This window comes from Aplidium turbinatum, chromosome 2 (genome assembly GCF_918807975.1).
Source record: "Aplidium turbinatum chromosome 2, kaAplTurb1.1, whole genome shotgun sequence".
NCBI classification, from domain to species: domain Eukaryota; kingdom Metazoa; phylum Chordata; class Ascidiacea; order Aplousobranchia; family Polyclinidae; genus Aplidium; species Aplidium turbinatum.
In genome coordinates this window covers 23,553,147-23,619,052 of record NC_137473.1, presented here as the reverse complement: position 1 = coordinate 23,619,052, position 65,906 = coordinate 23,553,147, and the positions used below count along the sequence as shown (strand labels likewise).

The 65,906-nt window shown below is 38.5% G+C and overlaps 1 protein-coding gene across 2 annotated transcripts; it reads left to right on the top strand.

Moving 5' to 3' along the window:
• The first annotated feature begins 7,630 nt into the window (after positions 1–7,630).
• On the top strand, positions 7,631–49,269 carry LOC145765055 (uncharacterized). Of its 2 annotated transcripts, XM_082576795.1 has the most exons (15): positions 7,631–7,788; positions 9,912–10,070; positions 18,419–18,652; positions 19,335–19,504; positions 19,720–19,915; positions 36,432–36,525; positions 36,877–36,957; positions 37,340–37,472; positions 37,681–37,862; positions 38,251–38,864; positions 39,242–39,373; positions 39,760–39,851; positions 44,037–44,154; positions 47,517–47,680; positions 47,847–49,269. In XM_082576795.1, the coding sequence occupies exons 1-14, from the start codon at positions 7,657–7,659 to the stop codon at positions 47,637–47,639; spliced, it is 2,460 nt and encodes an 819-aa protein (XP_082432921.1). In that variant the 5' UTR covers positions 7,631–7,656; the 3' UTR covers positions 47,640–47,680; positions 47,847–49,269. The 2 variants fall into 2 exon arrangements, with proteins under 2 accessions (XP_082432921.1, XP_082432922.1); XM_082576796.1 differs by lacking the exon at positions 36,877–36,957.
• Positions 49,270–65,906: the final 16,637 nt, after the last annotated feature.

The window sequence follows — 65,906 nt, the reverse complement described above, 5'->3', positions numbered from 1 at the left end:
CTACATTTCTTGGACCAACAAAATGAGCGATTTCATGTAGATTTAACAGGACATTGAATTGCTTTTCATAGTTTAGTGCATTTTTCACTCGGTGCAGACTTACATATTACTAAGGCCATTTTAATTTAACCTAAAAAAATTCTTTTTTACTTTATTTTTACTGAACGGAATTGATAACTTGGAAACAAATAAGGCGATAGCAAGTCAAGTCAATTTATTTTGTTTCAACAGCGCCGTATATTAACAAACAAGCAGAGTAAATGTAATCATGCATGTCCAATTGTCCATCTAGCATGTCTTTTATCCGTGCTGTATCTATCTCACAGTAGTACAAAGCTTGATGTTGCTCAATCATTGCCACACAGTGACAACATGAACACCTGTTGATATAAAATTGGTAATAATTAGGGTGATTACTTTTTTACTTGTCAAAAAAAGTCAAAAATTTATCAAAATTGTAGCGTTAGATCAAAAATTGTTCACAAAGTTAAAATTGTTTACAAACTGCATTGTTGTGGTGTCATAGAGGTTGCACTGTCAGTGAATTTTTTTCATTTTACACCTTGTAGCCTACTTTGGCGCAGAGGGATGGTGTAACGGATAAGAATTGGACTCATCGAATTGTAGCAGACCCTCTACAATCTACATGTATGCGAAACTACCAGGAATAACCTATCAAGGCTTTGTTAGTCCGAGGATAAAGATTCAAAACCAACCAAACCTGGTTCGACTCCCAGCTTCAGCTGGTTGTTGAGAACATCGCTCACCTCTAGCTAGGGTGTAATAAATTGGGTGGGCATAATTGCTGCAGGAAAGGCGGCTGAGAGAAAGGAACTGGCCACCCTACTTTCTTAGTGCAAAAGGCTTAGTACAATGAGTACCTATCTGCTCATACCCAACACTTGAAGTTGAATCAAGTATGGGATCACACTTGCCTTTTTAGCTTACTTTATACTGGTGTAAATGGCCCATTGTCTACTTATTGTGAATCATAAGCCATTAGGTGAAATAATTAGGTTAATATGGTGTGGTGCTCAACACACCTCAAAATGTGTAAAATTTTTGATAGGTTGTTTTGCGGCAGCTGTGTTGTACAGCATTTTGTACAATGATGCGTAATTTAACTACTTGAGTTCTTCATACCTGAAAATTTGTCAAAACAAATTTTAATGTCAATAGTTTCAATTTTTAGGCCAAAAAATAATTGCCCTAGTAATATTTCATTGCATAGGCTACTGTCAAATGGGGTAACTACGATAATATTTTTAATGTTTTATGATGTAAAAATTTAAATACCGATTGGAAATTCATAAACTTCTGAATATATGACATTTAGGGTCTTGCCTATCAGCTAAAATAAAATTTTTTATGTTTTTTAATTTCTTTGTATTTTTTTAAAACTTCAAAAAAATATCATAGTTACCTCAATGTTGGGGTAACTATGAGATGTGAATATTTTGCAACAGCTTATCATTAAATCCTCTCACTGGGGCTTCAATGATAACAAAACGAATTTAAAAAAAAAGAAATTGTATTTAAAGGCAAGAAATTAGAAAATCAAACAAGCACGTCTTGCTATATCATATTGAATATGCAAATATGGTATTTTGCACCCATTTGAAAGAACGCAGTGCTGTACAAATTCAACATAGAATATTTACAGAATGTTCAATATTAATATTAATCACAGCAGCAGTAGTAGGACTAGACCTATTTTATTGCAGTCATTGTTATGCAGTCATTGTTACCCCCATTGTCGTAGTTACCCCAGTTGACGGTACCGGGACGGGAAAATTCAACGGGAAAATTCAATCAGTAGAAATTGCCGTTTTTACATCGTTTTAACGTCGCTAAACGTTGAAATCGTGTAGAAAAGAAAACTTTGCTGACTAGGATACGTTGAAACTGGGAAACATTCACAGAAGCCCTTCGATTTGTTCCAAGAACCCATTTAGCCTAACAGTTCATTTGTACATTGATTCAACGTCTGAAATGCATAATCTTAAAAATGCAACGTATCGAAGGGCTTCTGTGAATGTTTTTCAGTTTCAACGCAGGCCTTAAAACTCGTGTTTTTTTCCGGCAGCCATCGTGGCCAACCGAGAGCTCCTTCTCGGCGGCTAAATCTGCGTGCTTGGAGGCCAAAATACAATAACGATAGCACAAGTAAATAGCATTAAACTTGCAACAATGTTAAAATGATCACTTAGCGTTGTTGAAGTCTGGGCGACGTCCTGCAATAGAATTGTTGTACCACGCATTAAATGCTTTATCGGGATTGTAATCCGGTATTGCGGACCATCTAACGACCCTAAATTGTTTTAAATGCTCGCAGCTCAGTAAATTGTTTCAACTGCATACCGCCTTTCATGAAACCTGACCATTTATTTCGTTATGATGTCACCATTGAGGGTGTGAAGTCACTAACTAACCCACAGCGTTCTCAACTATGAAGACACGTGTGTTACCCACGGATGTCAACTAACCTAATTCTCCTTTTTAACAACGATTCAATATCCGACAACATTAAATCGATATAAAAACCGGTACACGACAACTGGGCGAGACAAAGTGGGCGATACCCACTTGGGCGAGGCCAGGTGGGCGACGAGACAAGTGGGCGACGGACCAGGTGGGCGACAAGTCAAGTGGGCGACGAGCCAAGTGGGCGACGGCCAAAGTGGGCGACGGAATCGAAAGTTTAGCCGTTCGGAAAAAATATGACTTTTAATTTTTACTTTAAAATACAATGGTTGATTTGTAGAAGGGAAGCCATGAGAGTTCTCACGCTGAGTTTCACGAAGCATTAGGAGCAACATTTTTATTATTTTTTGTGTAATAGTGCTTTGCATTGTGACATCATCTTGTCACATTATTTTGCAATTTGCAGCGTCAGGGTTTATCGTGAAGCTTAAGAGAAACCTCTCAGGAAAGAGACAAACGAATGGCCAAAGAGTGGTTGAAGTCAGTTATGAACGTTCCCTAACCATTATCAAAGCTTGTCAGTATAAAATATGACTTTTAATTTTTACTTTAAAATGCAATGGTTGATTTGTGGAAGGGAGGCAATGAGAGCTCTCACGCTGAGTTTCACGAAGCATTGGAAGCAACATTTTCATTATTTTTTGTAGTCTAGCATAGTCTAGTAATTGCGCTTGCTGTTTGATGTTAATTTGCATTGTGACATCATCTTGACACATTATTTTGCAACACACAATCCAGTCTCTGAATATTATAAACACTTGCGGTAGGTCACTAGGTCAGCCAGTGGTGAGATCTTAACTACTGAGTAGCTGGTTTGGTAGGTACATGCATTAGACATTTGAATGTTTGTAGTGATTTTCAAGCGAAACAGAAGTTTTTGTTAGTTGTTCGAGTGTGTTATTGTTTAAAATACATGTAAAAACTTACATACGAATCACTAACTACGGAGATTAGCATAAATTTGATGCTCTAAAAATAATCCATTAAAATAAAATTTTTGACAGAATATCTAAAACTAAAGTCATATTTTTCAATTTTTAGGTCATAAACAAAATGGCCCTAGTAATGACTGTCAGTCACAATGTGTTCTGTAAACTGCTGATGCGGCTACGCAACGTCTAGACTAGAGCATTCGGATTAAAGTTTTATTGGTACTTTCACATACAACATTGTAAATGTAAGTTAATGGCAAGTCTCTATGAGACATTGGATTTTCCGCGCACATACGATTTATAGCGTCAAGAACACTAATTGTGCGCTTTTTTTTTTTCGGTCATTGACCGATTTTTTAGAAAAATGTCCGAAAAAAATATAGCCTAGCCAATTCGGTCAAAATGTGCAAACAAATATATAGTCAATTCGGCCAAGTGTTGCAAGGTTGAGTTTCGCTGATGAACGTTGAAGAAACGTTTGTCTGTTCCAACTTTTCTCAGGTAAAACACGACAACGTTTCTCAGCGAAACTTAATGTTGTAGCGAGTCAGGAAGGGCAAATTTTGGTTTGTATCAGCTACTTGAAAGGAAATATTTTCATCAGAAAAAATGACCGAAATAAATAAAAAATGACCGAATTTTTACAAGTCATTTCGGACAAACGACCGAAAAGTCTCAGCGAAAAAAAAACAAACAGATTGCGCGTACTATGTTGGTGGCTGCAGCGTTTTTATTAGCATCGATGGTGACCGGAAGTTTTTGCAACATACTCCATCGATAATGATGTTTGAAATTCTTGATGATACGTTGGTCTGAAAGATGGACAGAAGAAGTTGTGTTTGCTGGAAATAAAACACAACTTCTACTTGCTTAAGGTGAGTTTTGTCGATGTTGTTGTTACGATGGTTGTTCAAGAGCTTTTCCCTTGCCTTCCATATCCGTGAAATTTGCGCCTGTGCCACATCAAATTTTGCTGCAACAACTCTCTGCGGCGTTTTCCTTTCTAACTCTTTGATTACAATTAGGCTACTCCTACTACCACTCTTTGACCTTTCGTTTGTTTCTTTTCTGAGGGGTTTCTCTTAAGCTTCACGCCGCAAATTGCAAAATAATGTGTCAAGATGATGTCACAATGCAAATTAACATCAAACAGCAAGCGCTATTACTAGACTACAAAAAATAATGAAAATGTTGCTTCCAATGCTTCGTGAAACTCAGCGTGAGAACTTTCATTGCCTCCCTTCCACAAATCAACCATTGTATTTTAAAGTAAAAATTAAAAATCATATTTTATACTGACAAGCTTTGATTAACGGTTAGGGAACGTTCATAACTGACTTCAACCACTCTTTAGCCATTCGTTTGTCTCTTTTCTGAGAGGTTTCTCTTAAGCTTCACGATAAACCCTGACGCTGCAAGTTGCAAAATAATGTGTCAAGATGATGTCACAATGCAAATTAACATCAAATAGCAAGCGCTATTAGTATTACTAGACTACAAAAAATAATGAAAATGTTGCTTCCAATGCTTCGTGAAACTCAGCGTGAGAACTCTCATTGCCTCCCTTCCACAAATCAATCATTGTATTTTAAAGTAAAAGTTAAAAGTCATATTTTTTCCGAACGGCTAAACTTTCGATTCCGTCGCCTACTTTGGCCGTCGCCCACTTGGCTCGTCGCCCACTTGGTCCGTCGCCCACTTGGTCCGTCGCCCACTTGACTCGTCGCCCACCTAGTCCGTCGCCCACTTGTCTAGTCGCCCACCTGGTCTCGCCCAAGTGGGTATTGCCCACTTTGTCTCGCCCAGTTGTCGTGTACCGTATAAAAACGACAATATTGCCAGCCGATGTAAATTAGCACTTCGGATTAACACTTCGTTAAAATAAACATTGGGAATTGCAAACAAGACTTACAGCGATGGTGATCGCAGCTGGATATATTCAATACAACAGTAGTGACTATGATGCGCTGACCTAATTCTGCGTCACTCTTTGATACTACATATTTTCGACATTTAATCCACAATCATTCTATTGCAAAATTAAATAATTGGCTAGAAGAAACCGTCGGCCAAGTTTGACCGCCGACGGAGGAGGTAGCACAGCCGACTTGGCCGACGGAGGAGGTAGCACAGGCGGTCATTTAAGCACTACTTAGCGGCGATGGCCGCCGGCTGCTTTAAGGCTTGCAACGTAGCCTATCCTAGTCATCAAAGTTTTTTTTTCTTGATTTCAACGTTTAGCGACGTTAAAACGATAGGCCACACATTTGGTTAGCCTTTTCATTCTGTTATTACAATGTAAAAATGAACTGTTAGGCTAACTGGGTTCTTGGAACAAAGTTTTGCTGGTAGAGATAACTAGGCTTTGGTACCCGATAAGTTCCTTTCAATCCAAGCTGTAGGCCACACATTTGTTGATCCAAACTAATCATTTTAACTATTCAAAAGTAGCTACTAACTTATAGATATAAACATGATTTTTTTTGTAACATTTTCTTTTTTTTTATTTTCCCTTCACATCTTAAATTTTTTGAAGGTGTTGCGACTGTGCCAAATTTCTTTCAACTCAATAACTTACTTCGGTCACAAGCACGTTTTAACAATCGCATTTTGGCGCTTCTACCTTAAAAACAACTGAACGGACATGACGAATTCAAGCACGTTTTACCGTTCGTGTTTTGTCGCTTCCACTTTTGCTACGTTGACGTGTATTGTTTTTGATATGATGGTCAGAAATAAAAACAACTGAACTGACATGACGAATTTTAATTTAATAGTTCAAACATTGTATTTTTATTCTTTTCTGCACGTTCAGCGACGTTAAAACGATGTGAAAACAGTTACGCTACGGTACCCGATAATTCCCTTTCAAAAATAAAATTTCAAAAACTCGCCAAATAGGACACTCGCCGAATAGGGAACTCGTCGAATCGGACTAGCCGAATCGAACTAGCCGAATCGGATTAGCCGAATCGGACTCGCCGAAACGGGCCATTCCGTTCACACGATATAAACCACTCGAAACAAACAAATTTTATTTTGAATTTCCACAAAGAAACACAAGCATCTGAAAGTGTTCAATGTTCATCTGACATTTTGCTGCGTTTTGGTTTTGATATGTCTTTGCCCATTGAAAACATTCTTTCAACTGCAGCGCTGGAAATTGGTATTGGCGTGTTGTAGCGAAAAAGGACATTAAAAAGTATGCGTTGACTCTAGGCTATGCGCTAAAAAAACGCAAAAACCTTACGGCGTAGCCTCAAGCGACAACTATCCAAAAAAATGTGGCAGTAAGCGATAGCGTAAACAAATAGTCTACGGTGTAGAATATGCGGCAATTTTGTGTCTAGAGTTTTAAATTGCTAATTATGTTTATGCTGTTATTCATTACAACTCTGAAACCTGGAATATCTCAACAAAAATAAGTAAAAAAATTAATGCTTAATGAGATGTGGTGCTTTCGTAGGCTAGAATTTTTGGAAAGCAGCACAAAGACACACTCATCTGAAACAATTTAATGACAAGGTGGACAAAATCATTTATACAACATATAATATAATAGGAATACTTGGTCTGATTCAGTGGCATAGTTTTTCAGTTTGGCGTATTCAATTTTTTTTCATTAACCCTTTCACGGTGGCAATAAAGCACATACTGGATTGCGAGATCAGAACTCATCGCTGAGTCGAGAGCCATGTTTTGACTCGTTTTTTGCACTAACAAAACCTTTCAGACTTAACAGTTGTTGCGGGTAACCCCACAATGAATTGTGAATGCATGTTTGTACACTATTCGATTGACCTGCCATTGTTAATGTAAGCTACCAGCAATCAGCATAGCCTATAACCTTGCATGAAGTTTTCAGAAATTTACTCTTATTACTTGATAAGACTTCTTTCATCCAAGGAAGCTTACACATCACGTCTTTTCAGTATGTTTTTTTGTTATTGTTTCAAAAAGTAGCACTTGTTAAAACATGATTTTTAATAAATTCATCATTTGTGAATCACAAGATCAAAACAAACTTTAGAGTGTGTCGCAAGGAAAAAAAATTGAGAACCACTACCCTAATGAGTCCAAAATAGAATTTTGACAGTTTGCTATAAATCGCTTTGATGTGTATTGATGTTTATCATACAATTTATGAACAGAAGAATACCAGTACACTAATAATTGTATCTGCAAGTAATTGTTCTTCTCAAGAATGCTCTGAATGTTTGGAGTTCAGCTAAATACAGCTATGGATGAGTTTCGACGAAAGGCTTTCTCTGAAGGTTTGAAAACTACATTAAATTGTTATCAGCTGGCTAGTGTGGATAGTTTGAGTGGGCCAAGTGGAAACCCTGCGATAGCGGCACAATTGTGGTTTCAGGTGAGCACATACTTTTGCTTCACATGTGCCGTTGCTTCTGTGTGGATGTTTTTCTTTTTATTCTCGACGATGCGTTTTGCATTCCAAAACTAAAGGATGCAATATGCATTTTAATAGTTTCTCTATCGTGGGTACGGTAATCTTTGCACAAATGCTTGTTTTTTTGGATACTGCCATAGGCGTCGATTTTTTCTTAGAAAAGAGGAATTCTGGGTGGGCGAGAGTTTTCAAACAGATTGCATGGAATGTGTATGCTCGCAAATTCGCAATAGTTAGTCTTTCTCACAAAGACTGCGTTTAGCGTCGCTGCAGCAATTAAGCTTTAATAGGTTTGATGTCTGCTTTCTTGCAATCTTATGAGCGTTGCTAAACTAAACAAACTTATTTTATGTTTTCCTTTGCGACCTAAAAAGCGCGTGACTCGTGACATGTTATCTTTAAAGTGGCGCCTTCGGATTTGCCGCAAAATGTTCGGACAGGTGACTACAGTAACAAGTACCATCATGGTTAAGACGCAACCACTGGAATTCGGAAAAAAGCTTCCTTTGCAACACACGACCTTCCCGAGCCGGAAGCTGATCCAGCAGCATGCTAACGTCAAATGGAGCAGGTAGAGATCCATGGCTCATGCTGTCTTTTACAACTACCGGTGCATTGCTATATATTGACTTCACCACTGTCCATCCTTGAAGCACTGCTTTCTTCATCAATGTCATCTCTACGTTCATTCACGCTGGACGTGGCTTCTTCAGCGTTATCATCTCGACGCCTTTTGGAAGCTGGTTTTAAGAATGCGCGAATAGATGTTGACTTTGCTTCATGTTTAACTTTTCAATAATGAAATGACAACATCGCGCGGTGCCCCAACTTATACCGAGCAACAAGTTTGTGAGGAAAGATTTGTAAAAAGCGATTGTTTCAATATTATACGTCTTTAGTTTGTATCGGTTATTTTATTGTCATGTTCATTATGATGTCATATTCATATTCCCTTACGCTGACCTGGAATTGAAGTTTGATTGTGACGTAACGAAAGTGAGACCATTCGGAGAAAAGGTCAATCGTGGCTTTCTCTCACCAGGAATTGCCAGCGGGTGGCAGTTGCCGTAGCAACAACAATGCAGTGTTTACCGCCTTTTTTTCAACGCAGCGTTGTTACAAAATTGCTTTGTTCTGTCAGATACATAGCGAGAGACATAGCGTAAAACAAGAAGTTGCGCTGCAATTGGTTGAATAATTCAGCGTTTAACAAAAACGGAAATAATTGTCACAAACACTTCATAAGTGTCATGAAAACAGGGTGGGCGAAACATATTTTGCCCACCCTCGTTTCATGGCAGGGTGGGCGCCGCCCACCCTGCCCACCCTGTTTCGACGCCTATGGATACTGCCATAGTGCTGCATGATTGTATCTTACAAGAACACGAATGGCAGTTTTGAATTGTTTTGTACAATGCATGTTAATTATTAATGTTACACTGAAGACAAACTTCATTATATGATAAATTCATTTCTGGCTGATTCAAGTGAGTAGTGGTAAAATACTCCTAAAATAAGTTGTACATCTCAGTGCCATTTTAAAAATCATTTTGTGCTATGTGTTCTTTGTGTGAACATTTTTCTTTGTTGCCACTCCAAGGGTGGAGGAGTTCTTCCTTTTACTACCGGCTTTGAGTAGTGTCAGTGCCTACGGCTAGATGTTTGGGCAGGTGTCAAGCAGCCTCTGAAGTGATTCAGTTTGAGCAGACCATGCACACCATTTTGGTGAAGTTGCAGATGGTGTAGTCATCCCTGGGTGTGGTCTGCAGTATTTTCCTTCTTGTCGCATTCACAGGACGTTGATGGAGCCATCCCCCATTTTTGCATGTATGAGCACGATAGTTCGACGCCAGTATACAAGCGGTTGAGCCTCACCCAAGTCTTTTTTGGCAACAGCATTCCGGTTAGGTGCGTGTTAGAGTCAGAGGTGAAGCTTTGAATTCTTGAGGATTTCTTCTACTACTCCATTTTTTGTTCGTCCTGGTAGCGCACTAATAACTTGGTTGTCAACGGAGACAAAAAATGACATCATGTAGTATTTAAACAGACCCTGGCTCATTGATAAATATTATATTTTCATTCAGGAGAACAAAGAGTTTCCCCCGATACCTTCTCCTCCTCTTGTGCAAATCCCTTTGCTTGTTCCCAATGACACTTCAACCCAGAGATCTGAGGCGCTTATTAGAGGAGAACGGATATTTTGTTTTGTGGTTGGTGGAGAGAAAAGACTTTGCCTGGCCCAGGTTTGATAATTTATTTTTCAATTCATTTGTGCAGCAAATTTTTAACACGCCAATCAAACCAGCTTTTTCAACGCTTACAAATTGGGGTCTGCTACTATTCGGCTAGTCCGATTCGGCTAGTCCGATTCGGCTATTACCCTATTCGGCTACAGCCCGATTCGGCTAGTCCGATTTGGCTAGTCCGATTGGGCTAGTTCCCTATTTGGATACAGTCTTTATCAGTTAGGTATTCGGTAATTTTTTGAAAATCCAACGATAATCCTTCTGTAATCAAACAAAATCCTTCTGTAAATCTAACAACGTCTTCTGTATAATTAGAGAATTTTGTATTTTATTCCACAATAGGCTATCGTTTCTTTTGCATTCTTGCATTTTATCCAGTGTTTACCTTTGAGTGCCTTCCCAGACGGCAAAATCAGTCATTTTTACATTGATTTAACGTCTGCAGCCGTTAAATCATTGTAAAAATTGCGGATTTTACTGTCTGGGTGAGCCGTGTGATACATTAAAGCCTTCGGTTGCGTCATAATGAATTGCGTGTAGTTACCACCCCTTGACGGAGGAGCAAGACTACGCGCGCCGGTATGTAAAAGAGAATAGCGGAGAAAAAAGTGGGAAGCGAGGTAAAGTTGTTTACCATAGAAATGCTTGTCACAAAGCAATAACGAAATTCTGGAAAACCTTTTCGAATGCGTTGATTAATGATTTTAATTGGGAAAGAAAGCCAGAAGTAGACATTTTTTTATTCACGTTAAAGTGAAACCACTCTACGTTGGACTAAAGTTCAAAGTAATTATCATTCTATCAAGTTGCCTTGCAAAGCGGAAGATCAAAGCTCGCAAAACCGGTCGTAAAGTTGATTTTGCCCAAAAATTAGGTCGTTGAAATCAATGCTTAATTACTCGTAACTTTCACGTGATATAGGCCTAATTTTTTTTGTAGTCAGAGTGTAAAGATGGAGGTTTGATATTATCGAATTGAATCGCCGGTTACTACTTCCCGCCGGTTAAATCTCTAAATTGATAGACCGTGCATTATCGTAAAAACTGTCCGTCCGCGCATTTGCCACTTTGACTGTATATGATAATATATGACTTTGTTTTAGAGCATCAAATTTATGCTATCTCCGTAATTAATAACTTGTATGTAAGTTTTTACATGTATTTTGAACATAGGCGCCTAAGCCGTGGGGACCTGGCCCCCACGCATATTTCTGCGGGGGGGCAACTTTTTATGCTGTATTGATACATAAAACAATAGATGAACTAGCGATCGGCAGCAGGAAAACATTCTTTGAATGCAAATCGCAACAGCTTCGCAATAAATAATCACTAGAACGAGTAGCGATGCTACATTCCCACACCAGACAACAAAATCTGTCATTTTTACATTGATTTAACGTCTGCAGACGTTGAATCAATGTAAATATGATTGATTTTGCTGCCTGGGACATAGCAAAAATCTACCATTTTGTGTCGATTCAATGTCATCAGATGTTGAATGCACCCAAAAAAAAACATAATTTGCTACGTAGACGGAGCGTGCGTTTAGCTTTATGAGCTTGCAAACAGACTTGATGTCGCTTTCGAAAGTCGAAACCTCTGCACTTCAGTGAATTGCGCGGTGCCCAGTGAATCGCTCGCTGTGAAAATGAACTTGAAGTCTCGGCCCGAGGAAACCACTAACCAACGCAACAAGGGCTGGTACAAACCGCATTGCGCACACGCCGCATAATCAACGCAGTAACGGACTCACGCAAACTGAATGGCGCACACACGACCGTTGCCATAGAATCCCGATCAAAGGCGGAATATGCGCATCTTCTGTTTCATCTGCAACGCGAAAACGGGCGTTTTACAGCGGTCAGTCATAAGTTGCGATATTGTAGTGAAAAGGGAGCAATGTCAAGTCGAAAACTTAATCAAACGTCTCTCCGTAACTATTTTTCAAGGGCTGCTTACGGATGTCAGCAACTTTTAAATTTATTCAAGGTGACGTGCTGCTGAATTGATGTAAAGATTGTAAACATGAATGATTATATTTTCCACAGGACACAGGTATATTTTCAAGCGTTATGATCAAGTTAGTATTTGCATTCCATTTTCAAAACATTGTCATTCCATTTACAGTGTACCTTTTAGTAAACCTTTTCGTCTCTTGTTTCATGCTAATAAATCTAGTTCGTTGCTAAACTTTATGTTGTGCTTAGCTTAAAGAGTCGCAGTCCATCAACCGCTAGCTAACGCAGACGCATGTCATGTGTTTGCTTAACCGAAGTGGTCGAGTTTTGTTTATAATAATTAACGGTAGGTCGAACGTAGCGATAACTCCGAGTGTGGCAATAAAAGCAATCCTAGTGTGACGGCATAATTACGTCATCCATCTGCGTGACATTTGCTGAATTTACGTTGCTGCTGATGAAACACGCTTTCGCCCCCACGGCCAAAAAGATAGTTAGGCGCCTATGATTTTGAACAATAACACACTCGAACAACTAATAAAACACTTCTGTTTGTCTCATTAACCTGTATTGTTAATCATGAAAAATGTTGTTTTGATGTAAAACACATATTTTGAACGAACCCAGACAACAAAAATGACGGATTTTGCCGTCTGGGAAGGCACTCAAAGGTAAACACTGGATAAAATGCAAGAATGCAAAAGAAACGATAGCCTATTGTGGAATAAAATACAAAATTCTCTAAATAAACAGAAGGCATCATTGGATTTACAGAAGGATTTTGTTGGATTACAGAAGGATTATCGTTGGATTTTCAAAAAATTGCCGAATAGGGAACTAACTGATAAAGACTGTAGCCAAATAGGGAACTAGCCAAATCGGACTAGCCGAATCGGGCTGTTAGCCGAATAGGGTAATAGCCGAATCGGACTAGCCGAAACGGGCCATTCCGTACAAATAGTAGCTTCACATAAAAGTAAAGTATTTCATATTTGCATCTGAGCGCTAAAAGTATGTTCCTGGCAATGTCTAGTGTAAAAGATTGTGGAGAAAAAGTAGCCCCTCGAATCAAATCAATGCAAGATAAGATAGGACTTAAATGCTCTTTTGAATTGAACATGTCACTCAAACTAGGTTGTTATGATCTACATATGTGAAACAAAAAAGGTAGTGGCAGCTACAATAAGCGATATACTAGTTACGCCAATAAACGGAAAAAGATAGCAACACCTTGAATCATGTCTGTAACCAGCACCGCTGCAAAAACAGAAAACAAGCAAAAAATAAAATTAAAAAGACATTTCTTTAATTTAGTGCAGCGGGTTAGCATAACAATTGTGCAAATTATGATTAAAGCATAAAATTTTCACCAGTGTTAGTATATACCATAAGGGTCATTTTAAGATCGGAAGGTAAGTCAGATTTGACCTCTGATGACCTTGAGAGGTAGGGTGGGCCAAAATTGGGCGTTTTTCAAATTTATCTTTTAATCGCTTCAATAAATTGGTAAATGTTGCCATTTTCTATATGGTTAACAATGGCAAAAAATTGTTTTGAATAAAAAAGTTTTTAGGGTCCCGCAAATGCCCCAAAGTGCTTCAATTTTGTTAAATTTCGCATAAAAACGATCTAAAACGCCAATTATACCATCGAAATTATCGCCAATCGTTTTTATACTTGACAAATATGTGGAGCAACTTGATACATAACATTAGGGATGGGCAAAATAGAATAATTAGCTATTCTAGAATATTCTAGAATACTGAAACCGAATATAGAATACAGATATCTATTCTAGAATAATTGACGATTTTTACCATCGACACATTTTAATGATTTTTATGACTTTACAAAAACAATGAACATCACAAAAATTGCTTATCGCAGTGTAACAGATTTAGGCTTTCTAAATTTTCACCAGTCAAACGAGATCTCAACTTTGTGGCAGTTAAACCTGCACTTGAAAAACATCTCTCTGAAGAAGCAGATGTAGCAGGTACACAAAAATATTTTGAAACTAACTGATAGAAACAAGAAAATTGGTTTTTGTTTTGCTTTCCATGTAGTGGATGCTTTCAACAACGTGAGATAGGTATCTATTTCTGAAACAGGGGAAGCCAAATTTGCTGATTCATTTTCACTACTGCAAGTAGCATCTTCAATCCCACAGCTCAACAAGTCGTCCATGTCACTGTACTGGCATACCGGTAGTACAGGCCCGTAGCCAGCCGGGGGCTCGCCCCCCTAAAAAATTTGTCCCCCTGGCAAAATCCCAACATTCTCGAGCAACAGCTACAATTATAATGATTTTGCCCATTTAAATTTTTTTGCCCCCCCCCCTAAAAAAAGTTGCCCCCCCCTTGCTCTGCGGTAGAAAAAAAGTTGCCCCCCCCCTCTTGCTCTGCGGTAGTACAGTAAAAGCTAAGACAAAGCCAACTACCCGTACGTAGTTCTGCGGGGAGGGTCGCTAATGCGCACACCCTGTGGTCGACGTTGCCTTGCATTTTTTTTTGAGTGGGAGCTCACGATGTTGGGTGGCTCAGCGAAGGCAAGGACCCTTGTATTCTACCAGAAACAACTTAGGTTTGTGGTACCGAAATAAAGAAAAATCCTGAAAGCGGATTAAGCTGTTTCGTGCCACACTTCCGCAAGACTGTGAGGACTACAAAGCGCTTGACAAGAAAGATCTCTTTAATGCGAACAATGAAACTCGTGCGTTTTTCCGACGCCGCATCGCACTGAATCGATAAACAATTCTACTTTCGCTGCAGCGAATTCGTTGCGATCAAACGGACTAGTACGAAGTAGATCGTTAAAGCGGTTTCAATTATCCGATTTCATATGCATTTTGAAACCGGTTAGACTCTACAACCGGTTATTCTATATTCGGTATTCTATTTTGCCCATCCCTACATAACATGTAAAAATAAATTGATTAACATAGCTCAAATACTTAGTGAGATATTCATGTTTAAAGTTTTGAAAATTTCAACCACATGGTGGCGCTATATTTTATATTTCCTTTAATAACTAGTGACACACTGAAGCCACTGACACATACAAGGTATCAATGGAAAGGTAATTAGCACGGCTAAGCGATTGAGTATTTAACTTGGTCATGATAATGTTTGATGACGTCATTATGACGTAATATATTGGAAATTGAGTTCATATAAACGATTCATTTGCCTTTTACAGTATGTCGAATTCTTAAAGTATCTACAACTTTTAATTAGTGATATTTTCTTCCCAGTTTAAAGTAAAACTTTCTTTTGAATGCAGGTAATCGGAAAAATACAGGTAATCGGAAAAATAAGCAGGTAATCGGAAAAATACAAAGGAAATCATGGTCCTACAAAGCCAAAAATAAAAAGCAGCTACAAGCAATATATAAAGTGATTGATGCAGTTAGAAAATTCCAGCGATCTGCAGCTGCTGCATCTGAACGAGTAACCAAAAAAACTTTGGCTGATTTCTTGACTTATAGTGTTGTGCATTAGTATCAATTACTGTCTGTATAAGTGTATAATTACAAATCACGTACTTCCGATTACCTGCATCCAAAAGAAAAATTTACTTTAAACTGGGAAGAAAATATCACTAATTAAAAGTTGTACTTTAAGAATTTGATATACTGTAAAAGGCAAATGAATCGTTCATATGAACTCAATTTCCAATATATTACGTCACAATGACATCATCAAACATTATCATGACCAAGTTAAATACACAATCGCTTAGCCGTGCTAATTACCTTTCCATTGATACCTTGTATGTGTCTGTGGCTTCAGTGTGTCACTAGTTATTAAAGGAAATATAAAACTATAGCGCCACCATGTGGTTGAAATTTTCAAAACTTTAAACATGAATATCTCACTAAGTATTTGAGCTATGTTAATCAATTTATTTTTACATGTTATGTATCAAGTTGCTCCACATATTTGTCAAGTATAAGAACGATTGGCGATAATTTCGATGGTATAATTGGCGCTATAGGTCGTTTTTTTTGCAAAATTTAACAAAATTGAGGCACTTTGAGGCGTTTGCGGGACCCTAAAAACTTTTTTATTCAAAACAATTTTTTGCCATTGTTAACCATATAGAAAATGGCAACTTTTACCAATTTATTGAAGCGATTGAAAGATAAATTTGAAAAACGCCCAATTTTGGCCCACTCTACCTCTCAAGGTCATCAGAGGTCAAATCTGACTTACCTCCCGATCTTAAAATGACCCTTATGGTATATACTAACACTGGTAAAAATTTCATGCTTTAATCATAATTTGCACAATTGTTATGATTATGAGAGGTTATCAGCTGTACTAATTCTACTGTCTATCAATGTTATTTTCACCATAATAAACTAGCGACATCTTGAGGGCAGTAACTCATTCAAGAAATTACTTATGCCCGTATTACTTCATCAGTTGCAGCCTCATCAGTTCATCAAGACTGGGAAATTACGAAGCTTTCTAATAACATTTTCGGTAGTACTTGATATGCAGTGTGAACGACATCCTGTCACGGCCGACCTGTCACAAGGAAATCTCACCACAGAGTACATCTCAGATCTCACCACTAGACGATTTGACGCGAATTCCTTACTAATCCGATTAACGTTTCCTTATCGCCTGTGGCTTGTTTGACTCGAACCTTGGATATCTGTTGATCGATTTTAGAAAATAGCTACAGAGTAGTCTTAAAACTTCTAATAACTTCTAACTCCAATATAGGTTGATTGCTGAATGCTGATGTGTATAATCAAAAAGATAAGCCGTCTTTGCTAATAGAAACTATTGTATCAAATAGTTTTATACTGTAGTGATCTTTTTACTTCCAAGTTAGAAAATGCAAGATAATTTTCGGTACGGTAACATCATTTCGATGTAAAAATGAGAACGTCGTCTGCCAGTAAAAAGTTTTGCATGCCTGGTAGTGGTATAGACTTGCGGTAATAGAAGTTTTCCGACTCGTTCCCAGACCATTGTGACGCAAGAAGCCACACGACTCGTTCGGTGTAAGTTAATCAGTTATGCGGCGTATTGATCAGCTACACGGCGCTTTACTCTTCAAGCGCAGGTCGTTGGTCTGATGAAAGCCTTTCAGAGTGCCTTGGCTGAAATTTTAAAAAGCCTTCTAAACCGTAGCTATAGTTCTCAAATGGCGAAGAATTATCAAGATAAAGTGATTTAGCATGACGATCGTCACTAAAACTGGTGTGTCCGCCGTGAGACTTAATTTGTCCGCCGAGATAGCTGCTCAGACCGGACACGTTTGTCAACAACAAAAAAATTTCTGCCTTCAACAAAAATGAATTTCGAGGCCTGCCTGTTCCCTGATATGCATGTCGAGCGTTACGTGATATTATATTATTATTTTATTTATTGAGTTATAACGTTTTTCGTTCTATGTTTATAACTGATATCATTGTTTTCGCGGTGGCCGGTCGATTGGTCGAAAGACATTTGGTCGACAGTCAATTGGTCGACAGACATTTGGTCGACAGGACGTTTGGTCGACAGACAATTGGTCGACAGACATTTTGGTCGACAGGACATTTGGTCGACAAGACATTTGGTCGACAAGACATTTGGTCGACAGACATTTGGTCGACAAGACATTTGGTCGACAGACATTTCGTCGACAAGACATTTGGTCGACAGGACATTTGGGTTAGAGTTAGGGTTAGGTTAAGGTTAGGGTTAGGATTAGGGTTAGGGTTAGGTTAGGGTTAGTTAACCCTAAAATGAATCGTTCTTTTGACCAAATGTCCTGTCGACCAAATGTCTTGTCGACCAAATGTCTGTCGACGAAACGTCCTGTCGACCAAATGTCTGTCGACCAAATGTCCTGTCGACCAAATGTCTGTCGACCAAATGTCCTGTCGACCAAATGTCTTGTCGACCAATGGTCTGTCGACCAAACGTCCTGTCGACCAAATGTCTGTCGACCAAATGACTGTCGACCAAATGTCTTTCGACCAATTGACCGGGTACCGTTTTCGCTTGGCTTTATGAAAGAGGAGATTTGTTTCATCCCCTTTTCGCATCATTCATCAATTATAATATGTAAATGAAAGACGATTGAGAGAGTCTTAAAATATTTCAATGACTGTGCTCCGAAAGATAGTGCAATTCGCTACTACCACAGCGGACCCGCAGAATCAGGCTAACAACATTATCATGATGCTAAAAGCGAAACTCAACCTATCGCACAGTTTTTCTTTGGTATAAGCTAGTTGGCAGAACAAAAGTTTCCTCCGTACGTTGTTCAAGTTTGTTTGACCTAAATCGAGTTGAGATTGCACAGTGTTTTTTTCATTCACGTTTGCACATTTTGTTTGTAATTTTTTGATTTTTTGTGTTTACCAACCAATGTTATTTTGAAGATCCTCACAACAGTCCTTCGTGACTTCAGCATGCCCGAGATCAACAAAGCGTGCTCAGAGCTTCACATCTACTGCAGCCGGTGCTCCCCCGACCAGATCGCAATTTTAAAAATGTTGGACATTCTCCCCTTCAACACAACGCAGTGTGGCCTGATCACGAGGTCAGATGCTGAGCGGCTGGTATCCTTGCTGCATATGGAATATAATCCTTGCACTGAAAGTGAAGTTCTTAACGTGAGTGCAGTTATACATTCGGCTGTGTAAAAAAATTACATTATGCTGCTTTAGTTGCTCTGTTGGTGTCGCAATCCAGTTCGGCATTTGTAACCACATTTTGATTTAACTTCTCAAGGCAAAATATCACTTATTTTTTTATAAGGTAATAACGAACCCAAGTAAGGAAATGTGTTGTTTTTCGAAACATAACGTCTAAAAGTAGTGAAACAATGTAGAGAGCATCAGGGTTGTCGGTATTTTACCCGACCCAAAAAAGCCCACTTAAAAAAAAAACATTAAAAACCCAGAACATCATATTTGTCCAACTTTTATCAGAAAATTGAAAAAATGAACCAAAGTAGGCTACTACAAGGTACTTGAAACAAAGTTCAAGTTAGGACTTAAGGATGTGGTTGTGAAGGAAATTTCCAAGGATAAATTGAAAACACAGTGGATATTTCTGTACACAAAAATCAGGCACTTCATAGGTAAAAAGTAGTATTTGAGGTGAAATAAGCATGAATCTACCTTTTTTGCATCTTTTTTAAATAAAACCCAAAAAACCCGGGTTTTTCTCAACCCTGGAGAGCATGGCCACAGGAACAACTCGACGATGTCTTACTTTGGCAATTCAACATTTGGAGACGTGATCTGTTTTGAGATCTGTGATATACATGTTGAATGAGTGCTTTTGTTTCAGCAACTTGGATCTAAAAAATCTAAAAAAATACCAGTTTACCATGAGTGTTTTGGAAAAGGATTCGGATACTTCTATTCTGATCTCTACGTAGCTCCAGATGCTGCTTGCATTGCTTGTGAGGATTGCCGGATCACTTTATCTCCGCCAAGATTTATCACGCATTCCCACCAGTGAGTATGGAGAAGCCTGGTTTTCAGTTGGGAAATGTTGCAAATTGCTAAGGAATTGAGTACTTGCTAACTAAAGTATATTGCTTGATTTTATAGTTCTCGTATGACTCTTTCTCAGTTTTTTTACATGTTTAAGTAGGCCTCTTTATACATAGCCTGATATCTGAGGTTTCCTATCGATGCGCATATACAAATTTTATTTAACTTTTTCACAGCGGACTTGAGAAGCGAACTTGTCACTGGGGATTTGATTCGAACAACTGGAGGAGTTACATACTTCTTTCTGATGATACGAATCCATCGCAACGCGTAGTGCTCAAGAGGCAGCTGGACATTTTAAAAGCAAAATTTGATAGTCCAAAGTCGATGATGGAGCTGAACAAGTCTTCGCCTTCTTTAAAGCGAAGATCTGTAAGTTTCCGTTGTGTGAAATTCATGTTACAGGCCTTATTTTTTATTACAGTTACTTCAAAAATTCAGAGTAACCTGAACGAGGGTTTTGTATCCGAGATGATGCACCATTGTGTTGTTTTTGTGAATCCAAGTTAAACTTCAAATTAGCAGCACTACCTTATTTTCGCCAGTCATTGGTGGGTGGCTAGTTTTAGTCACTAATTTTATCCCGACGAAAATACCGAATGTTTGCGCGAAAATTTGTGAATATAGTTTGTGCCGCTGTGCGATATTCACAACAGTGGAAGCCGAGTAGAAATTTTTCCATCTCAATGAATAATCGCTAATATTTGAACTTCGATCATCTGAGAAGTATTTTTCAAATGAAATCTTAGATCAAGGTATTGAAAAGTATTCATGAATAAATTGGATCAATTTGAAATTAGCAAGCACGTCAGCAACGTTCTAAGAACGTGATTATTTCAACAATTTCATGAAAAGTTGTCTAGTTAAGTTGTAAAGCTAGAAATCAAACAAAGCAAACATTCGTCATAAAAACAACGTTTTTAGTTAATGAACTTCCTTTTTTCTATACATTGAAAAACATCTATTTCATCAAATCTTTGTTCTTATGTTCTCAATTCATTCATAGCTTGTCACGCCAGTGTCGGAGCCAGGTAAGAGCATTGTTTGTGATGTTTTTGAGGTCGTTGTCATCACATGAAGGGCTAAGGGGGCAGTTGGTGAGGATGTGCTTCATGGTCTGATTGTCGAGGCCGCAATCACACGTTGGGTCAGGAGTCATCTTCCATCGGAAAAGATTGCTTTTATTTCTCCCGACTCCGCAGCGGGCTCTGTTTAGGCAGCACCACTCTCTTCTCTCAAGGGTGGGAGTTTGTTGTAGACTTTCGGAAGGACTTGGGATGGCAGGATGTTGTGTCCTATCGGGCTCAGAGGTCCACATTTCTAGTCGTGCAGCTGTCGCGCTTGTGTGTTCCAATGGGCCGACTTTGATGAAGCTTTTGCGTGACTTGAGTCTTGCTGGAATAAGTTTGTGTTCATAGAGAGGGTGGCGTTGGTCGGATATTTGTTTTACTCTTTCCTTTTTTGTAGCGACTTCTCTTCGGATATGAGGTGGAGCTATAGTTGCTAAGTTATAGAGGTCGGAGATTGGTGTTGGACGGAGTGTGCCAGTTATGATTCTACATGCTTGGTTTAATTCGGAGTCAATTACTTTGGTGTGGCTTGACCTAGCCCATACTGGAGCGCAGTATTCAGCGGTCGAATAACAGAGAGCCAGTGCTGTTTGCTTCAGTGTGTGTTCATCTGCTCCCCAGTTTGAGTTTCCCAGCTTTTGCAAAAGGTTATTGCGAGCAGATAATTTTTTCTTAAGCTTCAGTAGGTGTGTCTTATAGGATAGGGTCCTGTCCAGTGTTATGCCAAGGTATACAGGAAAGGGGGTATATTGTAAAGCAGTGTTTTCCCAATTGATGGTAAGTTTTTGGCTAGCCTTATGATTGTTCAAGTGAAAGCATGTTACTTGGGTTTTGGAAGGGTTTGCATTTAGACTCCAGTACTTGTAATATGTGGAATACTCGGAGAGTGCTCCTGTTAAGGTTTTTTCTATCACCGAGAAGTTTTTTGATTGGGTAGCTAGGCAGAGGTCGTCGGCATAAATGAAACGACGTACGTTGGGGGGTTTTGGTTGATCATTGGTGTATATTTTAAATAAGATAGGTGTAAGAACAGAGCCTTGCGGCAGGCCATTACGTTGGGTTCTCCAGCGGCTTTTTCGACCATTCATCTCAACAAAAAATCGTCTATTTGTAAGAAGTGATTGAATAGCTTGGTTGATTGTGGGGTTCTTGATGACTTGATCCAGTTTAAGAAGCAAGGCCCTATGGTTGATGGTATCATAAGCGGCAGATAGGTCTACGAAGACGGTTCCAGTGGCGAGTTTCTGTTCGAATCCATCCTCTATATATTGAGTTAGGTTTAATACTTGACCGCAACAAGAGCGCCCTGGTCGAAAACCTGCCTGGTCATGTGTAAGTTGGTCATCTACTTGCGTTGAAATCCTATTTAGTATAAGGCGTTCGTATACTTTCATGAGGATGCATAAAAGTGATATTGGTCTATAGTTCTTTGGGGAAGAGGGATCTTTTTGGGGTTTCAAAAGAGCTACTACCTTTGCTTTTCTCCAGATCTTTGGGATTGTTGCACCGGCCAGACAATTGTTGAAGAATTTTAAGAGCCAGGATTTAGCTTTCGTACCGAAATGGAGGATCTGTTCAATAGTAATTCCATCTAGGCCTGTTGCTTTACCACTTTTCAAATGTTTGAAGGCTACCTGAAGGTCTGCTGGTGTGAAAAATTGATCGTTGGTTTCCCTTTCTAGTAAAGTATCGTTTTTGTACCTGGTGGGTTTGTGGTATCGGTGCTTGGCTTTGGTCTTTCCATTAAGGAGCAGTTGGTGGACGACTTGGTTTGGTGTGACTGCTGCGAGGTTATTTTGCAGTTGGTTATCAGAATTTAATTTTTTTATGGTAGCCCATGCTTTCTTGCTATTGTGGCGAAGGTCAGTTGACTCTATCATTTTTCTCCAGCACGTTTTTCTTTCTTCATCGAGTTTGTTGAGGACTGTTTCGCCAAGGTTCTGAGCTTCTTGGCTGAAAGGATCCTGGTTGTATTGGTTCAGGTATTCTTCATACACTTCTTTGCTTTCAGTTGTGAGACCAGGTATGTATTCTTTGCGGCTTCCTCTTGGTATGGTCTGCTTTGAAACCTTCCAAACCAGTTTTTGAAAAACAGCGTATGATTGGGGTGTGGGGGGTATATTGTCGATTTCTGCGTCTAGTACTTGTGTAAAGTTGTCCCAGTTAGCTTTGCGGAAATTAAACCGTGGCAGTGGTTTGGAGATTCCGGGCTGAATTACTGGGTTTATGTTGATGCATACTGGGAGGTGTTGGGACTTGGGTATGGGTTCGAGGATTGTTCTTTTAAAGGAGTTGATGTATCTTAAAGGATGTTGATGTATGTTCTCAATGATTGGTAATTTTGTACTATTGAGTCAATTGTCTCTATGATAAGACATGTGACTGCGTCATTGTGTTGTAATTGTTTTCTCATTTCTAGAAAACATTTTATTACGTTCTTCAAATTGGAAATGACGCAGCATACTTTTTATATATATTCCTTTTAAAAACTTTAAGAATTTCATGACAAATTCTCGAATGTCGTTCGGAGGTTCAGTGACTGATCACGTCACAAAACAAGTGTCGTTTCTAAGACGCCAATAAGTTTTTTTTTTTTTTATCTAAACGTTTTATGATTGAAGAATGAACGTATGTTGGCTGTTCTTCAGCAAGTGAACCTTCACAAACTTCAGTTTTAAAGCATTTAGTTTAGTGTCGTTATTTCTGCGCTCGACGCATACTTTGAATCGAATAGCACCAGCACATTGCAAGGGATGAACAAAGGCCTTTGACCATCTTGAAAATGAATTGTCCTCTTGTTGAGAGCTCATAACTGGAAAGATATGGTAACACATCAATTTTACAGTATATATAAGTGAAACAGCATAATTTGCGTCGTCATAGTTTCGTTGCGTCCCAAAGTACTAACATAGTTCTTGGCCGCATAAAACTCTTGTTTGATTTCGTTGTTGTTGAATGTGATGCTGGTCATCACCTATCCTAAGTCCGATGAGATATCGCTTTTCCTTTATCGACAGCAACTTTATCGTATTTTATTTATATAATAAAATCGCCGTAACATCAGCTTTATAAAACAAAGCTAAACACAAAGTAAGTACTAAGGTCTTTACAACCCTTACAACATAACTCGTTCTGACTGAACTGAAAAAAGTCCTTGATAAACGTTCCAAAAGAAAGGGCTTCACGAATCACGCCAGAAGCCAACACTTCGACCGCGCACCGAGTAACGTAAAATTAATTGAACACAACCTATCAGAAAAGAGTATCACAATTTTAACACAACAAATCTCATGGTCAGTTCCTGTTCAAAGTTTTGTCTAGCTACTGCTTTACCGAAGATTCGTACCATTCCAGACTGGAACCCAATCACGACGCGATTGAGGTAATCCCCCCTTCTTTTAGTGTCACAAAATGAACTCATAGCCAAGATCGAAGTTTGACAATGAAAGGAGCTTTTCACTTGTCTAAATATCTTATCGTTTCGTCATAATAGGAATGCCCTCAAGGTAACTTTAGAATAAATTTCAACAGCCATTTTCATAGTTGTTACTTGCCATCAAGTGATATTGGATGTATGTCAGAAAGGTGGATTTGGAATCCGTAGCCAGCCAGGTATGACGGAGACATCACTGGTCCACTCGAGTGACTCCTGTTCCTGCCGAAAATATTGTTGGTGTTTTGCCTCAAAGTTCTACGTGTCTTTCTCACCGCTGTAAAATTGTATTGACCATCTGTGTGTTTCTATTGTTCAAAAAAGTAGGAAGAGAAAAATGAAATTGATAACCAAGGGCAAGGTTTTACCTTGCTATGCAGGTTTACCACTTAACCATAAGGTTGTTTCAATTGATTTTTAAACTTAAAATACTATCTCAAGATCTTAAGATACTATTTGTAGACATGAACGCATCTGTGTTTAAACTACTTGTGAAACAGCTTTCTGTTGTAAACGCTTACAGTACGATGCTCATCAGTTAAACATCCTTTGTGCACGGTTAGGTGGGTCTAAACTCTAAACGTTAAACCAATGTCGTTCGGCATGGTCTTTGTTTTTGTCGGTTGTTTTCCATGGCGTTATTTGAATTGTTAAATTATATTGATTGGGATGAGACGAACCCACATGGCCTGCGATCGCTATCGTGGTTGAGTGTTGAAAACTAGCCCTCTTTCCCTGATGTCACGTGATGTTTGTGGTAATAATGTGTGTTCACTTTGCGTTGATTTTAGTTTAATTAAATTAGGTTTTGCATGTTTCATTTGATGGCAGCCACTGCCCATAACTTGGTCATATTGTCACTGCGTTACTTCGATACAATTTCATCATCTTTTCGACCAGTTCAACTTCTGAGTTATTTGTTAAGGATATCACGATGTAACGAGTGAATCGCGTGCGTCATTCGCGTTGGCTTGCTGCACTCGATACATTTTCAGCTAGAGTTGGTGCAAAGGCTAGTTTGTACGTTATTACAATGTCTTAAAAGGTAATTAGTCCTAGACATAGCTATTCAAGCTTGAATGCCTTTTCACTTTTGGTACATTGCTTTCTGGCAGAACTTTTATTTCTAGTTTCCATATGTCTTTCGTTCGATATCATGTGTTCCGTGTTCTCGTACGTAAATAAAACACAAGAACGATTTTGATCGAACATCGTTCTAACTCCTCACGCCATAATGATGACGACACCTCGGAAATGTTGTAAGCGTGTGCTTGGAATATGCGATTGTTTCCAGTAGTCAGTGAACATGTGATAATATATGCTCGTGATAAAATTATATAAAATGTTTATAGAACTGTATTTTTTCTGAAGATTTTGAACCAGACAACTACGGGATTAGTACAATTTCCGCTTACCAAGAATGATCGACCAATAAAGTTCCCTTAAATATCCCCAAATAAAGTTTGTTTCGAAAAAAAAAATTAAAATCTTTTGGTGAATAGTATACCAATATTTCAAAGTATTGCATTGACTAACAAATGAATCGATAGAAATAGCAAAGATTATTTTATTATTTTTCGATGTCAAAGTTCTTATTTGAAATGTTTATTGAATTCAATAAATATGAAGTTTCAAAGCGCTTACATGAAAGATGACTGGACAACACTTTCACTCTGCGCTAATGAGGGCGTCATCAAGCTTGAATTTGACTTACACAATGACATGATTGCGATTTCAAAGAACTTCATAGTAAAGCGGATGTTTGACGCAATCAGTTGGAGATAATCACCATGTCTCCCGATTTATTGCTTATTCTTGCGTAAGCGGAAGCAACAGTCCTTATGATGCGTTGTTCACTCCATTAGATTTATAGCAATATTTGCGTTGTTGAGTTGGATAGCGCCTAGAAATGATTAATATCATCGATGTAAATCAGCCTTTTAAAAAAGAATACTTTTTATCGTTGGTTTTTATTGTTTATGTTCTTCCTTGCCTTCCCATCCACTTACAGTATTGTTCGAATTAATTGAAACTGTCAAGAAAACAGGCTGAATTTGTGTATATTTGGTTTATTGTGATAATTTAACAGATGTGTATAGTTTAATACTTAATGTGGCCTCCACCTTTTTTCAATATTGCACGAACACGGTTTGGCATGGATTCGATTAGATTTTTGTAGTTTTCTGCAATTTTTGGGTCCCGAAACCACACCTGAGTGATGGCCTCCATGAGCTTCCTTATGGTGGTGCAGTTCTTTTTGCGTAGTCGTGCCTTGATTATGCTCCAAAAATTTTTGATAGGATTTAAATCCGGAGAATTGCCAGGCCAATCTAACACAGTAATCTTGCTTTTATTTAAAAAGTTAGTGTTTTTTTAGAAGAATGACATGGTGCAAGGTCTTGCTGAAAAATACCCCCAACCACCTTCTGGAAATGCTCTTTGCAGGTCTGGGATAGGCTAACTTTTATTTGTGATCACATCGATATATTGTTCAGAATTCATCATTCCTTTCACTGGAAACAGTGATCCAACACCACTGTGGCTAAAAGTTACCCAGAACATCTTTTTGGGGGATGTTTTACACATTGATTGAAATGCTAGGGCTTCAAGGTCTCTCCAACATTCCTTCTCACAAACCTCGCATGATGCCATTCTTCTGAAAAAACCACTAATTTTTTGAATAAAAACAAGATTACTGTGTTAGATTGGCCTGGCAATTCTCCGGATTTAAATTCTGTCGAAAATTTGTGGAGCATAATCAAGGCACGACTACGCAAGAAGGACTGCACCACCATAAGGAAGCTCATGGAGGCCATCATTCAGGTGTGGTTTCGGGACCCAAAAATTGCAGAAAACTGCAAAAGTATACACATCTGTTAAGTTATCACAACAAACCAAATATATATACACAAATTCAGCCTGTTTTCTTGACAGTTTCAATTAATTCGAACAATACTGTAATCTAAATCTTCAACAACCGGGTGTAAGCCTGGATACGACAAACAAAACATTGTTTATGTATGTGTTTTTATTGTTTTATACTATATCTGAAAGTTGCTCTTTGAGCATTTCAGTAAATTTTAAAGTGCTAATGTATTTTCAATTTTATTTTCAAATTGCAAAGCACAGTCTTGGCATGAAATTTGTGTTGCAACGTGGTAAATCAATCCAATGGTTGAAATCATCTGCTTCTATTCAAATCGTGGCTTGACAAACTTTGTTTACTTCTTTCTATCAAAACTTCATTTGACTTCCCAGTCATTCTTGCGATTGTCGAAAAGTGTTGTGACGTCATAATAGGAAGGAAGCTTTGGGTGAAACGAGTTGGAGACTTAAGAGTGTTGATCAGTTTTTCGAGCTTGTCCAAAATATAAAAACAAATGAGCGGTTTGTTGTTGAAAAACGTTTGATTTGCTGTATGGGTATTGGGTAGGCCTTTCGCAGAAACGCAGTGTGCGCAGCAAGCACGTAAGCTAGTGTTTTTGTCCGCAACTTGAAAAAAATAAAGTGCAATTCTTGTCCTCATCCCCCACTGTTGAACTATGACCTAGTTCGAGTTTTTAATTATTTCTAACTGGTGGAAGCAACCATAAACTTTGATCCTCAAAAACTTATTTCTCGGTTTTGTTGACCAGTTTATTCGCTGACCACCCAGCGGCGGGGGGTCTGGAGGGTCTCCCCCAGAAAATTTTGAAAAATTACTTTGAATTTGGTGCATTCTGAGAGCATTTTCAACAAAAATGTGGGTACGAATATTCCTGTAAAATGGTGCTGTCTGGTAGCATAGCAAAAGGATAAGATCATGTTTTCTTCGGCATTTTTTGGAAATAAAGCTAAGTCTCTGTGTTTTCTTGTTGCTAATTCCTGGCTGAGATGTTTGAATGTTTGGTATTGGCAAAACTCGCTCTTTTAATGCAATTTTGTTTAAAACTAGGCAATTTTTTATTAGACTGAAAGCATCATTCTCAATATCGTGATGTCCCCCCCTTGGCTACGCCACTGCAATGCATAATAACTCTTTTGATCTCAAATCAATTAGGTCATCTTTACTGAGATTGTCATCGCTAATGTTGTTCAAGTCAAAAAGAAAAGGATTTCGAATCCATGTTTCAACTTTGTTCGGCAGGTGTTCTAAATTAAAATAACGTTGAAATAAGATTTGCAAGGTTTCAAGTGTGCGCAAAATTTTTCTCTCATAGAGATCAAAAGAGTACATTCTCTTTGAGTTTCATCTATCAAGATAAGATTTTCTAACATTGGAAAGTTAGCGTAATTACCTGCTTCTAATCTGTGTTTCCAAACCGGCAACAATTGGCAAAAAACGCTTTCAGTTTTTGATCTGCATCAATTATTGTCACACCTGGTCCTTGAGTGCCACGATTAACATTGTTAATATGACCGAAAATATCGGCTAAGTAGGCCATGCCGTATAGAAAACTTTTACTCTCGAACAGTTTTGAGAGAGGACTTCCTTTTGCTTTCAGAAGAGTTGATACCTCATTTTTTAGCTGCTGCAGTCGTTTTAAAACTTCTCAAGGTAACCAACGTAGTCTACCTCAGAATGATACAAAAGTATTCCGTTATCTGACCTTACTTCTTGACAGAGCGCTTTAAAAGTACAGTGGTTTACAGCTCTGCTTTTGATGAAATTAACGACTTTCACGCAATTCGTCAGAATTTCTTTGAGACTTGCTAGTAAAGTTTTTGCTGCTAAGGCGTACCACGTGCAACAAGCAATGAGCAACAACCACGCGAGGAGCTTCGTTTTTTACTAAAGCAGCAAATCCGGATTTGTTCGAGCATAGCTGGTGCTCCATCCGTGCATATAGAACAAAGTTTTTTTCTTCCAAAATTCATCAAGGTAATCACGGACCCCCAAATGCTTTCTCACGGACCCCCAAGGGGTCCGCGAACCCCAGGTTGGGAACCACTAAAATACAGACATACTACTTCTGTTCAAATAAACTTTGATCAATCAATTCTGGATTCAGTTTTTAAAGGTTTTACAAACGTTGCAAGTGAAATAAATTTTTAGCGATTAAATGCAATTATCATTTCACCAAACAGTTCAGTTCAGTTGTTTTTATTTCTGACCATCACAGTAAAAACAATACACGTCAACATAGCAAAGGTCGAGAAAATGGTAAAAGCGACAAAACGCGGACGTTAAAAAAGTTCGCCAGCGTGACAAAGAATGCAAAAACATTTGTATTTAAAAGCAGATTAAGGAGAAAGGTTATAACTCTAACAATTTCTAAATATTAAATAATAAAATATTAAAGCTACAGAAGTAAAGTAGTTTCAATGAAACGAATTTTAGCACAAATATTAATGTAAAAAAGATCTGGCGGCACTGCTTCTAAAAATACAGTGAAGCTACCAGTCAACTTATATTTTTATGAACAATGTGATGACAAAAATTACTAATTTGCTCTACTGACGCAGGGACGAGAACTGACGCAGGGACGAGACTCAAACTACTAGACTAGGCCATTGGGCCGGTTGCCATTATTACTTGTGTGGCATTTAGATAATGTTAGTTTGTGCGGAACCTGTCACTCAGCTATACAACATCTCTGAAGTAGCCCACACACAGTATTGCAAATACGGATATAAGACGACTATGGCCAAACTAGTGTTGTTAAGATGTTTCCCTAACTTTATTACAACGCAAACCCTAATCCCAGCAGCTGCTTTAAACTTTGATGATTTCTTTCCTGCAACACTGTATTTGTTAGTTATTAGTAGATCAATTTGTGTGAAAGTCGGGATATTATCACCACCATACGAATTGCAAAACTACTCATTGTTTGTTGCAGCGCGATTTGTGTTACGATCAGTTGCTGATTGGCTTATTTCGATCACGTGATTCATGCTTTTCCGCTCGGCAACCACACATTGTTTTCTTGTGCTTGTGCAAGCTTGAACATACGGTAACGTTGAGAGAATGCAGCGATGGTCTGATGTTCAGATGCTGATAAATTTTTGCTTACTTCAAAAAAACTGGCGAGCTTGATTGCCAAGGTTTGAGTAAACATGCAAGAATCATTCCAAGTACATATCGCAGCCCGTCCTGCAAGCAATCAACATTCCTTACCATGGCTCATGCATGGCTTGATGACTGTTTAAAAAAATCAGTTCAATTCATTTTGTTTTTATTTCTGACCATCAAAGCGAAAACAATACATGCTAACGTCGCAATTATCTGGGAAAAGGTAGAAGCGACAAACCGTGGTCGCAACGCATTATGAATCTTTATAAAAGTTTAAGATGAATAAGAAATGGTCATGCCTCGTTGCAGCAAACATTTATAGCTATTAGCTATGTTCAATTACAGAATTACTCATTCTCTGACCTTTCCAATAATTACCTTTAAAATTTTATTGTATTTTCTTTTTCTTATACTACATTTATTTGTATCTTAGCAACCACATAACAACTTTAGCCTTTTTTCTCAACTAAACTAATGTATTTTCTGAATTGAACTAATGAAACTTTTACTGCACCTTACTGTTATAAAGTTGTACTGAAGAAGATTCAACATCCGAAATCGTAATATGCTACATGATAATTTGATGTCGTTTGGACTTTGCTGTGCGTTTACCTTAAACATCCTTTGGATTCGTAATTGCTCATCAACCCATCGATTTTGGTGGATTTAATGATGATGAAACGTCATGTTTCGATTTTGAGCTCACAACGAAATGATATTACTTATATAACTTATCGCTTTAGAACCAGAGAAAAAGAGTTTAGTGTTGAAACGCAATTTCATTTCTAAACAGTCTCGACGTAGGTTTTTTCAAACTGTTCTAGTTTGTGGTTAAAAAAGCAAAATATGAAAGCAATCTAGATCACCTGTGGTTTATGAGAAGACGTTTTACGTTGTCTTTGACCGGTCTTCTTTTGGTGGAAAATCCATATGAAGCGTTACACTCGCACTGTGGTATCTATCTACGACAACAATAACATACAGTACAGCGTTGTTAGGCCCCGACTAGGGATGATTATAAACAATTTTTTTAGTCGTCGTTTTTTTTAATCGTTTTTTTTACATTTTTTGTTATTTATTTGTTTTTTCTCCTATTTCCAATTGTTTCATGCCGGAGCCTACATTTTTTCAAGTAACAACTCTTTTCATTTATCATAACAAGGAACTGCAAAAGAAAGTGTTGAGTTATAAAGCTCTGTTAAACAACTTATTACAATTTAGTTTGCTGTAGTTTTGACTAAGTTCTGCAAGTCAGAATTGTGGTCGCATGCTCAGCAAATGGTACCAGTGAACCACCCAATTTCAAGTAGGCTACTACCAATGATGAGAATGAGGACTGTTCGGTCCCAGTGGTGACCATGTTAACAGTCAACCTCCTTTGCTGCTTATGTTAATTTCTTTTAATAGTTCGTTTATTTTCTTTATTTCCGTCATTTCTTTCATTGCATACATAATTTACATATAATATATTATGATGAGTATGGAGTATTATGATGTTCTTCAAAGTCTAATTGGTGAATCTACAGCAATTTAAATTTAATAAACTTGAATTTTCCAATTTTAGTGTGGCACGCTATACTTTTTTGATTATATTACACTGGTCTACACAAAATTTCAGGTTTGGGTTTTGACAACTCATTTTAGCTAATTTTGGGGTGCTGAATCCGAAAATGAACTCAGATTTTCTCTATCACATCACGTTTTTGAGATATGAAATATCCCTAATTTTTGAAAAAAATCAATTTTTACCCCCCTTCTGTTGTCAAAACAAGGAATTCTGATGCAATAAACACTGTTTTATCTGCAATAATCTAGCTTTAATTAGCAAACAAGCATTCTATATTATATTCACACAAATTTGCGTTGTCTTTATTAAAATTTCATGCCTTGGAATAAAAAATAGGCATGCAAAAGAGCAACCATAATAACATCAAACGCTACATTATGCTGACGAACATGTCGATAGGACAGTGACAAGGTATTATCTGAATTATAGCCTACAGTTCACACAATATGCACACAGACATTCCAATGGAGTGCAGAAATTCTGAAGACACACACAGAAATAGCAAAGTGCCAAAATAAAGATTGACTCAAAGGGACTTGGGCAGGGCGAGTTCAGAAACAGTCAAAAAAAGAGCTTTCATAAAATATGAATTCTTCACTTATAAGCTTAAAAATGCTCTTTTGAGGGACTTTCTTTTATGAGCAGCATCTGGAATTTCTCTTTTAAAACTCCAGCAATAGTTGGCCATCATATGACAATCCCACCGACCTTGATAACGTTCCTCCATAATTTTAATATCCTGGTGGAAACGTTCACCTTGTTCTTCATTAACTTTCCCAAGGTTTTCTGGAAACTCATCCGCATGGCTCTTCAAATAGTGAACTTTGATGCTCATCCTGTATCCCAAATCTTCAAAACTAAGCAGTAGCTCCCTTAAGAGATCTTTATAATTTTCTGCTTTTCTGTTTCCCAAAAAATTTCTCACAACAGCACCGAAAGCATTCCAAGCTCTAGCCTCGAATGGCAACATTGATTTTACAAAATTTTCATCTTTTAACAATTGCCTGATTTGTGGTCCATTGAAAATCCCAGCTCTTTTTTTCTCTTCACTGAGACCAGGAAAAGCGTAACATATATACTTAAAACACTCTCCTTCATGATCCAAAGCTTTTACATATTGTTTCATGAGACCAAGTTTGATGTGAAGAGGAGGCAAGAGGATCTTTTTGATATCAACTAACTGATCACGTATGATATTTTTGTCTCCAGTTCTTCTCGTTTGCGATAAAATGTCACGCTTGTACCAGCTTTGAGAAGTTTCCTTTCCTGTAGCCTTGATGCCAATAACTCCGCAGATTGCTTAGGCAAATACAAATCTCTCACTAAATCATTTAATTCCATCTGATTAAACTGGGAAGGCTTGTCTGACAGATCCTCGGGTGCTGGTTGAAAATTTTCACTTTCTCCTTCACTAAACGATGCTTCTGAAGAAGAAATAGCCTCTTCGTGTAGTTCTGGAAGTGATGTAAATACTGGCAGTGGCTTTTCATCACTGTGAGGAACTGGGCGCAATGCCGAATTCAGATTTGGATATTTCAAACGATGTTTACTCTTTTTGTTATACCCTTTCACACCAACAAGACAAAAATAACAATCGTCAAAATGATTTTGTTGCTCTCGCCAAATCATGGGTATTTCAAATTTCATTTGTGAACCTTTTCTTGCGACCAACTTCTCAGACATTCAACTCAGGTCTTGCACACTTTATGAGGAGCCCAGCTTTTGTCCTGGTCCCCCAACTTGACTTTAAAGTAGGCTAAGCAAGATATGCCCTTTTTACAAACGTGGTAATATTGCATTGTTGAGACTTCACCATGAAGCATCCACAAATGTAACAAAATATATCCGGATCATTACAACACTTTCTTCTTATGCTGGAAGCAGACATAGCTTGAGATCAAATATAACCTTTCTTTGTTAGTAGTTTTCTAAGAGCAAGTTTTTCCACAGAAACACCACTATACCAAAAACTCTAACCGACTTGAACTCAAACTTATAAAGTATGAAAATACCTTTTCCTTCTACAAACCACTTTTCAGCTTGAACTCTGATGTTGGTCTGTACAATGTACATGTGCTTTATGAAACTTCTAAATAAATCTTCCTTACTAAGCAAGAATTTATTACTAAGTCAAATCTACTCCCACCAGCTGTCTTCCTACGATATTCCATCTGCACAGTGCACAGAGCTAGCAGCTGACCCACAGATAACGCCTGAGAAGCCAAGACAGGGAGTTCAAGCCAGCATGGAAAAACTCAACGCTACCAATCTCTACTATGTCCTATTACGATTATCATAACAGGAATTTTTTTTATTTTAGAGGAAATCTGAACCAATTTATAAATTTAGTGTAAAAATATCTCTATGTTTGAAAGTTTATAGCTGTCAGAAAATAATTATATTTGACATTTTACTGCACTAAAAAGGGCAAAAATTGGTCAATTTCACAAAATAATGGCAACGATAGAAAGAAAACTTGATGTGATAGAGAAAATCTGAGTTCATTTTCGGATTCAGCGCCCCAAAATTAGCCAAAATCAGTTGTCAAAACCCAAACCTGAAAAAAAAAGTTGAAATTTGTAGACCAGTGTTATCACACTGCACATTCTTTTGGATCATTGGTGAAGTCAAACTAAGATTTTAATGAAAAGTTTACTGACGAAGTTTTACTTTGGTAACTTATCGATATCTTGATTATTTCAGAACAAATATTTCAGAGAAAATGTACAAATTTTGTTCCAACATTTAAATTTTAGACAGCTTGTTAGTGCAAAAAAACGATCGTTTTTTATTTTCGTTTTTTTTTTAAAAGTTCTGTAAGTCATGTTTTTTCATAAAACTAACGACTCACATATCTAGCCCCGAAGGATGAATTTCCTGCAAATACCCCAAACTCAACCTTTTGTCACCCACAATGTTCACCAACTTCCCCGTTCTGCCTCACTCTTTACCAACTTCCTGGTTCTGCCAGCGTGATCTTCAAAAAAAAGGTTTTCATCTACATCAGTGGTTGGTCTCGAAGCCGGTTTTTTGAAGCCAGGGAATCTCCCCAATTTCCATTTTTGTTCCTAACGATCTTGAAGTTTCACCAAACTTGAGACAAAATTTTCCATCTGGTAACAGTGATACAGTAGTTTGCAACTGGCGGGAACCACCTTCACTTTGTTGGACGGGAAACGAAAAACCTGTTTTGCAATCCCCAACTGAAGCTGGTTTTTCAAAAGAATGGCTCCATGTCAACATCTAAGTTAGGCCGTTACCTTCCTTGGCACAGTTGCTTTAATTACAAGATGTAATTTTTTTGTCCGCAAATGTTGAAATGATGTACAAAATACCAAACGTCGTAAAAATGACTCATATTTAACTCCAGTGTAGCGCGTGTGTGCGTGCGCACCAAAGCATTTCTTTCTTGACACTGAAGCTTGGTTCAGTCCTTATCTCTATTGTTGATCGTTGCATCGAATAGCCGAGGATGCTTGACCAGTAAGAGAATGTGATTTTCACATGGACGAAATGCTTAGCAACGTTGCATCAATGTAAAGCCACTCCTTTGGCCAATGGATTTGCTCTTGTACCTTTTTCTTTTAGCCGCACTAGAAGTGGATTGAAATATTCTAAGAATATTCTAAGCTTTTTGACATTGTTGTTCAATCCGGTGACTGCTATAGTACATTAGCCAACGTTGCTTTGTTGTCGAATTTAAAAGTATCCAACCTGAATGAGTCATGGATCTGGATTGTGTTTCTAGCTATGTGTTTACTTTCTACTTTATCGTTCATGCTGAATAATAAATTAAATCGCTTCTGCCACATTCAGAAATGACTTGAAGGTGAAGTCAATGTTGCAACGTCAATTTAATACTGGATTTTTCACCAGAGCTGTGGAGTCGCAAGGATTTTGGCGTGTCCGGGGTCAGAGTCGTCAAAAAAAGGCCGACTTCGGCTTGAGATAACACGATAAACAATAAAATTTTGGTTGCAATCTTTTTTCAAAATATTGTTTCTTGTTCTCCCTATTGCGCTCTACACCTTTTCCCTGAAACAAAGTGTTTGTTTTTGTCAGTTTTTATAAAAGTTGCTGTTTTTCGATCACAACTTAGTGACATCAAGTTTTAAAAATTAAAAAAGTTAAAAAAAAATCTGCCAATATCGGAGTCGGAGTTGACCAGTTAAAAACTGAGGAATCGGAGTCGTATATTTTTCGCCTGACTCCACAGCTCTGCTTTTCACATGATACAAAATATGAACAATTAATTATTGAATAGTACTAAAAATTGAATGAACCTGTTCAACAGGCATTTAGTTGAATAACTTGAACAGTAGGTTAGATTAATTAAGTTTTACACTAACTTCGAAATAAGTAAACTTTGCTTTTTTTATCATTTTATAATGACATTTAATCCCCAAGTAAAATTGAAGTGTTTCCATTATTATGTTGACTTCTGAAGGTGGTACAGTATTAATTGCCAAGCGAAGTTGCTTACTTTTCTCCACATTGCGTTAGAGCTGGAAGTCAAGCAGAGAAGCTATGAATACCATGTTTTATAGTCTTTGGTATGATACCGGTAAGGTTGGTTGCGTTCTGCTACATTCGAGGTCAAAAATCTTTGTTTTGCCGTGGTGTGACACAAAATATTTTCTCTTCTGTAGGGTAGGCCTAACAAGGATAAGAATCCCTGAGCATCGGATGTTTCAAGAAGTTGAATTTTCAGTAAAATATTTGTTCTTGTCGGCGTTAGTTACTTTTTAACGTTTCTTATTTTTTATTTCATCAACATTTCTGATCAATTTCTTGATGTTTATCAAGCTTCGCTATTTTATTCTTAGACTCCTGAAAGTGAACTTGAACATGGGAAGAGGTTAAAAGAGGAAAAGTCACAACAAAAAGATCTTGTCTCCCCCAAGCCAATGTGCTTAAGCTGTAAGTTTGTATTTGTTGTTTTGTTATCAAAATTATAAAAAGTCCGTTTTTTTTTAAATAAAATCCAGCCCGCCCTGGTTTTTATGAGCAACAACGGACTTTTTTGTAAAAAAACCAAGGTTTTATTGGCAAAAATGGGTTTATCCCGTGAAAATAGCTGAAATGTATTTTTGCGGAATTTTTTTTATTGGTTTAAGAATAAGTTGACTATTATTTACATGCGGCTAGGACCTAGGCAATGAGTTGCTGTAAAAAGAATTTGATTTTTTTTTCTTTTCTAGCAATACAGTAGTTGCAACAAAACTAATGCTAGAAAAGATAACAATCTCGTTGAACACCTAAGCTTTGCAGCATTGATTGGATTAGCTGTTGAACATGACACTTTTGAAAGTTCGAAGAAAAAGCTTTGCTTCGTCACAGATGTATGTTGCTGTAAGTTTTTTTTTTCTTAAACAGCTTTGAAGTTGTTTCAAATTGGAGCAGAATTCCTTATCTGGCAACGCTAGTTTTGTAGATCTAGTCACGTCTCATTTAAAAAAAAGCTGCTACCCGGGTACCTATCCGGGCAGCTACCCACTGCAACCCTGGTTATTATTCAAAGGTTTAACTGTCCGGATCATCAAGAAGTAGACTTCATATTAATTTTTATCAACTGAAAGCTTGGGCTAGTTTTAACAAGGTGCAAACTGCATAGGTTCTGCTCTGTTTGCTAACTTATTGTTAAAATTGCTTCAAAACATCTAAAATTTCAGCACACAAATGTTTGAAATCAATACTTTGTTGGATTGCTTTGACTAACATAACTCTTTTTTAGTTCCGCTTGGAATCCCATCATCTATTTTCCGACCGTTCAAGATTCCAGCTCCTCCAGGACTCTCTTCCACTTTCGAGAAACAGGCGTTCCAGCAGGAAGCCTTCAAAACTTTTGCTCATGGACTGCAGGACAGGTTAGAAATTTTATTTTACGTGTCATTGACATTATTCAAGTAAAGTTTATCTTTTTTAATCTACTGTGTTCACTTTAATCTGATTTTCTGATCTTATAGATTAGAGATTCTTGCAATGGTGCTACCTTTATGTAGGATTTATAACAGGCTTTGAAAATATTGCATCTGAAGTTGTTTTTAAAAACGGTTTGGTGTTATCCTTTTTCAGGCCTCCCAAAAAATCAATGCTGCTCTCCCCAGTTCCAAACGTCGCTATTGAGCATTCACAGAAACGATCATCCAGATATATTCAAGAACAGGAATACAATGTTGATTTAGCAGGGGGAAAGAAGAAAAGAGGCGTAGAAACTGTACCTTTCAAAACAGTTGCCCGGAAAATAAAAACTGAAGGTAGGTCTCAATTGTTGTTTGAACTCCGGAGATAGTACAGCTCACATTTTGTTTCCATTATATTGAAATTAAATTATGATAGAAACAAGTTCTGTCGGTGAAGTGAAACTAAGATTAAGCGATATCACTTATTTCAAATTTCTTGCTGAAAAAAATTGAAGATGAAAATAGTTCAGTTTTCGAAACGTTTGTTGAACACGAGTTTAGAATTTGAGCTCATTATTTTTTTGATTTGAGTCATCTTGCTGCATTGTTTGGGGATGAGTTTAAAGTGGCTGTTTTTCGCCAGTTACACAAAACTTTATATTTCTTAGCTAATGTACAGCACAGAAAACAACTAACTTACTTTAAATAAATTTATAAGCTTTAATGACCTTTTTTTATTTAGCTCCCGAAACTCTAAGAATTGTTTTTCCTCACAACCATTCTACCTCTTTCCCTACATCACCAAGCAGTCATCATATCAGTGAGGAGCAAAAACGTTTTCCACAAAAGATCCACAGCTCCACATCGCTTGATCCTTTGTCAATGAAAAAGAAAGTTGCAAAAGAAATTCGTGATAGAGTAAAAACTGAAAAACCGCAAGAACATGCAATTAACTTGTCAAACGGATTGTACAGAAGCAAGAAACATAATGAGGATCGTAAGAGCGATAGTGTCATCAGTAATGTTCCTCGTGAAAACGAAAGTAAAGATCAAGAAGTTATAAATGCCACATCATCAGTTGCGATGAGCAACGTAGTAGAAGCAGCTTCTGCTATGTTGGAACTATCGGTTTCGGTGAAAGACTCCAGTGGGAAAAATCCATTCTCCTTATCTCACGATTTCTCGGCTCCTTCCAAGTATGTTAAAACATCTCAAGTTGAAACAGTAACGCAAGATAAATCCGCTCGTTTTCCGACCTATCCTAAAATGTCATCAATCGACAGCCATCACGTGAAGTGGGTCTTCCCACTAAACTCTTACACGATCAGTACTTTGGGCTCCGAAGAGTTAGTTTTAGTGAGTACACTTGGAATAACACACAGCTTGCATTGCTATTGTTGCATTATTTTATAGTCTTAATTGTGATAAAATTCATGTTTGTGTTATCTATTTCTCACTAGGCTACATTGGTATCTTGTCATAGTGGAATCACTGAAGAACTGTTGATGTGTGAGGCTTGCAAGATCTGTGTTGCTCTGCCTCTTAGCTTTTGCTTTGCAAGGAAATTATTTGTATTTTGTAGTGGAAGTTTGGATGAACAAAAATAATCGTGAAGATTTTCATCGTATTAATTCTGCCGTTTTAACATTAGATTTAATGTTGTCACTTGCCATGTCAATCAAGATAGTAGCGTTTTTACGAGTGAACGCCTGAACTTTATCTTTATTTCACAGTTTCAAACATTATTGGACAGAGTAGAAAAAGAATCTTTGAAGATTCAACTTTTTGAAGAAGTTGTGAAGATGAAATCGGAAGTGGAGAAGAGATTAGAATTTCAACATAGCATCCACCGAGACACAGAAAGAGTGAGTTGATCTTAAATTCCACTTTATACTGTTTCAGAATTCAATCACTGAATTAAACGGTTTTCTCCAATGGAAACACTTATCCTAGTTTAATAATATTATTAAATAGAGGACAACTTCGAACCAACATTATTAAAGCTGTCACCACGTCATATAATTTATCAGTCGTTTACTTGAATAGCAAGTTGAATCAGTTCTGTAGCAAGTTGAATCAGTTCTGTAGCAAGTTGAATCAGTTCTGTAGCAAGTTGAATCAGTTCTGTAGCAAGTTGAATCAGTTCTGATCTGTATTATGCAAATAATTTTGGTTCAATTTTACAAATGGTGTATTCTTGTCTACGACAACGATATATTTCATCCTTTTATGGTTATTTTATATTTCACAGGAGTTGGAACGATTGAAAGCCTCGAGGAAGCAATGTTTGGAAAGTGCTGCTGTTGGAAGGCGAGAACGACGAAAACAAATGGAGCAAGTCAGGTCTCTTCTCTACGTTTTCCTTTTTCTAGTCACTTCTATAATGTTTTTTGTGAGAATAAATTGTTATTTTTACCAATATCCACCAAATTTTTTTATACTTTTGTTCGTACGTTGGGCTACCTTTAAATCTGGTTTGATTCAAATGCTGGTTGCTTATTCGCACTCTGTCTGCAGCTTTTCTATATAGCTTACATTGCGAAACCAGTTAGTGCAGCCCATAAAAACATTGATCTTGATATACTTTATACTGTATCACCAAACAATTGTATCATGAGAAACCACGTATCCAACTATATCTGCATCACATTATATCAATAATGTATTAAAAATAAAATAATATTCGTAAGACGGTAACCATCTCTTGTGCAAGATGCGAAGAACAGGTAGTCGTCGTCGTAGTCCAGTTTAAATCCGGTGACGTCCCCGTTACCGAGGTTAGCCGGATCCGCCTCCACGTACCGCAATCGCCTTCACACCCTGTCCCACTATTGATACTGATAAAAAAAACAACCATGAAATATCATGATGTTGTGACAACGACTGCCGTTAGCGACAGCAGATTCGATCATAAATCTTCGTCTAAGGCATCAACCTAGAAGTGTACAATCAACAGACACTGGTATTGTGAAGAGAGGGGGGTTCTTCCCGGCTATCAGCACAAGGCTGAGCACTCGCTAGTACAGCGAGCAGCTGCGATTCGCTAACCATAACGGTGTAGCTTCCACGCAAGCCATTCAGACTTTCCAATCAACGATATGTTTCTCGGCAGCCGATTTGTAGCAAGAATTGACAACGATAGACACCGTGTTTCGCCCATGCAGCGTTGCCAGATGCTGGAAGCTGCTTGGCACCAAAAAGTAACTAAAATTTCACCAGATTGCATTCAATTTCACCAGATATTTACAACACCCTAAATAAAGCAATTTCGCCTAAAAATACAAATCGTTTTTGAGACATAAGACTAAAATGAAACGAATATGCAAAACAGATGTTTTGTCACACATTGCATACACGGATAGTAGCAGTCATAGTAGCATGTAGCAGTCATAGTAGCAGTCATAATTATCACTGTAAACATCAAAAGTTCTTAACCAAAAAAGTTGTTGTTTTTACTTTAAAAGCGGAAAATTTTACTGCCAGGGTTAAAATGCACTCCAAGATGAAATAACATCCCGATGAAAAAATTTGAAAGACTTTTGCATATCCTGCACAGGATATCTATGAAAATGAAACAAGTGGCAACTCAGGCGCGGATCTAGGAGTTTTTTTTCGGGGGGGGCCAGAAAATTTGAAAATCAATTAAACAGAAAGAAAAAGATAAAACAGATATTAACAATGATACTACGACAGTAGCGTAGCCAGGAATTTTGAAAGGGGGGGTTTTTACGGCCGGCGGGCGAAGCCCGTCGGCGTCTTCGCCAAATGCGACACCCAGCGGCGGGGGTCTGGGGGACAGCCCCCAGAAAATTTTGAAAAATTGCTTTGAATTTGGTGCATTCTGGGAGCATTTTCAACAAAAATGTGGGTATAAATATTCCTGTAAAATGGTGATAAGATCATGTTTTCTTCGGATTTTTCGTTAATAAACCTAAGTCTCTATGTTTTCTTGTTGCTAATTCCTGGCTGAGATATTTAAATGTTTGGTATTGGCAAAACTCGCTCTTTTAATGCAGTTTCGTTTAAAATTAGGAAAACTTTATTTTAGAGAAACAGAGACTGAAAGCATTATTCTCAATATCGTGATGTCACACGCGTGCCAAAGGGGGAGGGGGTTGTAACCCCCCCCTCCCCTTGGCTACGCCACTATACTACGACATATACGATATGCCATAAAATAAAATATACATTAAAAGAAACAGCCATTTCATCAATTGTGAATGTTTGAAAAATACATTTTGCTTGAATAAAAATTGCTAAGCATGCAAAGTAAACTTGAAATCTGGTTTAAAACCCTGTATGCAGTGTCCATGACCAATTGGATGTTTGTATGTTTGCAAGCATAGACGGCAATTGATTGAAATTATAATGAAGGCTAAAAACTATAAAACAGCCATTCAAGGTTTCAGATTGTTTCAACTGACGTCATTTGGTTCAGCATTGGTTTCAGCTGAGTCAGCTCCAACAAATGTTGCTATTAAAATGCATTTACAGTTGTATAACGGAATAAAGGAGTCTGATCGATGGATGATTTTAACCATAATAATAACAAAAAATTACCCCCCCCCTCCCAGATAAGTTAAGTCTGCCGTGGGACTAATATCAGTTGTGTAGACGCATATCAAACGATTTGATGCGGATACATAGAATTTCAACAATAATTCCTCGCAACATTTCGGGGGGGGCCCGGGCCCCCTGGGCCCCCCCCCATAAATCCGCGCCTGTGGCAACTGTATGCTTGTTGTGTAGCCTATGTAAGGTCACTGATGTTGATAAACTTCTAGTTTTGGGGCAAGATACAACCTCCTTCACTAATTTTAAATATAAAACTTGCCTTTTTGGCCAGTTTTTTAGTAAAAATAACTCTCCAAAAAGCATTGTCTCGCCACTGCCTGCAACCATGCCAGTGGCAAAAGCTACACGATTGCTGGTACAGTGCTGCTGTCAGATTCAAAAGATTGATTGAAGAGTGCGAATTGGAAACTCTGAACTTGCAACACACTGCCATCACGCATGCGCAAACCTCTTGCAAAACGTTTTCTGCACGAGCAGAGATTTTTTGCTAAAAAGTTTAAAATTTTTTGGAAAAACATGAGTGGGGAATATTTCACCAGATTTCACCAAAACGTTGTCTGGTTCCAAGGTCAAAAAGTGTGGCACCAAAGACCGCTAAATTTCACCAGAATTTTTTTATTTGGTATCCTATTTCCCCATCTGGCAACGCTGCGCCCATGAGTCTGGGCTCGTCAGTATCGCACCACTAATTCTGCCACAATGATATTCGACCACCGCTTTACCAGTCAGTTTAACTCTTATCTTTGTGGAAACAAAGAAAGAGCCAACAAAACCAGCAGGCGCCAGGGCAGAGGACATGTGAAGAGAGGGGCGTTCTTCCCGGCTATCAGCCTCTGCCCTGGCGCCTGCTGGTTTTGTTGGCTCTTTCTTTGTTTCCACAAAGATAAGAGTTAAACTGACTGGTAAAGCGGTGGTCGAATATAAAAATGAACAAAGGAAAGGAATAAAATGTCTAATGTACATGGTTTAACAGCAATTAAGTAACTTCAATCATCACTATATCTCTATGTATTAATCAATCAATTGTTTCGAATTATCTTACGCTGCCTTCGCCTTGTAACGCTGTTCTTGCCCGCTCGGATCAACCTCGCTCTGCTTTCAACGCATTGATCAACACGATCCCCTGATCAACTCGATGCAGCCTCAAAATTTCCACCCCAATTTTCTACTTTTTCCTGGTAATGTAGCCTATCAGTGCCTCTAGTTTCAATCGCTAGCCTCCCCGACCCAGCTGGGCGAACCTGCGTCAACGTCTGGCCAGTGCACATCCGTGCTCGCCGAATCAAAGCTTACTCTTCTCCAGTGAGTATGTATTACAATCCCACCTATATTTTTTGTTTCTATTGATTAATCGAGCCTCTGCTCCACATTTTTATTTGAATTTTGTTTGCCACGAGAACCAAATTATCCTTAAATAGTTGACTCTCTTCCTCGTGGTAGACCCCAATTTTATCCGCTCTGCCTACTGGCAGACCGGGTATAAGAGTCAAGTACCTGCGCCGAGGTCGCGTGAGGGAGACGTGGGCGCCGCCCGGCGGTCAATTACTGCCGGTTCCAGCGTCCACACGCGACGGGTCGCCCACACTCTCCCTCCACAGGTACCTCGACTCCCCAGCCTGGCCCCCGCGACCTAAGCTGGTGGACTTACCCCTCCGGGTGCATCGTCACCCCTAAATCACGCCGCTCCCCGCCGCCGCGGGGTGTGGCAGGCCGGTTTTCTAAAGTCTTCGACCTGGCTATGTTTGTTTGTGCTCTCTCGCCGTGTCAATTATTTGTACCCGTGCGCTGTTGATGCAAATAAAACAGTTTAACACTAGTGGTGCGATACTGACGAGCCCAGCCTCATGGGCGAAACACGGTGTCTATCGCTGTCAATTCTTGCCACAAATCGGCTGCCGAGAAACAGACACTGGTATTGTTCAAGTTTTGATTTGTGGTTTGTTGATAATTCAGGAACAAAAGTCACCAACATGCAATAAATAAAAACCAATCATTCATAAGCCTTGGACGACAGTTGGCGGGTTTGCCATTTCACTCTAACGATTATGAAAAGGAAACATTGCAACATAAGGTAAGTCTGCCAATGTTTCTAAGAAATGACACGTCGGATAGATCACAGGTTCAATTTCCTACTGGCATAATTTCTTTCATAAATTTATATAATCCCACACTAACTGCAATAATCTTATAATCTCACACTTGCAGTAATAATCCCGCACTCACTGCAGTATATGAATGACTGTACAATAGGGTGGGTCGAAATTTGGACTTTTTCTCCGATTTCATTGCTACAAACTGTTTTTTTGCGAATAGTCATAAAACGACATTCCTGAAAATTTGAACTTGATCGGACATCGTCTTCATTTCTAAAAATCGCGATTTATGAAGGTACCTGAAGCGATTTTTTTCGAGGCTTGAAAATGCATTGTTTTTAATAGGAAGTTGTTTTCACGAGATTTGAAAACGTCATAACTTACTTAATTCTTATTGTAAAAAGATGATTTATGCGTCAACGGATTCAATATAATTAGGAGAATCCAATTCATTGTGTACTGACTCCGAAAAATGATGACGTCATCCATGACGTCATTAAACAGTAATTTGCAAATAACGATAAAACTGATCATCCTACATGCTTCATTTCTAAGTTATTTGATAATAAATTGATGTACTTTCTAAACATAAACATCATGCTGGTGCTTGATGACGTCATCTACATTACTAAATTACATTTCACTATGATGGCTTCTGGAAAATATTGCGTGTTTCTGATAGATAATGGATCGTTATCAATTAGTTATGATTCGCTTGATTTTAAATAACAATATTGCTCTTTAAAGAATTGTTCCACACTGCCTTTCCGGGTGTGCAAAATAGGCATTCTTTTTAACATATTTCAACGCAGTGTCTCGAATTTTATCAGGCAAAAGTGAACAGCACTGCAATGATTTAAGGATATGCTTAGGTCCGTCTTTGTACAATGGTTCACATTTTATATTGAACCAACATGAGGCACATTGAATGACTATATTACGCACAACAATTATTTTCAAGTTTTCTGCAATGTCACTTGGCAATTTGTGATCACTGATGTATAGTTTGTAGCAACGTGAAGCGAAAATTAGCCACCGCGAATGAGTTAACGGACCAATCTTTGCGTACATCAGTTTAGATGAAACATAGTCTTGACAAGTAGGCTAATAGTATGGAGGGACTGGAGAGAAAGTTTGAGAAATGGAAAGAAGCATTTGAAACCAAGGGTATGAAGGTGAATCTTGAAAAAACAAAAGTGATGGTGAGTGGAGCAGAAGGAACAGTTGTTGAGAACAAAGTAGATCCCTGTGGAATATGTGGCAAGAGAGTGATGAGAAATTCAATGCAATGCAAGGAATGTGGAAAGTGGGTACATGCAAGATGTGCTAATGTCAAGAGAGCCGCAACAAGATTGGCGAAGTGTTTTGTTTGTGGGAAATGCAGTAAAGGAAGGAATGAAGTGGAAGGCCATGATGATGAGTTCTGCCATGGCATCGAAACAGTGACAGACTTCTGTTATCTGGGTGATCGGATAAATGGAAGTGGTGGATGTGAAGCAGCGGTGACAACAAGGGCAAGATTGGGCTGGGCAAAGTTCAGGGAATGTGGGGAAATGTTGCATGGCAGAAAATTTTCACTAAGGATGAAAGGAAAAGTATATCGGAGCTGTGTGCGGCCTGCAATGCTATATGGTAGCGAGACATGGGTATTGAGAGAGAGTGAACTGGCAATCCTGAGAAGAACGGAAAGGTCAATGGTGAGAGCAATGTGTGGGGTGAAAACGAGAAGGGAAAAAAGGACTGAAGAACTGTTGGATATGCTAGAGATGAGAGAGACCATAGACCAACTGGCAAGGGCAAATGGAGTAAGATGGTATGGACATGTGATAAGGAGGGAGGAAGGAAGTTTTCTTAGAAAGGCACTAGATCTAAAGGTGGATGGGAAGAGGAAACGCGGTCGTCCAAGAAGAACGTGGAAACAACAAGTGAAGGATGAATTATAAAAGTAGGACTGAAGGAGGAAGATGCAAGGGACAGGGTAAAATGGAGAAAAGGGATTAAAACAATTGCTGCGCGGAAACAATCGGCCACCCCCACTAGTGGGGAACAAACCGACGATGGATTATGATGATGATGATAGTCATTCCTAAGGCTAATGGCATTGGTAATCTCGTACAGATACCTTTGATCAGTCGATAGATCTTTTACTATGTGCTCCGGTAGCAAACGATTTCCTGGCCCCATATTCACAGGCACAAATAAAGGGTTGACTTCTTCAAATTCAACTCTAACTTAGAAGCTTCCCTATTGGCCCTTTAAATGGTCTGTCACCACTGGTAGGTCCATCTAATGTAGCGAAGACGTGTCGAAGGGGTAACTCATTGGCTGCAACTGTGCAACATGCATATAAACCAACTCACACGATGACCAAGGCGTTGTTCCAGACCAGTTATCACACCTGATTTAAATCCAGTGTTTACATTCACGGAATCACACCCAACTACTTTGACACAATGCACCATATTATATTTTTTGATACAGTCCATGAGAGCATTTGTAATATCTTCAGCTGTTCAGTTCCTGATATTGGACTGACAACAGTTAAATACTGATTTCCAGGTTTCTGAACAACACTGTAGTGTTCTTCGCGAACAAAAATCTTGCCACCTGTTCTTGATGCTATCTTAACAGTTTCATCTTAATAAAGTGGATGACTCAAATAACTTAGAAATGAAGCATGTAGGATTATCAGTTTTATCGCTATTTCCAAATTACTGTTTAATGACGTCATTGATGATGTCATCATGTTTCGGAGTCAGTACACAATGAATTGGATTCTCCTAATTATATTGAATCCGTTGACGCATAAATCATCTTTTTACAATAAGAATTAAGTAAGTTATGACGTTTTCAAATCTCGTGAAAACAACTCCCTATTAAAAACAATGCATTTTCAAGCCTCGAAAAAATCGCTTCAGGTACCTTCATAAATCACGATTTTTAGAAATGAAGAGGATGTCCGATCAAGCTCAAATTTTCAGGAATGTCGTTTTATGACTATTCGCAAAAAAAAAGTTTGTAGCAATGAAATCGGAGAAAAAGTCCAAATTTCGACCCATCCTAGTGTACAATCAACGCAGAAGCAACATCGTAGTAGTAATAAAATAGTAAATAAATGGTATTGGTGCCGTTGTTGGGTTGTTAGAGTTTTCGGCTCTGATTTGGTTATTTCAATCATAGGTTCGGAACCATGTCGGGCTACACCAAAGACTTTTGAAAAGTGATGCTGAATCACTCCTTTTTCGCACTCAGCCGAAAGCAACGCCCGAATAGACGTTAAAACTTCAATGTGCATTAAATAAGGTTTTGAATGTCGTGTTCATGTATTATTACCGCGTAGATTTTGGACAAACTCCACAAAAATATTTCCGAGAAAGTAGAATCGGCTAGGAAGTTAGAAATGCAGCTTCAGCATGAGAAAGACCTAAGAATGGAAGCAAAAGCAAGAATTTGGAGTACTTAACAAATCGGTACACGGACAAACTCTCTCCACTCAGTCTTAAAGTAAGAAATTGAAAAAACAATATTGTGAAAATAAGCATTGATGCCACACCAACTTGTGTTCACTTTTTTAATAATCAAGCGTTGAACCAGCATAAAAATTGACGATTGTGTGTTTATAATTTTCCTGACAGGTTATTAATTGTTTCTGTTCGAATTTTTTAAACAGCAGAGGATTCCTCCTACCACGACTTTGTTTCACGTCAGGAGCTGTCTCCTCTTCATCTTCCCCAGAAGTTTCGCAACGATGAAAAGCACGTTAATCCTAATCCCTGCCTCTCATCCCCTGCTCCACTCACCGATTGCCGTCTCCAAAACCCAGACAAGTGCCAACATCTTTCCGTGCCTGATGCTTTCATCTTGATGAAACAATCTACACAGACATGAATGAGCACAACTATTTGAGAAGACAAGTTGAACATAACGCACTAATCTTTCAATAACAATTCGAATTGAAGATGTTCATCTAGTCGAGAAGGGCCAATGGCGCCACGCGTTGTCGAAAACATTCAAAAATCTCAATATTTATTTGCTTTTGATAAATGTAATGTTCCCTCACTGATATCGTCGCTATTATTTCACGTAAAATTTCAACACTTTTATCCCATCAACCCGTTTGTTGTTCACTTGATTTGTACACCTTGATTTCTTCCCTGCAGGTTGCTGGAATTATTTTGTCAAATCACGTGTGGTTTGTTATTTTTGTGGAACCTTACTTGTGTTTTGCATCCAATATTTGCCTTCTATCTTGCAGAAAATGAAACAAGCCTAATTTTCTAGTTGCTACCAAATGGTGTTAAAGCTACGTAAAAAATCAGATTTGTAAAAAGGAAAACTAAATTTATATATATATATTGTAAAAGAAACATAATATGAGGAGGCCTATAACTTTTCTGAGAGAAATGTTCTTGCTTTATCACAAGCAAATGATAGACAACAAAGTTAAACCTTGTTCAAACTGCAACCAAACTTACTGCGAGTGCTGAACTAAAAAAACGTTTGAATTGGTTGTTTTCTTTTACTTTGTTGCTATCATCTGTGTTTGGTTATTTCTATTTTTTGATCATTTTTGCAAAACTTTTCATTCACCATTGCTGTCGCTGCGCTGCCGCTTGTGTAAAATGGAAATAAGTCGACGCAACTTTGACATGATAAGTTTATTTCCACTTTTATGCTGTTGATTTTTGTGGCATGTTAACTTAATTAATTGAGAGTGGTCACTGTCAAGTTGTGATTGGCAAATCGTTAGTCACTTCGTTGTGTTTGTTGCCCGATAATTAGTTTGTACTATCGTCTATAAATGTTGGATCAATGCAAAAAGTTTCATTTGCCAAGAAAGTTCACGTCGTGTCATTTATTTTTATGATTTTATTTTTCAAATATTTGTCTTTTATCGAGTTCTTTGTAAAACCTTTTGTGTTGTGTTTGTAATGTCACAACACTGTAATTGCAAGAATTCTTCTCAGTAATTGACTTGGTTGGTGTATTAAAGTGGGTATGCATTAGGGTGTTTCATTTTTTCCACACTCGAAATTAAAAACGTTCGGGTTTACGTATGCTGGGGTTTTGGAGAATGATTTGAAAAAAGTAATTTTTTATTCCATTATGACGTCATTTAGCGTGGTCGAAAATAAATAGGGGATTTCCCATAACTCGGTAACGGAACATGGTAAGGTAAAGGTGGTCCCATACTTGATTCAAGTGTTGGGTATGAGAAGATAGGGTTCTCATTGTACTAAGCCTTTGGCACTTGGGAGAGTAGGATGGCCAGTTCCTTTCTCTCGGCCGCCTTTCCTGCAGCAATTATGCCCACCCAATTTATTACACCCTAGGTAGAGGTGAGCGGTGTTTTCAACAATCAGCTGAAGCCGGGAGTCGAACCAGGTTTGCATAATTGGAAAGCCAACGCCTTATCCGTTGCGTCATCCCTAACGGAACATGGTAGAGAGACGAAATTGGTGTCGAAATGCGCAGAAGGGCCGTTTTCCTGTACCTTCTTTGCGAGAGACTTCATTGCCGTGCAGACTCTGCAATCTTCATCCCAACAGTATTTTGGGTCAGAAAAATCGGCTCGTATTTATGAAATGTGGCGACTTAAGGCCGAAACTTACAAAATCTGTTCTTCGCATCAAGCAAATCTCACATCTACCACAGCCTTCTTATGTAACTGTGTAGCAATTTTAATGTCGAACAACATTCGAAACAAGTCTTAATGCGTAGGCTTGCGGTGTGCAACTGTGCATTGTAGTCAGTGGAGTAAGCTATTGAAAAAAGTTTGGCTGATGTATTTTTTCAAAAACGTTGATTCGGGGAGAGGGTTCCAGGCAAAGATGTTAAATAGCGCTGAATCATCGGTTATACGTGAATTGTTCGTGAACAGTTGTTCGTAAAACAATTCTTCGTAAATCATTTCTTCGTATAGTGAATTGTTCGTAAACAGGTGATAGGTCAATTGTTTGTGAACAATTTTTCAGTTGTTACTCAGGGTGCCGAAAGCGGGAGGCAGCTGAGTCATCTGCTGCTGGGATATTGCTTCGACTTTAAACTTACATAAAGTTAGTTTGCGTTACGTTGCCAATAACATTTGGTGGTCGGCCAGTTGTAGGCTATTATTTACTATTTATCATCATTTTGGCTTAAATTAAACTCAGTAAAGAATGAATTAATTGCGCTTTACTTGACCAGAGTGATGATGTTGAAACTGTTTTTGCCAGTAGACGGATTATAAAACTGCCCTATCCTCAAAAGCTAGAACATATTAAAAATTGACCGACACTGGTTCCATTTCTTCCCTGCTGCGATGCACAAGCAAGAAACAGCATTACGTTTGTGGAAGGTTAACAAGGTTTTCTTCCGCAGAGCCCAATAATTGACAGCAATTATAGCCGAGGGATTTTCTCTGACGGAACAAAATGAGTTTGATTGATTGAGTCTTTATCCTCGGACTAGGAAAGCTTAATCCTGGCAGTGTCGCATACTTGTAGTTTGTAGAGGCTTTGAATCACTGACGCAGGCCCGGTCGCGAAATTTTTTTCCCACGAGATTTCTGTCTCATTGATTCTAGTCACTCTAAAAGTAAGATTTTCCGAAAGTGTTTTGAGAGATTGGTTGATTCAGATTGCGAAATAACTATTTGCCAATGAAATTCTGCAATGATAATACAGTAGAATTCGCCTATAGGCTAACGGCACTTCTAGGGGATTGCAAAAAACTGACGTTATAGACGAACTACCGCAAACTATTTCAAAACTGTCTCTTGGTTAAAGAAAGAGGTGTATAATCCAGTCAGGTTTACTGTGTACCACCAAACTGACAAAATTCACGCAGAAAATACAGTAAACAAAAAAATTGTTTTAAAAAAAATAACCTACTGCGAAAGGTACAGGAAATTTGCTCAATACAGCTCATTACTTTCAGTAGTAGAGAAGTTCATTGCACGTACGACTGTTGCTTTGAGTTGTTCTGCTGTAGAGCTGCTTTTTGCACGTGACAATTTTTCACGCGGGAAAAAAAGTTAATTCAGTTACAGTAGCCTACTGCACGTACAACTGTTGCTTTGAGTACTGTTTAAAGGTCAGCTGTAGAGCTGCTTTTTACACGTGATTGTTTTTCACTCGGAAAAAAGTTAATTCAGTTAATTAAAGTCCCTGCTGCAAACGACGTAGCAAAATAAAGGGAAGACATTTTGCAAGCAGCAGCAGCGCTAACTGGATTAAGACTGACCGTTCGTGGTGAAGGTGATGCCTTAAAGTGACGTTATAAACGAACAAAAGACGTCTGGGAACCAATAAAGGGTGCTGTTATATGCGAATTGGCGTTATAGGCGATGCTGCTGTAGCCGAACTACAATGTACGCAAAAGATAGGAATTCTGCAGGGACCGAGCGAAATGTGACGTAATAGGCGAATTGACGTTATAAACGAAGCCGTTATAGGCGAATTCTACTGTAAAATATAAGCTTTCCCTGACCCTACTTTTTTTGAAAAGCTCTTGTGCACCGCAAAAATTAATTTAAAGAAAAAAAAAAGTTTGACTTCGACCGGCGTCGAACCCTCGTTCTCACGATCACTAGCCAGATCACCGAGATTGACAGAGTAAAGTTTCCGATTGAAGTCTTGTTGCCGAGGAATTATTCCATCCATTAGATGCCGCTAAATGGAGAGCAATCCTTAACGTGCGTTGCTCAAGCGCACACCCCCGAGAGTCGAACCAGCGCCGATTGATCTTGAAGCTTCTTCGTTTCAGAAGTCACGCGCTAACCAACTGAGCTTTTGGAGTTGGTGTCGAAAATTTTGTTTACCGGTGGTCTACTTTAGGCTATGCTTTTATTTGTTTTTTTGTAAGCATAGTTGGGCCTATGTAGGCAGTGGCGCCGGCAGAGGAGGGGTAAACGGGGCAGCTGCCCCTCCAATGTTTTGGGCATCATCTTTTTAATTTTTTTTTTTAATAATTGGATCCCAACCTGAAGTCAACTCAAGTTGCAAGGGGGGGGGTAAACGCTTTCTCTTTTATTTTAAACTTGCTCTTCTTGCTGCTGTTATTACTGGCTGTTCAGCAGATTGGTTCTTGAGTGGTGGCAGTGCATACAGTAGTGGGTCATTTAATATTTCAAGGATATAATGTAGATTTAACTCAACGAAGTCTAGGCCTACTAAAGTAATACAGTAAGTAACCAGTGATTTGATGACTATCTCTGGTTGGAGTATGCAGAAGCTAAGGATGCCACATTTTGCTTTCCCTGTCGAGTTTTCAACAGCTTGGAATGTTATAGTCCTGTTAACATTAGTTAAAGTTTATTCTAATATTAACTGCAATTATGCTCCACCGGTGTTAAATGATTTTTTATTCTTAATGTTTCTTTATCCTATCCATGAAGATTTCATGCGCAATATAATGACGATAAAGTTTAAAACACGAAATGAGCGAACAATATACGTATTAAAATGCAAAAACGCAGTTAATGCAACTAAAGTCAACATGTTTCTACGTTTATTAGACGTTGGACAAATTTTCCGTCTTTTATCTAAGTAGTTTGTATTGTAGTGACAGTTTTTAGAGGCGTACGGTGTTGCGTCCCATTTTCGATAGCCGCGGGCTAATTTTACAGGAATACACTTTTGAATAGACGTTTCAAAAGAGTGTTTATTTTTCGGTCATTACATGCAGACGAACGGATTTGGGAATCTTATGTTACAATTTTCCCACGAAGAGATTATGGTTTACCGCTGTGACCAGACGTTAAAATACGTTTCACTTGTTGTAAAATTCTTTTATTTTTGAGGATAATGCTTTGCTTATTGCCTTTAAATTGGAAGACTTGCGTCCCCGCGAGCAAGATTGTGCATTTTTTACATCGATTCAACGCCCTACAACGTTGAATCGATGTAAAATCAGAAGATTTAGCTGGCTGGGGTTGGCGTTTTGATTATTTTTACTTTCAGTGAAGCTTGTTTTTACGTCTAATACACGTAGAAACATGTTGACGTTAACTGTATTGTTCTGTCATACTGCATTTTTGGCATCTTAATAAGAAATATAAAAATTGTTCTCTGATGGTGTGTTTTAAACTTATCATTTGGTATTGTGTATTTTCCTGATGAAATCTTCGTGGATAGGAAGAAGAAATATTAAGAATAAAAGATCATTTAACACCGCTGAGTATTTATTGCAGTTGAACTACGCCCGGTGGCCGTCACAGTATATTTATTCCATTAACTTGTATTAGCTTCAATTCTCACAATGTCATAGACTATACGCATGTGACCGCCTCTGCGTTTGATATATCTACTATGTTTTGACATCTGAATTTTCCAAGCATGGAAAAACGTTTTCACAGCGTTTCAGTAGGCTACAGTATTTGATAATTTCTCTGTCAACTAACAGACTAGTCAAAATCATGAGGCATATTTAACTAACAGACTGTTAGGTAATCAGAAAGTGCATTTGTAAAATACGGTTTTTCAATCTGGAAAAAGGCTACGCAGAATTTCGCTAGCCATGGCTGTTGCAAGTCCCATACGGAATCAAACTGTAATTTATTTAAATTTTATTTTTCTCAACAGATCAGACATGTCAAAAATGTGGGACTTTTGATAGGCTATATTGCAGTAGACAATAGCAGTAGAAAACAAGAGAAATTAAATAACTTAATATATCACTGTCTTGCATGTTTTGCACCAGTGGCGTAGCCAAAGGAGGAGGGGTTTGAGGGTTTCAACCTTTCAAATTGAATTTACGGATGTTAATAGGCTACATTGTTTGCAAGAAAAGCTTTAGCCTATGATGTAATTACACGTCAAACTGTGCAAAGATGGAAGCCATCTGTAACTGCTGATATCGCTTGTTCGATCTAGATTAACGTCTTTAAACAGCTATTCCTTATACAAAACTTGAACGTATCAGAAATTTATAAAGTAACTTCATTGTCTCAAAGCTTTTTGATTGACACTCATCAAGATGTATGACGTCTATGACGTTACATTTTCTAAACTTTGGGTTGACTTTAAAGCATAAAAGTTAGTGACTTATCGGAATAAGATCGCTTTTTGGATCAACCAAGGAGAAAATTGATAAATAATAAAACTGTAATAATCTCGCAAAAAAAAAGCAATCAACCTATGTCTCTAAAACAAAGTTTTCCTAATTTTAAACGAAACTGCATTAAAAGAGCGAGTTTTGCCAATACCAAACATTCAAATATCTCAGCCTGGAATTAGCAACAAGAAAACATAGAGACTCAACTTTAATTCCGAAAAATGTCGAAGAAAACATGATCTTATCCTTTTGCTATGCCACCGGACAGCACCATTTTACAGGAATATTTATACCCACAATTTTGTTGAAAATGCTCTCAGAATGCACCAAACTGAAAGTAATTTTTCAAAATTTTCTGGGGAAGGCCCCCCAGACCCCCGCCGCTAAGTGTCGCTTTTGGCGAACACGTCATCGGGCTTCGCCCGCCGGCCGTCAACACTCCCCCCCCCTTTCAGAATTCCTGACTACGCTACTGTCTTGCACTGTCAATATTTTGCCCTCCCATTGTTGAAGGTCTGGCGGCGCCACTGGCTATAGGTAGCCTATAAAGCAGAGCTAAGCTACTGTGAACCCAGACCAAGCAAGCGCTCTATAATAAGCTCATTGTTGGCTAGTCTAATTTTAGTGCGCTAAAGTTTTCAGTGAGTTTTGGGAACATTCCTTTTAATAACAACCAATTTGGCTTTTGATTGAGAGCTAATTTTGGAGAGTTGATTAGGCTACTGGTTTTATGTTAAAAAGTTTTTAACGCAAAGTGACTTGTGACATTTCAACTTTTGGCTAGCTCAATTTCATCATTTACCAACTTCAGCCACTTGCTCAGTTCACAACGGTAGGCACTTTTACATCACCCACTCGTCGAAGAGTGCCTGCTTTTCAATGTGAAATTGCTTTGTGTTATAGTCACAATTTCGACTTGTTAAAGTGGCTACCATTAAGATCCTTGCACTCAGTTCAGTTGCAGAAGAAAAAATAGTATTAGCAGAGGGTGGGAATCGAACCCACGAAATCGAAATTACTACTCCTCTGCCCTAACCATTAGGCAACGGTGGTTGTGGTGAAGCATTCAGTTAAATTTCTTTGTATCAAAAATTTTCAATCAGAATATCACGTGTCGAGTCACATGACTGAAATCAGCTGAATCGCCAATGAACATGTCACGCATGATTGCGTACCTTTTCGACGAGTGGGTAGTGTTAAAGCGCCTACCGTTCACAACTACAGACTTGTAGGAGACTCGTTTGTGAATGGTCAACTGGTGTGTCACAAGTCACAACATGTAGTCTACCTATGGAGAAAAAAACAGAAGAACGGTTTGGCGTGGTGGTTCCTAACTCTTCAACACCGGCGGACCGGTGAAAATATAAAAATATTTTTGCTGACCGGTAACCAGTGGCTCCGAGAGGGGGGGAAGTCGGGCCAGTTTCCCCCCTAGCAAAACATTGTAAAGGAAAAACGAGTAGTTTTTTGTTTTTGCACTTTTGAGGGGGGCCCATTTTTAGTACTAAAGTAAAAGTGTACCAACTAAATAATCAACAAATTCTTAAATGAAGTGCGTAGTTCCAAGCAGTGGTGCCGAAGTTAGTTTAGGATTGGGGGGGATAATTCAACAATTTATCAAATTTTAGACGATTTTTGAACATTGGGGGGGATGCAAATTTTGTACACAATTTTAGTGGTACAGGTATTAAATTTATTAAACAATCACCGGACCTGGGTAAATTAGCTGCTAATAGCATAATATACGGTACAGATAAGAAATCATGGAGATAAAAGTGCTACCAGTGCGCTTGTAAATGCTTGTTTCTTATTCTTGCAGCAGTCAAAGAAAAATTGGTAACTCCAGCAGGATTCGAACTATGACCTTCCAATGAATACTTAGTTTTTCAAAAAAACACAGAAGTTATACTTTTCTTCTTGTCCTCTCCTTCACTAGAATCACTTAGTGCACTATAAGACAAAGTCACTAGTCAGGACACTGAAAACAATCGAAACTACAGAAGAACATCTGCAAATTTATGACAAAAATAATAACTTTCAAACACTTAACAAGAACTTGTTACAACCGAACATGTTGTGTCTTACGGTATTGTCGGCAGCCGTGGCCGAGTGGTTAGCGCGTTGGGCTCGCAGTCGAGAGCCTGCATGTTCGACTCCAGCCACCCGCACTTGCTGTTGTTTCTCTGGGCAAGAAACTTAACGATAATTGCCTCTACCTAGTGATCGATTTCGAGTTATGGGTAGTACTAAATTTAAGTCATAAGTAGAGTAGACAACCGGAAACAGATATTGCCGTCGGCTGCAGCGTGGGTCAGGTGTATGTCGGAAGGCGTACACCGATGCATAGCGCTCAAGTCCGCTTTCCCGCAATGCAGGATAAAGATAAACAAACAAACAAAACAAAATACGGTAGTGCACATTGAAAACTCATTAGAAATGTCATTTATGCTGATGTCATTAAGAATATTTTGGTGAATGTTGCAAATAATATTAGCATTCAACCTCTCTTGTCCCAAAGTATTTCTCAGAAAGGTTTTCAATCTATGCAGATTGGAAAATGACCTCTTGCAGCAGCAGAGCTTACCAGGCAAACTAAGAGGATCTTAATCAGCTGAAGTATTTGAGAATGGAGAGGTTTTTCCAACTCGGACAATGCCTGCTAAGCTCTTTTAGATTAGAACAGCAGACACTATAGTTAGGAGCTACGATTAAACGCAGGAGATTAATCCATTGCATACCAACGACACAAGGCCTGCACAGGATATTAAAACAATGAGTCTCCTCATAAAAGCATTACTGCAGTGCCGTGGCCGGTGGCCTGGTCCAACTCGTCCTTAATACCTTCAATGAAGGTCCTTCATTAGCTAGCGTCAAATCTAAGACAATTTAGACCTGTGATCAAACATCAATAAAAGAAAAACAACAACAATGCAAGATGATTGCACACAACTAAATCGAAGTAGGCTACAACTTTATAGCAAATATTTTTTTCTTAATTATTGGGGGGGATGCTGCCAAAATATTGGGGGGGATATATCCCCCCCATCCCCCCTACTTCGGCACCACTGGTTCCAAGTGTTTCTCAATCATTGTAAATGTCACTCTCGATGTTCAATTAACGATGTTCAATAACTCTCGATGTTCAATAACTCTCAAAATTCAACTTGCAGTTTTCAGAAAAATTATTGTGGCTGTTGGCCCGCGAACACTTATTATCAAATCTGGCTCGCGTGGGAAAAAGTTTGGACACTCCTGAATTAAATGCTTGGTTGAACTATTTTCGTTGCCTGTAGGCCTATTGTGTGTCTACAAAGCTTCCTAGACAAAATAGTTAGCCTCAATGCAAGCCCGCAACCAGGAGGGGGCATTTGCCCCCCCCCCCGAAATTTTTTGAAAATATTTTAAGCGTTTTATGCAGTATGAAATGTACTAGGCCTTACTATACGTCGTACACGTACAGCCATACTGTAGGGTACCCGGACATTTTGTCGAAAGGGCATTTTGCCGAATAGACATTTTTTCGAAACTCATTTTGCCGAAAGACTAATTGCCGAAAGGACTAAATGCCGATTAGACAAATTGGCGAAATTATAGAATTCGGTAATTAGTCCTGTCGGCAAAATGGTTTCATCACCATAAAAAGCGTTTAAAAACAACTAAATAATTCGAGATCAAAAGCAGCTGCGATAGCGTGGTGAATAAGCTACCGGTACTCAGTTGGGCTTAGGCATTTGTAAATCTGATTTTAAATGAATTCTTGAAAGTGAAAGGCCAGCAAGTGCGATTGATGCGGTGTCAGCAATAGAATCCCAAAAAGAGTTTTATCTAAACATTTACAAACTCTTGATAATTTTGGCTACACTTCCAGTCACAATTGCTTCTGCAGAAAGAACATTTAGCTGTTTACGACGCTTGAAAAGTTATTTTAGAAGCACTATGGGGCAGGACAGGCTTTCTGGACTAGCTCTCATGCAAATCCATCGTACTCAAATTCCAAGCGCGGAATTGGTGTTAAACGAACTTGCCAAATCAAGTAGAAAGTTAGACATTATGCTCTAAATTAAAATGTCATTTTGCATTTGCAAAGTCAACTTCTTTGGGCCTACAAACATAAAAACTTGTTGAGCCAACAAAATGTTTCAGGATTGTAATTTGTAATTACCGTGTTGAGTTTATTCATATGTATCTGTTTGTTTATGTTGATGTAAATATATGTTATTGATTAATTTATGACTCCAGTCGTGCCAATGCAGTTCGTAGCCTACAGATGTTGTATTTTATTTGTAACCGACTGAACACATTACTGTGATATCGTAATTTTCTTCCTTGGGTAGTCATAGCTAAATGAGAAAAGGTTACAAAGGCTAGTTTTCTTTAATGCTGTACTAAACAAAAACGTGATTGACATAAGTTATGACCACTGAACCGTAGCATCAGTGATGCCGAAGTAGGGGGGATGGGGGGGATATATCCCCCCCAATATTTTGGCAGCATCCCCCCCAATAATTCAGAAAAAATTAGTTGCTATGAAGTTGTACTTCGATTTAGTTGTTTGTAAGCATCTCGAATTGCTGTTGTTTTTCTTTTATTGATGTTTAATCACAGTTCTAATTGTCTTGGATTTGACGCTAGACAATGAAGGACCTTCATTGAAGGTATTCCGGAAAAATTTGCTGCTAATTTTATTTGCAAGCACCACGGCAAAGAAGAGTCCCTGAAAGATTGGGTGGAGGCTCGATGGCAGCTACTGCAGACACTCAACTGCATTAAGTTATAAAATACTTTACAATCAGTTCATGGACAGAGTTATGTCTGAACTGACCGAGAGGTTTGAAAGTAGCCTGAATTCTGATTTGGCAAAGTATAAAGAACTTGCACGAATTTTCAAGACCGGCTTAGTTCCTGAAATGGTCAAAAATTATCCAGAGCTGAATAGACAATCGATGAGTTATCAAATTGATTCATTCAGCAAGGCAACAGCACCAAAATCTCTGTACGATGCCAAAAAAGCTTACCAGGCATTGTCCGAGTTGAAAAAAAACTCTCTATTCTCAAATACTCCAGCTGATTAAGAACCTCTTTTTGCCCGGTAAGCTTTGCTGCTTGTGAGAAGTCGTTTTCCAATCTTCGTAGATTGAAAACCTGACTGAGAAATACTTTGGGACAGGAAAGGTTAAATGCTAGCATTGTTTGCAACATTGACCAAAATATTCTTAATGACATCAGCATAAATGACAGTGCTAATGTATTTTCAATGAGCACTACCGTAAAACGCAATTTGGTTGTAACAAGTTCTTGTGATGTGTTTGAAAGTTAGCATTTTTGTCATAAATTTGCAAATGTTCTTCTGTAGCTTCGATTGTTTTCAGTTTCCTGACTAGTGACTTTGTCCTATAGCGCACTAAGTGTAGTGATTGTAGTGAAGGAGAGGGTAAAAAGAAAAGTAGCCTATAACTTCTGTTGTTTTTTTTGGAAAAACTAAGTATTCATTGGAAGGTCATAGCTTCGAATCCAGCTGGAGGTACCAATTTTTCTTTGCTTGTTTCTTAATCTTGCAGCAGTCATTCACAAGAGCACAGGTAGCGCTTTTATCTCCACTATTTCTTGTCTGTGTATTATGCTGTTAGCAGCTAATTTACCGATGTCCGGTAATTGTTTAATAAACCTAATAGGCCTACCACAACCACTAAAATTGTGTATAAAAGTATGCATCCCCCCCAATGTTTAAAATTGTCTAAAATTTGATAAAATTTTGATTTATCCCCCCCAATCCTCAACTAACTTCGGCACCACTGCGTAGCATGGTAATGCCACACACTCTATCAATGGGCGTGGACATTAACATAAAAATGTCACAATGCATCATTTTAATGTTTGTTCTTTGATAAAAATTAAATGCCCCCCCAAAATATTTGCTGGTTGCGGGCCTGCCTCAATGGCATTTTTGCTGCAAGTGTAATCCAGTGATTAATTATTGATGATTTTTACATTGAACGAAGTTCTTTTCGTGCTAAGGAAAGTCGGCTAATTTTAGCTTAACACGAACATGCAACGCAATATTTGCTAAAAAATATTATGGGGCCCATTTTTCGTATTGTTTCCCGACCAGTGCTGACTTCTCTCGGAGGCCCTGCCAGTAACCAGAGTATTGAAGGCACGATGCGTTAGAAAATAAAAAAAAGTTACGTAAAACAATGCTAAAAGATTTTACTGTGCGCTGTATTAAGTTTATTTTTAAGTTATTTGTACAAACTATAGGCTACCGTACTTTTGAAATTGAACTTCAAAAGACTAGTTTGTACGCAATGGCGGGCCAAAAAAAAAAATTGAAGTGTGGGCATCAGAATTAATAGCACCCAAAAGTTCTTATGAAATGAACAAAAACATTTCGAGATCCAAATTTTACCCTATTTTGGTTAATTTTTGTACTCCAATGTTCTGTTTTTTGCTCACACTTTGTATTTGACGAAATCCATCGAATTAAAATCTAGATTTCTGAAGAAACGAGAGCCACAAACTTTGCTTTAAATTTAGTTTAAATCATTTTTTTTTTCAAGGTCGCATGATTTTAATACCGTAGCGTATTTTAGCGAAGGTTTGCTTAGTCTTGTAGCTTATAGTCTCTCATGAAAATTTGGAACATTTGACCACGGTGTCCTACACGTGGCAAATCCGTTAAGGACTGCTCTCCATTCAGCAGCATCTAATGGATGGAATAGTTCCCCGGCAACAAGACTTCAACAATCGGAAACTTCACTCTGTCAATCTCGGTGACCGGGCCTGCGTCAGTGATTCAAAGCCTCTACAAGTATGTGAAATTGCCAGGATTAAGCTCTGCAAGAAGCTTTCTAAGTCCGAGGATAAAGATTCAATCAATCAATCAATCAAATTCTACTTCATTCTTCCACAAACATTGGAGTAGGCTAGCCTATGTTGTTGACTACTGTACTTTGATGAGCATTTTACTTCGAAATTTTGTATTATTTTTTTTCAGTTTTTGAGAGGCACATAAGTGCACATTTTTATATCGAGGCTACTGCTCAAAACAAGCGATTTTTATGTCGCTGGTTAGGTCACTGAATGAGCGAGAAAATTTTGTAAAAGCGAAGATAAATTACGTAGGCCTACATGCTTTTTTCGATTTTTGGTTGGGCACGTGACCAAGTGCTTCCCCTCTGGGTCTTCTATTGTTTGAATAACACTACTTCTAGAAATCCGATTTGGAAAAGACGACCAAAAAATAAGAAACGAAAAATCAAAGAAAACGTGGGGTGACACAGTGAAAGATGACATGACAAAAAGAAACCTGAAGATTACAGATGCCAACAACAGAAATGGAGGAGTCGCTGCAGACAACTGGTCGACCTTGATGTTTCAAGATGAAAACCAGGCAGGCTTCTTTGAAGCGAAATGGATGATGACGAATAAGCCTATAGCTTCACATGAGGACATTAGAAATGGCACAAAATTAACCCTTAATCAATCATTATAGCCTAAGGCCCGGTAAGGAAAAAAGCTTACATAATTTTTTTGGTTTTTAGAGCTGTTACTCCAGAAATGCCTCTAATGGTTTCTTCGGCAAAACTTTAAATCAGACATTGGGAGTTAACAAGCCCCCAAAAAATTTAGTATGTCTAAAACCAGAGCACACCTCAAATTATAACCCTACGGGCCTCCGGGGCCCGTTTTGCTATTTAGAATAAACTTTAGAATTTGAATTACTTGTGACACAACCTAGGCTATATTGTAGGCTACAGCTTAAAAATGAAGTTTTTTTTCTCAATTTACTTAGGGAACGTTCAAATATTACGTAACGCTTTTTTTCCGAATTTTTGACCCCCCTCTCCCCCATGTAACGCTTTTTCACTACGAATTCAGCACAAAAAACTACCATTCCGTACTCGAAAGCGTTACGTAACGTTTTGCTTGAACCCCCTCCCCCCCCCCCCGATGTGACGCTAACGTAACGCTTTGCATAAACCCCCCCTCCCCCTCGAAGGCGTTACGTAATATTTGAACGTTCCCTTAGTAGAATTTAAAAAATGGTAAGATAGAAATGTATTTCAAATGCTTCAAGTTGAGCTTTATCAGGGATATTGACAACAGGGAAACGTAGTCAGGAGATGAATATGTGCCCTCTGATAGATCTCATTTAGAGGCAGATGTAGCCTACTAGCCTAGGGGAAGATTTAAGTGAAAGAATAAGGCCCGGCAAGAATTTAATTGACTGACAAAAGCAGGGGTTGAGAACTATGTGACATGCATGAGTGGTGCGATACTGACGAGCCCAGCCTCATGGGCGAAACACGTGTGGCTGTCAATTCCCGCTACACTCGACTGCCGAAAAACAAAATAAGGAAGAAGTAGATGAAGAAAGATCAGCACAGGTTGTTGGTCGTCGGCGTATGAGCAGGTTTTTCCAGGCTATAGATTGGAGGGCAAGAAGGCATCAGCCACTCGGCAGTCTCATTGTCCATGACACTCAGACCATGCGCACCGTGTGGACGCCGGTGGATTAGGCAGTGATGAATAACATGGTCTGTTCTGTGGCGCCACACTCGCATTCTGATGGAGGAGCCAGACCCCACTTGTACATGTCCCAGCGAAAGCGGCCGACGCCAGTTCGCAGGCGGTTAATCCTGACCCACGCGAGCCTTGCGATAGACATCCTCGGTGGACGGGATCGGCGTCGGGTATGAAGTCACGGAGCGTGGAGGTGTGGTTTTGCCACTCCTTGTTCTATATGTGGTTCGTCCAGTGTTCCGCACTTAACCCAAGTTCTTCTGTGTTCATCTTAAGTAGTTGTTGTGCGGCAGGCACAAATAGTGAGGTAGATAACCCTGAAAATACTTCATTTGGTGACACAAGCATGAAAATTGGCACACATGTACTTTGGACAATGTAGATTTCAAAAGTTTAATTAACCAAACGAAAATTCAAAATGGCGGCCCGTGACGTCAAAATTCAAAATGGCCGCCATGCAGGTAGTGGACTGACGTAGGAAAGTTGCTTTATGAAAGCAATGTAGATGTGTCTCATTTCTTACTACCTTGAAAATGTTATTTTTAAGACAGTATGAATGATTTAAGATGGTATTCAACAAAAACAAGTGTGTAACGTACTATGGACAGAGAAAGGGTTTCACAAATTTGACAGTCAGGTGTGCAGAATAGTCTAAACTTTGATACTTCCACCCAAACAGACTTAAAGTACTTTCTTAAAAAGACAATTCATGTACAGTCAACATTTCTGTTATCAGTTATTACTACTGTACGTGTACGTTGTTGAGTACGTAAATCATGTTCATGACAATGATTCACATGTAAATAATATCTATTCATGGTCACAAGGACAGGAACATAATGAAGTGCACGGTAAATTTGCATTTTTACATTTACAGCTTTTGCATTCTTTTTTACAATTGCATCGTCTTAGTTCTTTACGTGCTTCGGCTACGGGGTCTTTTCTTGTCCACATAATGTCCCATGTTCCCCCATCCCCAGATTTCCACCCCCAGTTACTTGGAGATGGCAATTCTGGACTCCTTTCAAGAGCTCGTCCCCAAATGTGTCCGGCCTGATATGCTGCCCGAAGTGCATGCAATTTCAGCGCATCTTCTATTGGTGGAATATTATTATATTGTTTATTTTTAAGTGTAAACAAAGTCACTCTTGCAGTGTCTATCTTATCATCAGTGCTACTTTTATCATAAAGATATACCGTGAATTTTTGAAGGATCGCAAAATCTTCTGCATTTATTTCCTCTGGACGCTGACTGAGCTTCTGAAATGTTGGCGTCACATCTGGATACACTGACCACGTTGCAAAGAACGACTTCTTCCCCTTTCCTTTCATGCCTGAACAAGAGTCACAGCCACTAAAGGCATGAAAGAACAACAGCCCTTTGCATTTCTGTGGACCCAGGACAGAAAATATCTGATGAATAGGAATCCATCTTCTTTTGTTTCCTCTCCCGAAAGATATCCAGAGTTTGTGAAGTCCATCCTTGCTCAAGTTTTCAAACAAGCCAATTCCAATAATGACCACATCAATGTCATTAGCCAGGATGGCTGCTTTTTGTATAGTTTCATACTTGAGACCATGATAAAGATGAACAAACATTTTGGTATCGGTTTCTTCTTGGATTGAGCTCAAATTGACTAAAACGGGATTGTCATTATTAGTAACAGCTTTTTCATTCTTGAAAGCGTAAACGATATCATCCGGTGGCATGAATTCTTGGATGGAATCAGCTAAGAATGGATAAAGTTCTTTTTTATTGTCTGTATTTTGCAAAAAGTTTGGCCAGTTCTTTGGGACTCTCCCATCTCGAGTAACTCTCCGCCTGCTACCATTACCCCTCTTTATACGAGCATGAGATTTGATGCTTCCGTCCTTGTAAGTGTCAAACACAACATCCGTTCGTTTGTGCTTTCTGGCATATGGCTTAGTTTTCTCCACGAAGTCCTTCTGGGCTTATTCACCAAACGTATGATGTTTTGGTGTAGTAGAGTGTACTAAACATGCTCCATCTATCACCATCATGTCTACATCGTCCAGTAAAGCAGGTTGTGCAGGTACCACATTCTCTAGGCAACCCATTAAATCTGCTTTCTATGTTTGGAAAAGATCACCTCCTGAACTTAAAGCTGCTGGGAATCGTTGGTTTTCATGGCTAAAAAATTCAGGCAGATCAACTTGTCGGATCTGGCATGAAATAAAGAGCTTTGAAAAAAGGCTGCAGTCACCCTTCAATGTGCTGTGATTCCCTTTTCGTGTTGTCTTTTTTGAGTTAAACAATGTGAATTTGTTCTGAGCAATTGGTGAGTAGAATTTGTCTAATTCTGATGTGAAGTTTTTCCAACTGATTTTTACCTTTTGTATCATAGTCTTTTAGCATATCTGTTACCCTTTGCTCCATGACATTTTTCGTATTAAGAGTAAGCAGATCTGAAGTTGACTCCTCAAGATAGGGATTGCCCTTCTCTTCAATGGTTCGGGTGAGAGAGATGACGTCTTTGAGAAATGCTTTCTGTGCTGATGGTGTTGCTTCATGATGATTTAGGGATACTTTCTCTCGACTTTTAGAAACACATTCATATTCCTGTATAATTCTACAGACTTCAGGGCCTGCTACCGTTCATCGTAGCAAGGCTGATTCGTGTTCTGTGATTCCAATTATCCCTCCATCTCCTTTCATAATAGTATTATTCTGTTCATGGGCTTGGTCAATAGCAATCGCAGAATATTCTCTGTTGGTCTTCTGAATCACAAACTTCCCTTTCATGAACTGCTCATCAACATCAGGAAATTTATCTTTCAATGACAACATGTCAAGTAGGTGTATGGTCAGCCACCTTGAGTAGTGAGTTCTGTCACCCTAAAGAATTTTGGAAGGAGTATTGCCAGAGCCTCCTTGTATCCCGGAAAATTTCTTTCCCGGAGAGTGCCCACAAAACCCAGCAATGAGAGTTCCAGATTGAATGCAGTGTAGCCTACCAGTAGTTGAACATTGGAAAATCATCCGCTTTCGTGGCGCACCATTCTTTGAATTCCACCTCATTGTAAATCCAGCCTGGTGTCTCCACTTCTTTCGCAGAACGCATCAATGCATAGCCTACAAACTACACGCTGTGACCAAGTTGATGACCAAGTTGCCGTGTTCATCAGGTCAATACCATTGCACTTGTTTAGA

Bases quoted from the DNA above. Each gene is read 5' to 3' on its own strand.
- LOC145765055 (XM_082576795.1), top strand. From the start codon at position 7,657: ATGGATGAGTTTCGACGAAAGGCTTTCTCTGAAGGTTTGAAAACTACA. The intron at 37,863-38,250 runs GTAGGTCTCAAT...TTTTTTATTTAG, and splicing joins CCGGAAAATAAAAACTGAAG to CTCCCGAAACTCTAAGAATT. The intron at 39,852-44,036 runs GTCTCTTCTCTA...TTGATAATTCAG, and splicing joins AAACAAATGGAGCAAGTCAG to GAACAAAAGTCACCAACATG.